This window comes from Tupaia chinensis, unplaced genomic scaffold (genome assembly GCF_000334495.1).
Source record: "Tupaia chinensis unplaced genomic scaffold, TupChi_1.0 Scaffold000117_2, whole genome shotgun sequence".
Lineage (NCBI taxonomy): Eukaryota > Metazoa > Chordata > Mammalia > Scandentia > Tupaiidae > Tupaia > Tupaia belangeri.
Genome location: NW_006159583.1, coordinates 5729149 through 5797993, shown reverse-complemented (window position 1 = coordinate 5797993; position 68845 = coordinate 5729149). Strand labels below are relative to the sequence as shown.

At 38.0% G+C, this 68845-nt stretch overlaps 5 protein-coding genes and 1 long non-coding RNA gene across 6 annotated transcripts; all 6 read left to right on the top strand.

Moving 5' to 3' along the window:
* Positions 1–6183: 6183 nt before the first annotated feature.
* On the top strand, positions 6184–7224 carry LOC102489307 (trace amine-associated receptor 4). The gene has a single exon (XM_006144316.1). The coding sequence runs from the start codon at positions 6184–6186 to the stop codon at positions 7222–7224; it is 1041 nt and encodes a 346-aa protein (XP_006144378.1).
* A 4590-nt stretch (positions 7225–11814) lies between these two features.
* Positions 11815–12855, top strand: LOC102488898 (trace amine-associated receptor 4). Its single transcript, XM_006144315.1, has one exon. It carries the CDS (start codon positions 11815–11817, stop codon positions 12853–12855), a length of 1041 nt encoding a protein of 346 aa, XP_006144377.1.
* Positions 12856–26484: 13629 nt separating this feature from the next.
* On the top strand, positions 26485–27498 carry TAAR5 (trace amine associated receptor 5). The gene has a single exon (XM_006144314.1). The coding sequence runs from the start codon at positions 26485–26487 to the stop codon at positions 27496–27498; it is 1014 nt and encodes a 337-aa protein (XP_006144376.1).
* Positions 27499–36525: 9027 nt separating this feature from the next.
* On the top strand, positions 36526–37566 carry LOC102488044 (trace amine-associated receptor 4). Its single transcript, XM_006144313.1, has one exon. The coding sequence runs from the start codon at positions 36526–36528 to the stop codon at positions 37564–37566; it is 1041 nt and encodes a 346-aa protein (XP_006144375.1).
* A 10875-nt stretch (positions 37567–48441) lies between these two features.
* On the top strand, positions 48442–49482 carry LOC102487624 (trace amine-associated receptor 4). Its single transcript, XM_006144312.1, has one exon. The coding sequence runs from the start codon at positions 48442–48444 to the stop codon at positions 49480–49482; it is 1041 nt and encodes a 346-aa protein (XP_006144374.1).
* A 15035-nt stretch (positions 49483–64517) lies between these two features.
* On the top strand, positions 64518–66133 carry LOC102487354 (uncharacterized). The gene is made up of 3 exons (XR_333943.3): positions 64518–64992; positions 65710–65768; positions 66041–66133. It is a non-coding gene; the product is annotated as an uncharacterized LOC102487354 (long non-coding RNA).
* Positions 66134–68845: the final 2712 nt, after the last annotated feature.

Genomic DNA, 68845 nt, shown 5'->3' with positions numbered 1-68845 from the left:
AGAAAATCTTGTAAAAGTCATCCAATCATCAAAAAAGTAATCAGTAAACAAACTGATTAGCAACTCCCTCTTTGGCCTTCGGTTCAGTTTTTTATTTTTTTTTTTAAGGAGAGATTTTTGCTATGGGGCACATGTGCTCACCAGAGAGACAGAGAGAGACAGAGAGACAGAAGAGAAATCACTCCTCCTCCAGGGGAGATGCCCACACCTGCAATCCCTTTTCCTCCGCTCTCCTCACAGGATTTTAGGCATGCACACACACATACTTGACTTGAGTTTCAAGCCTCTGGATGTGGGACTTGAACCACAGTCAGCCATGTGGGAGTCCAGGGATATAAACATTATGTCATCTGCTGGACTCTGAGTTAACTTAGCATAGTAATCTCTTTACTGGGCAAACCCTGAGCCTCTGAGTTTTTAATTTAGTATAGTAATCTCTTTACTGGGCAAACCCTGAGCCTTCACATCTGGTAGCATTCTCACCTCTGAAGTCTGAGAACCATTGTGAGGGACACTGCTCTGTATTTCTAGGTTCTGATAACCCTATTACACTACTCTAGTCCCCCAACCCTGGGGGTGGGGATGGGGTTAGGAGTGGGAGTAGGAGTGGGGAGTGGTTATTATTAGTGTTAACTTCAGTGTTTTTTCTGTCTGTTCACTGTTGTTCTTTTGTGTGTGTATGTGTGTGTGTGTGTGTGTGTGTGTGTGTTTGTGTGTGTATGTGTATGTTTAGCCTAATATCTCTTAAAATAATTTTCTAAATTAATTTGTTTTTATTATTAAACAATAACAGTTTTATTGTCTGTTTTCCTGACTGGACCCTGAATGAAGCAGTCAAAACTTATAATAAAAATATACTCTAAAGTTAATAGTTCTGTATTTGGGAGGAAGTTTGGAAAAAATTTTGTAATCCTGGATGAGCATAAAAAGAGCCAATCAGCAACCTCCAGTCATCCCCATCCACCATGGCCTTTAATGACATGAAGATAATCCTTAGCAAATGTAATAAAGTTTGTTTTTACCAGTTGGTTTCAATCCGAATAACTTGATTCTGTTTAAATAGATAATTCAGTTAAGATGTTCTTCATAGCATTGTGTATTTGAATATAAGAACTATGCGGTCTTGATGTGTGATAAAATTGCCAACTTATACTAGTTGAAGATTAATACGTGGGGCTAGGGCACATGAAAGCTCATCTTCTCCCAGTGATCCTGAAAATACCCACATGGTAATGGAAAGATTCAATTTTCACTTGATGTTTAAAATATTGTTTTCTGGGGACCAGCAGTTAGCATAATGGCTATGTCGCTGGACTCCCATGTAGTCGACCGTGCTTTGAATCCCAGACTCGGTGGCTTGAACTCATGCTGGACACGAGTGCATGCGTGCCTAAGATCCTGAGAGGAGAATGGAGGAGAAAGGATTGCGGCGTGGCCATCCCCCCTGGGGGGTGATTTCTCGAGGTTTGGCCAAAGACCTTTATTTAGAGTACTATAAAGAACTGTAGTGTGGGGATCAGCAGATGACATAGCAGTTATGTCGTTGGACTCCCCCATGATCAACCATGGTTCAGAATCTGGACCTGTTGGCTTGAAACTCATGCCTGGCACATGTGGGTATGTGCCCAAGATCCCAGGAAGAGAATGGGGAGGAAGAGATTATGCAGTGGCCATCCCCCTGTGGGGTAATTTCTCATTTCCCCTATCACTGTCTCTGTTTCTCTCTGGCAAGCACATGTGCCCTAAAACAAAAACAAAAACAAAACAAAACAAAAACTGCAATGTGAAGAAATGTCATTGGCTCATGGCCAACAGGAAAGGGAAAAGGTAAAAATAAGTCATTTTTCACCAGGGATTAAAGAATTCACTGTTTGAAAACTTCATTTAGCATGTGGTGCAAGTGGATTAAAGCGTAATTAGGATTTGACCTAAATTTTTCCTTCCCTTTTTTTCCTCTCCTTGTTTTTCCTTTTGCTCATCCTCATCTTCGGGCCTGTGTATGGCTGGTCCATGCTGTCCCTAGAGGTCAGAGCCGTGATATCACAAAACCGATTCATCCTCCTGGAGCCAACTCTCTGGTGATTTCCTGAGATCCCTGCACTGACAGCGCACTACAGGTTGTGGAAGGACACACCTGGCAAAAGCAGGACACGGGGAAGGCAGCCTCAAGAGGCAGACTCTGTGCATAAATACTGCTGAGGGAGCAGCCTGCCAGGAGCCTACCTTCACTAGTATGGGCCCAAGTGCCATTTCTAGAGAGAAGTGAGCGGAATGGGGAGGGAACAGGGGAGCACAGTGCTCATCTGCCTGGTAAGAAACTGGAGCACAACTCAGTGCTCACTTTTTAATTTTTGTTAAATTTCAATTTCTTTTATACATTTAATTACATATGTCGCTTAGCTTGCAAAGTGAATATTCCAACATGTATACATTTCTCACCTCCAAATTACCTGATTAGCCAAACAAAGTCTGGTAAATCAAAGGATAAGATACCAGGAGAGGCAAAAAGTCACACTGTTATATATTTTTTCTTCTGTTTATTTTTTTCTGCATGTTGAAAGGAACCACGTGTGTCTTAATCTAACAAGTAAATGTTTGAATATTTCCCTAACGCATACAACTGTGCAATAAGAATATGAGAGAATACTGTTAATTTCTAAAAGTTATATTATTTAATGTCTTTCCAAATAAGTACATAAGTGAAATTCACATTACAAACGTTGGAGGTTTAATTATATAAATTGTATTAGAGATTAGATTTTCGAAAGTAAAATTTAAAACTTCAAAAACTGCAATGAAGTATTAAATAGGGTAATATACAGTATGGAAAATGCTTTGTGCATATATAGCGATAAGTGCTTTAGTAATTTTGTGGTAATTGTTAGCTATCTTTAAAGGTAATTTTGAAATAAATAAAAAAAACACACTAAAATTTTTAAAATACAAATGCAAAGGACAAAAGTCAGGATAAAGTTGATTTACTAAACAAGGTAATGAGGTGTTCAAGATTTCATTATTTTTGTCTTTTATAGCTTAGGAACTGAAGTAGAAGTAATCAAATATTTATGCTGTGCGTTCAGATTGAAAGCTTCATTTTATAAAAGCACAAGGTAAGTTTTTTTTGTTCTTTTTACATTTTACTTCCCTCTGCCTTGGCTTCTTGTGTTCAACTGAATTGCATAATATTTATTTGATTAGTATAACAATAAAAAATTGAAAAATGTTCATCTGAGAAGTTAAATGATCATATCCAGGGCAAATATAATGTACCATAACATAATGATTTCAAATAATACATAGGCTATGGAATAATTGCTGAGCTATTGTTGCTAATAATGGAAATATTACTTTTTTGGGGGGGGAGGGAGTAGTTTTTGCTATAGGGCATATGAGCTTGCCAGAAAGACAGAGACAGAGAGACAGAAAGCGAGAAATCACCCCCCAGGGGGGATGGCCATGCCGCACTCCATTCTCCATTCTCTTCTGGAGATCCTGGACATGCACGCGCACGCGCCCCACATGAGTTTAAGCCATCCGGTCCGGGACTGGAATGGCGGTCGCCTACATGGAAGTCCAGCGACACAGCCATTATGCCGACTGCTGGTCCCAAAATATTACTTTCAAAGGTAATTGTATTTCCTTAATGTTTTCTTCAAGTAAATCCGATGAGAATGCACTTATGAGTTTGTTTTTCCTAACAGACTGGTGTGTTTAAGTCCTATTCCCAGGCCAAAGTTCACTTGTCCGTCCAAGCTTTAGACCTCACAAAGCTTGCCGTTGATCATCAAAATTACACTTCCAGTCCCAGCACTGGAAAAACAAATACTCTGGAGGAGTCAGTCTCATTATTTTCACATTAGAGGGGCAACAGGATAAATAATACAAAATGACAGATCAAACAATGAGCACTTTCAATGTGACATTAACTATCAATGCAAATCTTGAAATCTGTGGACAAGAGCATCTCAACCTTGAAGTATTAAATAGGGTAATATACAGTATGGAAAATGCTTTGTGCATATATAGCGATAAGTGCTTTAGTAATTTTGTGGTAATTGTTAGCTATCTTTAAAGGTAATTTTGAAATAAATAAAAAAAACACACTAAAATTTTTAAAATACAAATGCAAAGGACAAAAGTCAGGATAAAGTTGATTTACTAAACAAGGTAATGAGGTGTTCAAGATTTCATTATTTTTGTCTTTTATAGCTTAGGAACTGAAGTAGAAGTAATCAAATATTTATGCTGTGCGTTCAGATTGAAAGCTTCATTTTATAAAAGCACAAGGTAAGTTTTTTTTGTTCTTTTTACATTTTACTTCCCTCTGCCTTGGCTTCTTGTGTTCAACTGAATTGCATAATATTTATTTGATTAGTATAACAATAAAAAATTGAAAAATGTTCATCTGAGAAGTTAAATGATCATATCCAGGGCAAATATAATGTACCATAACATAATGATTTCAAATAATACATAGGCTATGGAATAATTGCTGAGCTATTGTTGCTAATAATGGAAATATTACTTTTTTGGGGGGGGAGGGAGTAGTTTTTGCTATAGGGCATATGAGCTTGCCAGAAAGACAGAGACAGAGAGACAGAAAGCGAGAAATCACCCCCCAGGGGGGATGGCCATGCCGCACTCCATTCTCCATTCTCTTCTGGAGATCCTGGACATGCACGCGCACGCGCCCCACATGAGTTTAAGCCATCCGGTCCGGGACTGGAATGGCGGTCGCCTACATGGAAGTCCAGCGACACAGCCATTATGCCGACTGCTGGTCCCAAAATATTACTTTCAAAGGTAATTGTATTTCCTTAATGTTTTCTTCAAGTAAATCCGATGAGAATGCACTTATGAGTTTGTTTTTCCTAACAGACTGGTGTGTTTAAGTCCTATTCCCAGGCCAAAGTTCACTTGTCCGTCCAAGCTTTAGACCTCACAAAGCTTGCCGTTGATCATCAAAATTACACTTCCAGTCCCAGCACTGGAAAAACAAATACTCTGGAGGAGTCAGTCTCATTATTTTCACATTAGAGGGGCAACAGGATAAATAATACAAAATGACAGATCAAACAATGAGCACTTTCAATGTGACATTAACTATCAATGCAAATCTTGAAATCTGTGGACAAGAGCATCTCAACCTAAATTGAATTTGTAAATTCAGTCACTAAAGGAAGGGCAGTAATCCACAAGATTTATAGACTCCATCATTTGAACTACTCGTTCTTTTTTTTTCTTTTTTGAGATTATTCATGGGTAATCTTATAATCTTTGTCATATTTTTAATTTGTCATCATATTGCTCTTAATTATAAAACTATGTCCTTTATATTGAAGATAGAAATCTTTCCTTAATTGAATAATATGACACAAGTGACAGGCTCAAAAGCTTTTACAAATGCCCATAGAACTTTTGAAATACAGAAGCATCACAATCTTTAAGCTAAATACTGAATAATAGTTTCACAAGAATAATAGTTTCACAACCCTTGCTCATTGTGGGCTTTTATCTAGTAAATTCATTAGTGTAAGTGGGACAGAAAAAATTCTCTTTCTATTCATCAGTTGGCCCATCTCCATCTCTTTTGCCTTTGACCTAATATTCTCAGAATTAAACATAATTGGTGAGGAAGATTTCCTGGCAGTCATTGACTGCAGAGGTTTGTGTGTTTTGATATTTAATGAACTCTGGGGGGTGCTGGTCTCCTTTATAGCTTTCTTTCTATCTGGGACAGTAGGGGTGGGGATTTACATTCAGGATTTGGAGTCCTGAATAAGGCACCCTGTTAGTGCAATGGGAGCATGCATTCATGTGAGTAGTTTACAAGTTTGGGGACTGAATTATCCCTTCCTGTTGAAGAGGTGGTCATTGGATAAATAGCATTGACATCTCCTGAGAACTTTTGAAAATGCAGGCTCATAGCCTCTAACTAAATCAAAACCAGAATAGGTGTTTTAAAAAGACCCTTAAGTGATTCATATGCACATAGGTTTGGGAAGTAGTGCTCCTTGTCAGTAAAGATCTAAACTTGGATGAGAAATGCACACTAGGTGGGCCTCTGGGACTCTATAAAAAGTGGCCCTGTCAATGATTTTGTTTTTCTTCTTCCTTTCACAGAAAGGAGAGAAACCCAACACTTTTGAGAAAAGAAGACTCAGTACCCACAGGACAAAGACAATGAATTCACTTGACCTTTGGAATCCCCCAGAAGTACAGTTCTGCTATGCTTCGGTTAACAATTCATGCCCTAGAAACGTGAGGTCTGTGCTGAGTGTCTTTGCCATGTACGTGGTCATGATCGGGGCTATTGTGATGACCATGCTGGGCAACATGGTTGTCATCATTTCCATCGCCCATTTCAAGCAGCTCCACTCCCCAACCAACTTCCTGATCCTCTCCATGGCCATCACGGACTTTTTGCTGAGCTGTGTGGTCATGCCCTTCAGCATGATTAGGTCCATCGAGTCCTGCTGGTACTTCGGAGACCTCTTTTGCAAAGTCCACAGCTGCTGTGACATCATGCTGTGCACCACCTCCATCTTTCACCTCTGCTTCATCTCAGTTGACCGCTACTACGCCGTGTGTGACCCGTTGCATTATGTCACCAAAATTACCTTCTCTGTCATACAGGTCTTTCTACTCATCAGTTGGTCCATCCCCATCCTTTTTGCCTTTGGCCTGGTATTCTCAGAATTAAACATAATTGGTGCAGAAGATTTTGTGGCAGCCATTGACTGCACAGGTTTGTGTGTTTTAATATTTAATGAACTCTGGGGGGTGCTGGCCTCCTTTATAGCTTTCTTTCTGCCTGGGACAGTCATGGTGGGCATTTACATACACATTTTCACGGTAGCCAGAAAACATGCTAAACAAACTGGAACAGGTCCTAGGACAAAACAGGTTGAGTCAGAAAGCAAAGTGAAGTCCTCCAAAAAGGAAAGCAAGGCCACCAAGACCCTGAGCATAGTCATGGGAGTGTTCGTGCTGTGCTGGCTGCCCTTCTTTGTCCTGACAATCATCGACCCTTTCATTAACTTTACCACCCCTGAAGACCTGTACAATGTTTTCCTCTGGCTGGGCTATTTCAATTCTACTTTCAATCCCATTATATATGGCATGTTTTATCCTTGGTTTCGCAAGGCCTTGAGGATGATTGTCACAGGAGTAATCTTCCGCCCTGACTCGTCCACCCTAAGTCTGTACCCTGTGCATGCCTAGGCAATGCTCCTTACTTACTAAGATACTTTTTTGGTGGGGTGTCTTGGATGTTCTTTCTCCACAAATGTAGGGGCATGGACTACCTAGATAAGGAGATCCTTCCAGGTAATGGCACTTAGCTAGGAGCAAAAGACCTAGCCTTTGGGGTAACCCAAGCTACCCACATGGTCCATTTCTAGACTTCTGGAATAAAAACAAACTCTCTCCCAGTTTGCCAGTTTGTACATTTCCAAAGTTAGGGACTTAGCATTTTTCTCTTTGGCTTAAGTCAATTAGTGATTTTCTTCTCAGTTTTCAGCATTTGACAAGGGGACACAGCCAGTCTTCACAAATATTGCCAGCCATGTATAACAGAGTTTATTCACATCTTTCTCAAGATTATTGTTTAGTACAAGAGTGAGAGTTTGAGTATATTGGAAGTCTCAGTTATGGAGCATGTGAGTGACTGGGATGGGGATAAGGAGCACACAGTTGTAGTTACTTTCAATTTGATTGGTTCTGGCTTAAATCTCTTTTAGAAGTAATTTATGAGGCTTGCAAAATCTTGTTAAAATTGATGCTACCAGCAGATTTAAATGGAGGAGAAAAACAAGTTTGTAAATGTGAAAAGAGGTAAATAGCTCCCCTCATTCAATGTTTCCTTAATAAATTTAGGAAAACTAAGAAGAGAATACAAAATATTTAGAGACTATAAGAGAATATTTATTGCATAAGCCAAACACTGCCAATATTTGGCTCCTAATTATCCAGAGATGGAAGAAAAAACAGAGAGGAGGTCTGGATTTCTGTTTTTTTTCTCTGGTTCCATCTTGTGGAGGCCGCTGGGTGAGACATTAGCAATCCTGAATCCCCCAAACCTGCTGACAGATTTTCCTCATCTAGAAAATCAGTGATTTCTATTGTTTCCTTTGTAAAATGTCCTTACATTAAAATATTGTATAATCCAACTTTGGGAAATCTTGTTTAAATCACTGTGTAATGTCACATTGCAGAATCATTGTCAGGTATTTTGAATGTCCCTTTCAAAAATGACCACTTTATAATTTTTGTCTCAGAATCCACTTAGAATTATAATTCCAGTTTATTCATTTCAATGAGCACCAAGTAAATACCTTATGTTTTTGAAAGAATATTTTCTTCTTTCCTTTATAAAATTATAAAATAATTTATACTTGAAAATACACAGAATATTATAATAACTGAGAATTTTCCATATTTCATCATTTTATAATAATATCTTACCCTTAAATTTTTATCCTACGGTTGGAAAGTCAGTACATAATTTATTTTTGAAAAATTAACATCTTGCCACATGCTTGCTCAGAATCGAACCTAATGTTTCTCAGCCACTTTTACTAGTAAAAGTACTAACACTGCTTCTGTTTTTCTTGAATATTTCTCTAGAGACCTCCATTCACCTGGCTTCCTTATTTCTTGTTACCTTTTTAAAATGAACAATTGCTTATTTAGAAAACTTCTTTGTAAATTATCTGAATTCTCTGAAGCATAAATGCATAGATAAGTATAAATACAGATACGGCTGCTGACACAGATGTATCAGTCTATATACGCAGACAGACCATAAAGGAATGAATGCGTTTCAGAAACAATTAGAAGACATCTGTGAGCATTCAGAGAACTAGTCCTTACACAAATTACTTAACCATTCCCATGTCAGTAATAATCTTTAAAGAAGTGAAAGTCTTACTTTGTCAATGAAGTTAGCTGAAATGTATTTATTCAACATATATATATATATGTATATGTGTATGTGTATGTGTGTGTGTGTGTGTGTGTGTATAAAACTGATCTGAGTGGAATGTCCCTGATGACATCTTATGGTTTGAGATAACCTTTACTCGCTCTCTCTTTTGAGTGAGAATTAATTAAATTTTAAGACAAATGTTCTTAATTTTTGGTTCCATGAACTCTTTTGACACTAGTAAATATCAGGGAACACCTATCTAAAAAAGGCTTTTAAGTGGGAAACATTTTTTAAAATGTAATTTTTAAAAATTGACTTATTATCATCATAATCTTTTTTATATTACATTGAATTGCATATAACTGTACAGTGTAGTACATTATTTTTTCAAAAGGGAATGCCATGCATGTCAGTCAACATAGAGACATTAAAATCCCCAATTCATCATTCAATACCTTTTCATTTCCCCCCCGATTATTATTATTATTATTACAATTATTTTTTTAACCAGTCAATCACTATTTCTCATTTTGCTTGTAAAAAGACTTTACCCATCATGAAGTATTTCTCAAACCAATCTAGTTGAGAATACTATACATGTTATCATCGACAGGTAATAAATCATATCTGTGTCCCACTAATGTCATGCCTCTCTTATTTGTTCTCTTGGTATCTTTCGCTATACTTTTATAGCTTAGGAACCAAAATATAAGTAATCAAATAATTTCTGCTGTCTGTTCGGATTGATAGCCTCACTTTATAAAAGCACAAGGTAAGTCTTTTTTGTTCTTTTTTACATTATACTTCCCTATGGTTTGGCTTCTCATGTTCAACTGAATTGCACAATATTTATATGATTAGTATAAGAATAAAAAATGGAAAAATATTCATTTGAGAATTTTTTAATTTATATTCTTTAATTTCTTTTATACATTCAGTCACTTATGTCACTTAGCTTGCAAAGTGAATATTCCAACACATATACATTTTTCACCAATCCAGTTGAGACTATTATACACATTATTGTCAACAGATAATAACCCCTTTCTTTTTCCCATAAAAGCCTTACCACTTTATTTTTCTCCTTAATGTCCTTCCTCAGACTCTCCTCCATCCACCCTCTTCTCACACTATATCTGGTATTTATAACCATTTTCTACTTTTCTATGTTCTCTAGTCATTCAGTTTTGGCAATAGGGTGCAACAGTTGGTATAAATTAAGTGGAGACATGCAATGTATCTCCTTCAAAGCCTGGCTTGTTTCACTCAGCAGTAAATCTTCCATATTTACCACATTCTGCCAGAAGCCACGGTCTTGTTTTGTTTTGTTTTTTTTTTAGGCTGAGCAGCAGTATTCCATACAGTGTATGTGCCACATTTTTTCAATCCATTCATCTGTTTGTGGGCACTTGAGTTGGTTCCATGTCTTAGCAATTGTGAATAATGCCACAATAAACATCAGTGTGCAAGCACTTTTCCAGCTAAGGATTCTTCTGTCCTTTGCGTAGATACCAAGGAGTGGGATTGCTGGATCATATGGTAGTTCTGTTTGTAGATCTTTGAGGAATCTCCATATGGGAAATTAAATGACTACATCCAGGGCAAATATAATGTGTCATAATGTAATGATTTCAAATAATACACAGGCTATGGAATAATTGCTGAGCTATTGTTGCTAATAATGGAAATATTACATTCAAAGGTGCTTGTATTTCCTTAATGTCTTCAAGTAAATCTGGTGAGAAGACACTTTTGAGATTTTTTCCTAACAGACTGGTGTGTTTTAGTCCTATTCCCAGACCAAAGTTCACTTCTCCATCCAAGCTTTAGGCCTTACAAAGCTTGCCAGTGATCATCAGAATTACAGTTCCAGTCCCAGCACTGGAAATACAAATACTCTGGAGGAGTCAGTCTTATTATTTTCACATTAGAGGGGCAACAGAATAAATGACAAAAATGATGGATTAAACAATGAGCACTCTCAATGTGACAATAACTATCAACACAAATCTTGAAATCTTTGGACAAGAGCATCTCAACCTAAATTGAATTTGTAAATTCAGCCACTAAAGGAAGGACAGTAATCCACAAGATTTATAGACTTCATCATTTGAAGTACTCTTTTTTTTTCTTTCTTGAGATTATTCATGGGTAATCTTATAATCTTTGTTACATTTTTAGTTTGTCATCATACCACTCTTGATTCTAAAACTATATTCTTTACATTGAAGAAAGAAGTCTTTCCTTGATTGAAAAAATGAAACAAGTGGACAGAATCAAAAGCTTTTGCAAATGCTCACAGAAATTTTAAAACATAGAAGCATCACAATCTTTAAGCTAAATATTGAATAATAGCTTCACGGCCCTTGCTCATTATGGGACTTTTATCTAGTAAATTTGTTAAAATATACGGGACAGAAAAAATTCTTGATCAGCCTATGATTTGGAATCCCGAATATGGCACCATATTATTGCAATGGAAACTTAAAGCACCTGTGTTGTTTACAAGTTTGGGGTTTCAGTTTTCCTTGGTCCCTTCCTGTTGAAGAAGTGGTCGTTGGATAAACAGCACTGACATTTCCTGAAAACTAATGAAAACACAGGCTCTCAGCCTCTAACTGAATCAGAACCAGAATCTGTGTTTTCAAAAAATCCCTAGGTGATTCACATGCACATTGCACATAGGTTTGGGAAGGATTGCTCCTTATAAGGAAAGAGTCTAAACTTGGATTAAAAATGCACATTTAGATGGGCCTCTGGGCCTACATAAAAAGCGGCCCTGTCAATCATTTATTTTTTCTTTTACAGAAAGGAGAAAAAGCCAGTACTTTTGGAAAAAAAAAAAAAAAAAAGAAAAAAGACTCAGTACCCACAAGACAAAGACAATGAATTCATCTGACCTTTGGAATCCCCCAGAAGTACAGTTCTGCTATGCTTCGGTTAACAATTCATGCCCTAGAAACGTGAGGTCTGTGCTGAGTGTCTTTGCCATGTACGTGGTCATGATCGGGGCTATTGTGATGACCATGCTGGGCAACATGGTTGTCATCATTTCCATCGCCCATTTCAAGCAGCTCCACTCCCCAACCAACTTCCTGATCCTCTCCATGGCCATCACGGACTTTTTGCTGAGCTGTGTGGTCATGCCCTTCAGCATGATTAGGTCCATCGAGTCCTGCTGGTACTTCGGAGACCTCTTTTGCAAAGTCCACAGCTGCTGTGACATCATGCTGTGCACCACCTCCATCTTTCACCTCTGCTTCATCTCAGTTGACCGCTACTACGCCGTGTGTGACCCGTTGCATTATGTCACCAAAATTACCTTCTCTGTCATACAGGTCTTTCTACTCATCAGTTGGTCCATCCCCATCCTTTTTGCTTTTGGCCTGGTATTCTCGGAGTTAAACATTATTGGTGCAGAAGATTTTGTAGCAGCCATTGACTGCACAGGTTTGTGTGTTTTAATAATGAATAAAGTCTGGGGGGTGCTGGGCTCACTTATATCTTTATTTCTACCTGGGACAGTCATGGTAGGAATTTACATACACATTTTTAAAGTAGCCAGAAAACATGCTAAGCAAACTGGCATGGGTCCTAGGACAAAACAGGCTGAGTCAGAAAGCAAAGCGAAGTCCTCCAAAAAGGAAAGCAAGGCCACCAAGACCCTGAGCATAGTCATGGGAGTGTTCGTGCTGTGCTGGCTGCCCTTCTTTGTCCTGACAATCATCGACCCTTTCAATAACTTTACCACCCCTGAAGACCTGTACAATGTTTTCCTCTGGCTGGGCTATTTCAATTCTACTTTCAATCCCATTATATATGGCATGTTTTATCCTTGGTTTCGCAAGGCCTTGAAGATGATTGTCACAGGAGTAATCTTCCGCCCTGACTCGTCCACCCTAAGTCTGTTCCCTGTGCATGCCTAGGCAATGCTTCTTATTTACTAAGACACTTTTCTGGTGGGGTGTCTTGGATGTTCTTTTTCCTCAAAGGAATTGGCATGGACTGCCTAGATAAGGAGTTTCTTCCAGGGAATGACACTTAGCTAGGAGCAAAAGACCTAGCCTTTGGGGTAACCCAAGCTACCTACATGGTCCATTTCTAGACTTCTGGAATAAAAACAAACTCTCTCCCAGTTTGCCAGTTTGTACATTTCCAAAGTTAGGGACTTAGCATTTTTCTCTTTGGCTTAAGTCAATTAGTGATTTTCTTCTCAGTTTTCAGCATTTGACAAGGGGACACAGCCAGTCTTCACAAATATTGCCAGCCATGTATAACAGAGTTTATTCACATCTTTCTCAAGATTATTGTTTAGTACAAGAGTGAGAGTTTGAGTATATTGGAAGTCTCAGTTATGGAGCATGTGAGTGACTGGGATGGGGATAAGGAGCACACAGTTGTAGTTACTTTCAATTTGATTGGTTCTGGCTTAAATCTCTTTTAGAAGTAATTTATGAGGCTTGCAAAATCTTGTTAAAATTGATGGGACCAGCAGATGGCATAATGGTTATGTTGCTTGACACCCACATGGTTGACCGTGATTCATGTCCCTGAACTGTTGGCTTAAACTCACGTCGGGCGTGTGTGTATGCTTGCCCAAGATCTCAAAAGGAGAAATAAGGAGAAAGGATTGTTGTGTGGTCATTCTTCCTAGGGGGTGATTTCTCGCTTTCTGCCTCTGTCTCTCTCTCTTGTCTTTCTCGTGAGTGTACGCACCCCTGTAGCACAATCTTCTCTTCCAAAAAAAAAAAATTGGTTATTAAATAAGAAGAATGTGTAAAGAGAAAGTTTAGTAATATATTCTTTCTTTTAAAAATATCCTTTTGACTTATGTATGTATACTGCTTATGTATATTCATGCAGTCTGTGTTATGCATGTGGAAGATATGCTCATGTCTTTCGACACATGCATGCGTGTATGCACACACTAAATATTCACCAAGTTTGGAGTTGATTCACATAACTGAAGTATTTTGCCTCACTTGGAGTTTTAAGTTAGTATTTATTGCCTCAAAGAACGTCTTTTCTCTATGTTTTTTTTTTTTGTCTTTCTCTTGTTCCTCCTTCCTCACAAAGTTATTTTACCAAATTTTGTCCTTTGCAATCTTCTTTTCATCTTTTACACCATCTTCCTGTCTCTCTAACCCAGAATGTCTCAGCAGGAGCGATTATCCCCCTTGAGAACATTAGGCGATGTGTGGAGACATTTTTGATTTGGGTGGGAGTGTTACTGGTGTCTAGAGGGTGGAGGCAGAAATGCTGCTGAGCATGCTACAATACACAGGATAGCCTCCCAGAATGAAGAATGTTCTGGCTCAAACTTTTTGTAGTGCCACAGTTGAGAAACCTTATTCTAATATAGACTCACAGCTTTAAATACCAACTCTGTGTAGATTATTCTTAAATATACTTATTTTCGGCCCTCTCATTTCCCCCAAGTTTGAGCCCTTTATTGCTTACCCCTTTTGGAGTATCTTTTTGAACACCCCCACCAAAATCTCAACCTCGGCATATCTGACATCTTCCTTCTGTGTCCACCCTACCACCCCCATACTCATCTCTCTTGACTCTGGTCTATACCAGAACTGGTTGTGCACAGGTATGTTATCTCATCATTGTATTTCCTATAAGACCTCTAAATATATTCAGTCAATCAGTGCATAAAACTTTGAGGGAAAATGGGAGAAGGAATGTAAAACTCAAAGAAATGAACAACTATTGAAAAACTTAAGTATTGGGAGGGGGGACCAGCAGTTAGCGTAATGGCTATGTTGCTGGACTCCCATGTAGTCAACTGCAGTTCGAGTCCCGGACCTGGTGACTTAAATTCACGCCAGGCGCATGTGTGTGCATGCCCAAGATTTCAAGAGGAGAATGTAGAAGAAGGGATTCCACTGTGGCCATTCCCCTGGGGGGTGATTTCTCGCTTTCTGTCTCTCTGTCTCTCTCTGTCTTTCTGGAGAGCACACATGCCCTATAGCAAAAACTTCTCAAAAAAAAAAAAAAAAAAGAAAAAAGAAAAAAAGAAAAAGAAAAAAACAAAAGCTAAGTATGATGAAGAAAGAAGGGGCTCTTTTTCTTGAGAGGAAAGATGGCATAAAGATCCTATGTGTGGAAAAGATTAAGGTCAACTAGATTTAATTCCTGTTTCATGGGCTTCAGTCACATTTGAGTAAAGTTGCACTAAGGAACTTAGGGATGAGGCCAGCAGAGGCTCACAGTGGAAAATGTCTCACCAACTCAGAACACTTGCAATATCCAGCATGAAGCTATCTTGCCCACATACTGAACTGAAGATAATTTAGAAACCAAGTATTCTCTCCCCTTTACTAATGCCTCGACAATACTATTGCTTTATAGAAAAGTTTGATCACCAGCCAAAAGGTTGCATGGTGGTCAGAGAGAAATATTTTTGACTATTTTATGTGTTGACAGAATCCATGGGAAATTACTTAAGTGAAAAGTTGCTAGAAAGACACTTTGAGCTATAGAAGATCTGCACAGTCTTAGAATCTGTTTATTCTAGTCTGGAGCAATGTATTCATCAATATGAGGTTGTTTTCATAATAATAACTTAAAGACATAGGAAGGTTGTGAAGAGGAAGTATGTTACCATCAACATAAGCTTAATGTTAACTATATTTTGTTATATATTAATTCTTGTAGTGATATCAGAATATTCTCTATTCTCTGACCTGTTCAAATGACATCATACCTCTATATAGAATAACTTGAACTTGAGGTTTTTAATGTTCAAGTACATAAAGCCTAGATGTTGTCATGAACCACTTCACTTTTCTAAATCTACCTTTGCTCCATTTTATCTATGGGGAAACTATTCATTATTCCAAAGCCCCTTTAATATTATCTAAGTGGGAATTATGAGGACTCTTTTGATATACATGTTGAATATCTTTCACTTCTCCAGGTCAGTATTTGTCATTTGAAATTTAAAGATAGCATTTTTAGGAACTGATATGTTTCAGTAAATGATTATTGTTATCACAGGACAGTATTTGAAATAAAAATTCAGTTTTGAAATGCTTACCTGGGTAATAGTTTACTCTCTTCTGATTGCAATAATTTAATCCTTTAGGAGATTCCCTTTGCCTTCAATCCTGAAGGCAATGTTCAGAAGCTAAGATACTCTTGGTTGGAGCGTCAAAGGAATAGGGAGAGTTCTTAGGTTGGAGCCAAGTTAGACCTCATTCTGGGTCTTAATGGGACATTACACCACTTTATGACGGTGAGAGTGTGTGACAGTTCACTTTTTTTTTTTTTAACAATAGGGAACATAGATTCTATTCAGGGTTGGATTAAGGGTGGGTCTCGTGCAATTCCGCAATTGTATTCTCCATGGAATACAGTTTCAGGAAAGCAGTTCTGGTAAGCAGAGATGATTATCAGTTGATGCGGCACAGCAGTCATCTTGCGATTACCGGGAATGGTGTTGTGGGGATCTGCAGCGTTGAGTTATCCTCGGGTATCTGGCTTCCTTAAGAATGGTAGAGTAGTTCTTGTTTTTCCCTGAGGTAATGCAGGGCTGGTAACCATCATCTTGTCACTGTCCATAGGTAGAGAAAATCCTCGTATACAATATATTTCTCAATTGGTTTAAGACAGCTAAAGTTTCTTTCTGTTGCTTATAGTTGCAAGTTCTTAATTCTTTTTTGGGGGCTTCAGTTTGCTGCCTGCGGCCAGTGGCCATGCTCAGGTGCAGGCCCGGCGGCCACATGCCAGCCCCGAGCGCGCGAATGTGCTTGGGACCCAGCGCCATCAAAAGGAAGGACGGGGACCTCGGCTGGTCCTCGCCGACGGCCCTCATCGGAGCCGAGCGCGGGACACACCCAGCGCCGGAGAGGCAGCGGGGACTGGCGGCCCGCAATGCGGAACAGAGCCCGGCCGCGCAGGCCCAGCCGCCCCTGTGACAGTTCCCTTTTCATGATGTGGTCTGTACCTACAACCACTGCTGCCACACAGGTCCTAGAAGTTGGGAAGGAGAGCTGGGAACAGAGTGCAGAGGGCATGACAACACTGGAGTATTTTGGTACCTCCGTCTGTCCTTCACAGTAGCTGCCTAAAAACACCTTCAGAATAATGGCTGCAGCTTCATTCCCGCTTTCCACATCTCACGCATATTTCTTTAATCTGGAACCATAGCCAGAAAGAGGTTCTGGGACATGACATTCCCAGACTAAGTCGACACAGCACAATTCATCACGAGAAATAAAATGAGCAAAGGGAACTGCAGGATAGTTGTGTAGAATAAAAATCAGTTCAGGCAGGCAATGAGAGGAAATGAAGGTTCAGGGACGTGGGGAGAGCATTACTATCCCCTTAAGGGGCTTGACTTCACCCATTAGTGAGTGAGAGGCAGTGAAATAGAAGGAAAATTCCAGTACTAGGTTTTAACTGTTTTCTTCCTACAAAATTATGCTTTGGTTCTAATAGACATATGAATGAAAAGATGCAGGTTAAACAACTCAGTGAAAACATTGGGTTGTTGCAAATGTCATGATGCATTTTGCATAGGAAAGTATGTCATGACATTTCTTTTCTTTTTTTTCCTTTTTTTTTTTGGAGAGATTTTTGCTATAGGGCATGTGCGCTTGTCAGACAGACAGAGGGACAGAGAGACAGAAAGCGAGAAATCACCCCCCCAGGGGGGATAGCCATGCCACAATCCCTTCTCTTACATTCTCTTCTTGGGATCTTGGGCATGCACATACATGCGCCCGGCATGAGTTTAAACCACCGGGTCCAGGACTCAAACCGCGGCTGACTACGTGGGAGTCCAGCGACGTAGCCATTACGCTAACAGCTGGTCCCTGTCATGACGTTTCTGGCAACCCAACAGTATATAATATTATTTCTCCAGGACCTTTGCCAAGCTAGGAAGTAGGCATCTATAACCTATGTTAGTTACTTCAGTCTCTCATTATACAGTAGTGCAAATGATCAGGTGGACGCTTAAATGCCCTTTGAAATAACAGACACTGCTTGTTTAGAAAAAGGAAAATGGAAGGAAACATACAGGAATAGGAACTTGCATCCTGAATGGTCAGCTCAATGGTCTCATGTCAGGAAATAGATCCAAGTCCCAGCTGGCTCAATCCTCAGTCAGTGACCTTGGGCAACGTACTTTGTCTGTCTAAGCTTTCATTTTCTAAGCTGTAAAGCAAAAACAAAGATGTCCTCTCTGCTGGGAAAATTAATGGGCTTTGAAAACAAGAGACGTCCAGTACATTTTACCACTATTGATTTTTTGTTCTTCTAAAGATTTTAAACACCATTTCTTTAAGAGGAGAGTGTTTTCCACAGATTCTTATTAAAGTGGAATAAAAATGTAAAGACTTGATATTTCCTCTAAGATGTGTAAAAAGGGACTTATTAGGTTAACTAACAGGTGTCTTCAAATATGTTTTGTTAATATTTATTTTTATTAGGACCAGCAGTTAGCGTAATGGCTATGTCACTGGACTCCCATGTAGTCAACCACGGTTTGCATCCCGGACTCGGTGGCTTAAAACTCACTCCGAGTGCATGTGTGTGTGTGCCCAAGATTCCAAGAGGAGAATGGAGGAGAAGGGATTGTGGCGTGGCCATCCTCCCTGGGGGGTGATTTCTCGCTTTCTATCTCTTTGCCTCTCTCTGTCTGTCTGGCAAGCGCATGCACCCTATAGTAAAAACCTCTGCAAATATATATATATATATATATATATATATTCAGAAAATTGGAGAGTAGCTTTTTTTTTTTTAATCCTGTATTATGTTATATATAGTTCTAGCTGGAAATGTAAAATTTCTGTGGCTGATTAAAAAGACTCGCTTAGAGAAATCCCAAGAACTATTCTGGCCTGCATATACTCAATGGCAAATGAAGGTTGTCGATAGACAACATGTTTTGGCAAAGGATTCTCTGTCTGTGGGTGATTAGATGAACTTGAGCTTTTACTGCACACTTCTACCTGGCTTTATAAGTTCAGCTCATCATAATTAATGCAGAATCTCATTATACCTGCAATTAGTCTTGTAAAGTTAGAGCAAATCTAAAATCAAACTGGGCTTTCAAAATTTGATAGTAACATACCTGACAATAAATTACAATGAATAATCTCTAATATCCTTTGAGATCTTTTCAAATCCTTGTTAAAAATTAAAATTTGCCCAAATGAAAGGGAACTTCAAAACATTCATGGAAAAATAGGATTAAAATATGTTTATTTTGATGCAAAAATGTTTAAAATCCATGCCTAAGTTTTTCACAGTATACATCTTCTATGAACTTTTTTCACCCCCTCATATATGTAAGTGTCTTCAAAGTTAGAAGGAAGGCTGACACATTAGTGCAGGGGTTATGTAATGTGGATCAGATCCCTCATGGGCCAACTGTGGTTTTCCCCAGTGACTTGAAAAACATACTTGGTACGTGTGTAGGTGCCTGTGTGCCCCCAAGTCCTGAAAGATTGGAAAAGGGAGGAATGCCACATGACTACATTACATTGAGGGTGTTTTCTTTTCTTTCTGTCACTCCCTCTGGCAAGTGCATGTGCTCTCTGACCTTTTAGAGTAAAACAATTGGAGTTATATAATGTTTGGACTACTTTTCAGTCAGTAGTCTGGGGTTCTATTTTGGTGGGTTTAATCCACAGCTAGCAACATAAAGAATGTACTATAACTGGCTAGACCTGGGCAAAACTCAATGTTGGAGCATACTTAAGAGCTGTTTCCCTTGGCATAAAAATAAGTATTTTTTCATTTTGGTAAAAATCATACATGGTTGGGCCAGCAGGTGGCATGAGGCTAAGGCACCTGGATTCCACATGGCTGACTGTGTGATTTGGACATTCCAGACCCCACAGCTTGAAAATTATGCCAGGCATATGTACGTGCATGCCCCAAATCCCCCAACAGGAGAATGGAGGAGAAGGGATTGAGGCATGGCCATTTCTCACTTTCCCTCTCTCTCTCTTTCTCTGTCTCTTTCTGGAAAGGACACGTACTCTATAGTAGAAAATGAAAAATAAAGTAAAATTATGTATACTTATTATGAAGAACAAAATGGAACTTCAAATACTACAGTAAAGTATAATGAAGGAAGCGACTCCAAAACCAGCCTGTGAGCTCCACTCTCAGATGTCTCTCCTTGAATACCTGGACCCATGAGAGCTACATGTTCATTTTTGCTATACCTGCTTTTTATTATGTCTTTTTTACTCGATAATATGTCATAGGTATATTGATCAATTGCAGTAACTATAGCATTAATTTTAATGGCTGCATATATCTTATTTCATCAGTTATAATTCTCTTAATCCCTCCTGACTGGAGAACATTCAGGTTATTTTCTTTTTCACTACTAGTCAGTGTTCTAATGAATGATTTATTCACAGCATTTTACACTGTTCTCTAGGGCATAATCAAGAACGTTCACTAGATGTTTCTTGTGTGACTAACATATGCCAGGCACTGTGATAGGCATGGGTCACCACTGGTAAGTAAGGCACAGTACTTCCCTTCATTAAGATTACACTCGAGGGACCAGCAGTTAGCGTAATGGCTATGTCCCTGGACTCCCATGTAGTCAACTGGGGTTTGAGTCCCGGACCTGGTGGCTTAAAACTCATGCTGGGCGTGTGTGCGTGCATGCCCAAGATCCCGAGAGGAGAATGGAGGAGAAGGGATTGCGGCGTGGCCATCCCCCCAAGGGGTGATTTCTTGCTTTCTGTCTCTCTGTCTGTCTGGCGAGCACACGCGCCCTGTGGCAAAACCTCTCCAAAAAAAAAAAGATTACACTTAAGGAGGGACCAGAAGTACACAGAAAGCTACAATCCAGTATCTCAAGGGCTGCTATAAGGGAATGAAGCACAGTGTGTTAAAGAAGCATGTGGTGTGGGACCAGCAGATGGCATAATGATTACATCACTGCACTTCCATGTAGTCAGCAGCAGTTCGAATCCTGGACCCAGTGGCTTAAAATTCATACTGGGTGCATATGTATGTGTATGCCCAAAATCCCTAGAGGAGAATGGGGGAGAAGGGATTGTGGTATTGTGGTACAGCCATTCCTCCTGGTTGGTGATTTCTCACTTTCTGTCTCTCTTCATCTCTCCAACAAACACACACATCATATACCAAAAATCTCTCTAAAAAAAAAAATAGAAAAAGAAAAAAGGAAGCATGTAGTGAACACATAGCTTGGTCTTTGGGAATCAGGGACTATTAATCTCAACATGTAAGTAAGTACAGTCAAAAAGACTATGTAAGATGCTGTGGGAAGATCTAAAGAAATTTAAAAAACATCCCTGTGTTCAAGGCATTAACCAGCACAATGGAATAAAACATGAATTACTTAAGAAGCACTCTCTCTCTCTCTCTCTCTATATATATATCTATATATCCATTCAAAAGAAAGCATAAAAAAAGAAATTTGAAATAAGCCAATGCTGATATAGGGCATAAATTCAGAGAGGATGTAAAATAAAGGAGATAAAATTAATTAATAAATATTTGTTGTTTGCCTACTTTGCTCCAGGTGAGTAGTATAATTTGTTTCACTTAAACTTACAAATGTCTTAATACCCAGCATCACCTCAAGATTAGAATCTCTTGGCCCAGCCCCGAGGCACAGTAGTATTGCAAGCGCCCTGCAGGGCTGAAAGCCATGTGATCTACCATGAGTTTGGGTCCCCATGCCAGCTTTAGAACCACACTGGGTGCATGTGCAGATGTCCAGGATCCTGAGGAGCTAGAGCACTGGGAAGAAGGGACCACAGCCTAATGAGACTCTGCAGGGAGTGTTTCTCTCTCTCTCTTTCTCTCTCTCTCTTTTTTTTCCTCTTGCCTGTGTATCTCTATCCTTGGAAAAGAAAAAGAGAAAAAAAAAGATTAGAATCCCTGATCTTCAGAGAAGTTAGGCAACTTTCCCACGTTCACACAGCTAAAATGTTAGAAGTAAGATCAGAACTAGGTTCTCGCTCTGAAAAGCCCATGGTGCTCTGTGCACTGTCTCGTGCTTATCAAGGTTTTCCCCCTCAGTATATATTTAATTTATCTGTATTGGATTACAGAGATGATACTAAAAGCAAGCAGTCTTATACTCCATAAACAAATTCTGGAATGGCTTTTTTTATTTGTATCATTAAAAAGTTTGCTTTTAATATTCTTTCTGTTTAAAACAGTTCTCATTTCATCAGCCCTTTGTAAAAATGATCACTTTTTTTCAGATCACAAATGTGATTTGAAGCAGCTCTTGAAATCTTAATAACTGCTTGTCCCAAATACTGAACAAGTCTTGAGGGTACTCAGCTGGAATTTTGTTTCCTCTAAAATATTTCCTATCATCCTATCTCCCACTGACCAACATTTAGTGTTATTTCAGGAGAGTTTGACATTTCCTTTTGATAGAACAACAATGTTCCTGTATTACTGCCTAGCCTAGTGGTTTTAGTGTTATTAGATAACAAGACTAGCTGTTAAAATTCTAAATCTCAACAACACTTTGACTACCTCGTCCTTTTCCCATTTCTAAAGTGTACAACTTTCAGATAAAAGCTTTTGCTGGAGCACTGATGAATCACAGAGATAAACAAGAAAACAGAATCAGCATTCAATGACTTTTGCTTCAGATTGTTATGCCATTGTTGTTTTTTCCCCAGCATTTACTATAGGTACATGCACTTGTCAGTGAAATACAGAGAGAGAGAGACAGAGACAGAGACAGAGACAGAGAGTAATCACCCCCGAGGGGGGATTACCACATAGCAGTTCCTTCTCCTCCACTATCTTCTCAGGATCCTGAGCACACATGGCACACTCTGTCACCATGTTTCCTAAGCCACTAGGTTGAGGGTGTGAATCACATAGTTGGCTATGTGGGATCCAACCACCCTAACCACCACATTAGTGGCTGACTAGTGGACTGTTCTTTTAAAAGTCGGTGGAAGAGGAGATAATCTGAATTTGGGGGGACCAGTAGATGTGTAATGGTTATGTCACTGGATTCCCACGTAGTTGACTATGAGTCATGACTTGGACCCAGTGGCTTAAAATTCATTCCAGGTGCATGTGTGTGCATACCCAAAAGCCTGAGAAGAGAATGGAAGAGAAGAGATTGTAGTGTAGCCATCCTTTGTGCGGTAATTTCTTGCTTTCTGTCTCTCTGTCTCTGTCTCTCTGGTGCATGCACATACCTTATAGCAAAAATCTCTCTCCAAAAAAAAAAAATATCTGAACTCGGAGATGAATGTATGCGTTGCTACCTAGTACACATGGTTATCTAGTCCAGCGTATCTGGAAATACCCTCTATAACATTCTACATTTCCAAGTGCATTTGTGATTACATATTGCATTTAAGTTATTTATCCTAGAACCTTAAACTTTTCCTGGCAGTTTCCTTTTTTAGCTCTATTTCAGTTGTGAGAAATTTGCCCATATTTTTCCAAAGACCTCAGTCACATGAGATATGAAGTCATTGGACTCCATAGCTGATTGTATGTGGGTCGTACTTTTGAGGATATCACGGGACATGATAATACAAAATCCTTCCTTGAAATGTTAAGTTCTAGAGACAAAAATCTATTTCCACCATGCACATGAAGCTAATAGATTGCTAGTTTCTAGCAGTTCCCAAACAGTAGAGACTATTGCTTTGGAAAACACTGGGCTTACCTGGGGTTTTTGTGGAAAGAGGAAGTACATGCCAAACATTCTAACTTTATTTTAAAGAGAGATTTTTGCTATAGAGCATGTGCATTCACCAGAAAGACAGATAGAGACAGAAAGTAAGAAATCACCCTCCAGGGGGATGGCCATGCCACAGTCCCTTCTCCTCCAGTCTCCTCTTGGGATTTTGGGCATGCACGCAGATGCACCCGGAGTGAGTTTTAAGCTGCTGGGTCCAGTACTTGAACCATGGTCAACTACGTGGGAGTCCAGTGATGTAACCATTATGCCAACTGTTGGTCCCTGTTTTTATTTTATTTTACTTTTTTTATTGCAAGGTCTCACTGTTGTCATCCTCCTGCCTCAGGCTTACAGCTGAGAGCACAGGTGTGTGCTCGTGCACTTGGTTCTTTTATGAGACATGGTCTTTTTATGTTGCCCAGGCCAGCCTTGAGCTTATGATCCTCCTGCCTAAGCAGGTGAGGGTTCCAGGCACACGACGTCTGCAAAGTTCAGTACCTTAGCGCACATACCACCATAGCTGGGCATCTCATTCTTTTTGATCTGCCTCACCCTGGCAGATACTCCCACCTTTGAATTCTGTTGTTTTAAAAATTTTATTATTTATCTAATTATTTATATATTTATTATTTTTACTATGGGATGTGTGTGCTTAACCAAATACAGAGATGGGGGGAGGGGAAAGAGGGTAAAAGCACCCCCCAGAGGTGTGATCACACTGAAATCTCTTATCCTCTATTATCCTCTTGGGATTTTGGGCACAAATGCACACGCAACTAACATATTTTTCAAGCCATTTTTCAAGATTCCATTGTGGAGTCAGTCATGTGGCATCCTGCCTCCTTATTCTCCACATCACCTGCTGGCCCTAGAATTCTGTCATTTTCATATCAGTTTGACTTATATTGTGTAATGGTTTCCCTGTGATAATATAGAGGCATACTGGGTTCTAGGATATTAAGAAACAGAAGGAGCAGAGTCTTATCTAACATGTTTTCTTTGGAAATATCCCGGCAAGGTAGAGATGCTTAGACATGACTTTATGTGCTCTTACCAATGTGGAACAGAAGGAGACAGCATGTGAGAGCACAGGAAATGACAAAACAAAGATTTAACCCTTCTGACTCTGGGTGAACCATTTCACCTACTATATTTAACTATCACAAAACAAAATTAAAAAAAATACTATCACAATGACTCCTATATGGGGGGTCACAAACCTTCCCTTCACAAATCAAAGGACTTGGAATTAATTATTCTCAACTGTTTCTCAGATTGAGAGAAATGTTTACAATAATCATAAACCAGGGAACCAGCAATTAGCGTAATGGCTATGTCGCTGGACTCCCACGTAGTTGACCGCGGTTCGTGTTCCAGACCCGGTGGCTTAACACTCACACCAGGCACATGTGCATGTGTGCCCAAGATCCTAAGAGGAGAATGGAGAAGAAGGGATTGCGGCGTGACCATCCCCCCTGGGCAATGATTTCTCGCTTTCTGTGTCTATGACTCTCTCTGTCTGTCTGGCGAGCGCATGCGCCCCAAAATGAGAACCTCTCCAAAAAAATAAAAAATAAAAATAAATAAAAATAAATAAAAATAAATAATAAACCAAAAGGGATATTTGTGTAAAACTCACTAAAAATGAAATGAAAAAATATACAGCAGCTATTCACAGACGAGAATACTTTTCTGACTATCCCAGCACTCAAGAGTTAAAAAAATAGAAAATATACATAAATTCATAAATCAAGTGTCTTTAAATTTCATCTCCAATTAATTGTCCAGGTAAGTGATCCTGTACTGAGAAGAAAACTTAGACAACTGAGCCTTGTGTGTAGTGCAAACTAGGTCCCTTGGTGCACGTTCACTGCTCATTTGTATTAAACCACATGGAGAAGGGGTTTCTATTTAGAGTATAAAATCATTAACTAATTGCACATCCGTCATCATTGCTGATGGTACAGGACTCCTCATTCCTCATGTCCATCTGCTGTAAGATTTCTTCCCATGAAACAATTCCTTCCAGTGTAAGTAGCTCAGAAATCCTGACTAATTTATTAGAACTTCCTAAATAATTAACAGACTAGTGAGATGGATAAAATACTTTTTCATAATAGGTAGCTTTCCCAAGAAGGGTGAAAAGTGTGTTTTCTTTAGAAATTGTACAGCATGCAAAACTAAAACTGGCCAAATTTTTATTCTTTTAATTATGAGGGGACTTCAAAAAGTTCACAGAAAACTAGAATTGAAGCATAACCTTATTTTGGTGCAAAGAAACATTGAAATCCATAGAGTTTTTAATAATATGCATTTTGGAATATTTGAAGACTCCTCTTACTTGCATGCTGAATTCTTGGAAAGAGTTGGCACGTAATTAAAAACCCTAACCTGCAGCCGTTATTGCCAATGTATTTAATCCTTGAAGGAAGGAGCTAAAATAACCTTCTCCAAGTCATAATTTATTAACGAGAATCAATTCATCACTTGGTTCAGACACATTACTTTAAATCTCACTTTACATTTGACAAGAAGTACCTGATCAAAATAGAAGAGACACCCTCTCAATACTTTTATACTGTCTACTAGAACATTATCAGTTTTTCTTTGAGGAAACATTTACCTAACATCCTTTGTATCTTTCATCCACTAGTTTCAAAAATGCCTGGTCAGACAAACCAGGGCTAGCAGAAATAACACCTTAATACCCATCTTGCTACATTTGATTTTCAAGGCACATTTGATTCAGTATCCAGGGAAATTGGTTTGAAATTGTCCTTTGCTTTTCTCCTTTTGATCTCACTTGCTGATGGCTTAGCAATTTTTCCACCCAGTGGTCAGTTTCCAGAAAGGAAGGGTAGAACCTCAAATGAGAGCTGTCCTCATCCAAGGTGCTGAAGAACACTCTGCGGCGTTCTGCTACCAGGTGAATGGGTCGTGCCCCAGGACAGTCCATCCTCTGGGCATCCAGCTGGTGATCTACCTGGCCTGTGCAGCAGGCATGCTGATTACAGTCCTAGGGAACTTGTTCGTGGTGTTCGCTGTGTCCTACTTCAAAGCACTACACACTCCCACCAACTTCCTGCTGCTTTCCCTGGCCCTGGCTGACATGTTTCTGGGGCTGCTGGTGCTGCCTTTCAGCACCATTCGCTCAGTGGAGAGCTGCTGGTTCTTCGGGAACTTCCTCTGCCGCCTGCATACCTACCTGGACACCGTCTTCTGCCTCACCTCCATCTTCCATCTCTGTTTCATTTCCATTGACCGCCACTGTGCCATCTGTGACCCCCTGCTCTATCCCACCAAGTTCACGGTCAGGGTAGCCTTCAGGTACATCGTGGCAGGGTGGGGAGTGCCAGCAGCGTACACTGCCTTCCTGCTCTACACAGACGTGGTGGAGAGAGGGCTCAGCCAGTGGCTGGAAGAAATGCCTTGTGTGGGCAGTTGCCAGCTGCTGTTTAATAAGTTTTGGGGCTGGTTAAACTTCCCTGTGTTCTTTTTCCCCTGCCTCATCATGATCAGCTTGTATGTGAAGATCTTTTTGGTTGCTACCAGGCAGGCTCAGCAGATCAGCACCTTGAGCAAAAGCTTGTCTGGGGTTGCCAAGAGGGAGAGGAAAGCTGCCAAGACTCTAGGCATTGCAGTGGGCATATACCTCTTGTGCTGGCTGCCCTTCACCATAGACACACTGGTCGACAGTCTGCTCAACTTTATCACACCTCCGCTTGTCTTTGACATCTTTATTTGGTTTGCTTACTTCAACTCAGCCTGCAACCCTATTATCTATGTCTTTTCTTATCGGTGGTTCAGGAAGGCACTCACACTCATCCTGAGTAGGAAGATCTTCTCACCACAGACACCTACTATTGACTTGTACCAAGAATGACTCCTACTAAACCAGGCAGGGGGTAGGATTGCATGGCAGGATGCATGGTGCCATGGCTGTGGAACGAGGAGTTGGTGGGTCTGTTTCTAGGGAACCATAATTTAAATGGAGGAGAAAACCAAGCTTCCAAATATGAAAAGAGGCAAATAGCTCTCCTCATTCAATGTTTCCATATTAAGTGTAGGAAAAAAAGAAAAGAGAATACAAAATATTTAGAGACTATAAGAGAATAATTAGAGAATGTAAGAGAATATTTATTGCCTAAGACAAAACACTGACAAAGTTTGGCTCCTAATTACCAAAATGCAGAGATGTAGGAAAAGAGAGAGGAGGTCTGGATTTCTGGTTCTTTCTCTGGTTCCATCTTGTGGAGGCCGCTGGGTGAGACATCAGCAATTCTGAATCCCCCACACCTACTGACAGAATTTCCTGTTCTAGAAAAACAGGGATTTCTACTGCTTCTTTTGTAAAATGTCCTTAAGTTAAAATATTGTATAATCCAACTTTGGGAAATCTTGTTTGAGTCACAGTGTCACGTCCCATTGCATAATCATTGTCAAGTGTTTTGAATGCCTCTATCAAAATGCTCATTTTAGAATGTTAGTCTCTTGAAACCCACTTAGAATTGTAATTCAGGTTTGTTCATTTCAATGATCGCTGAGTAAATACATTATATTCTTGAAAGAATATTTTCTTCTTTCCTTTGTAAAATAATTGAAACTTGAAAAAGCCTGGAATATTTTATTAAGTGAAAATTATTTGTATTTCATCATTTTATAATAATATCTCACCCTTAAATTTTTATCCTACAGTTAGACCTACTGTCTTTCTGGAAAGTCAGTACATGATTTCATATTGAAAAATAAACATCTTGCCACATGCTTGCTCAGAATCGAACCTAATGTTTCTCAGCCACTTTTACTAGTAAAAGTACTAACACTGCTTCTGTGTTTTTCCTGAATATTTCCCTATAGACCTCCAGTCACCTGGCTTTCTTATTTCTTGCTACCTTTTTAAAATGAATAATTGCTTATTTAGAAAAATTCTTTGTAAATTATCTGAATTCTCTGAAGCATAAATGCATAGATAAGTATAAATACAGATACGGCTGCTGACACAGATGTATCAGTCTATATACGCAGACAGACCATAAAGGAATGAATGCGTTTCAGAAACAATTAGAAGACATCTGTGAGCATTCAGAGAACTAGTCCTTACACAAATTACTTAACCATTCCCATGTCAGTAATGATCTTTAATGAAGTAAAAGTCTTCCTTTGTCAGTGAAGTCAGCTGTAATGTTTATTCAATATATATGTACGTATATGTATACATACACACACATATATATATAGATAACCTTTACTCACTCTCCCTTTCAATCAATGAATTAATCAAATGAATTAATCAAATGTTAAGGCAAATGTTCTTAATTTTTGGTTCCATGAACTCTTTTGCCACTAATAAATATCAAGGACCACATGTCTGAAAAAGGTTTTTAAGTGGAAGACATTTTTAAAAATGTAATCTTAAAGGTAAATTTATTATTTTAAATATCTTGATCAAAATATCTTAGAAATAGCCAAATACATCTGCTGGCAGGTACTATAAAATGATATGATTTCAAGAAAATGATGAGTATAAATGAAATCACACAATATCTGCATCTATACTGCCATATGAAAATATTAATTTTAATTGGTTGCAGAAGTCTGAGGTAATGCCAAAATGTGGGTTTTGTCTACATTCAAAGCAAAAAGCAGTGCTATAATTTCAGGTAGAGGTAAGTAAATATAAAAATAGAGTATCTTTCTCTTAAGGTTTATAGACACTGTGGTATGAGAATTTCCTTTAAATATAAACAACTGGAACTAGCTTCGCAGTCACAATCATTACTTAGTGTTTTTGTGCTTGCCTTGCATCTTTTCTTTTCTTTTCTTTTCTTTTCTTTTCTTTTCTTTTCTTTTCTTTTTTCTTTTCTTTTCTTTTCTTTTCTAACTTTTTGTTCTTAGGGGCCAGCAGGTGGTAGGGTGGTTAAGGCACTGGATTCCCTCATGGCCAACAATGGTTCAAGTCCTGGACCAGACAGTTTGTTTTCTCATTTTCCTTCTTTCACTCTCTCTCACTGTTTCTCTCTGGTGTGCACATGTGTCTTCTAGCAAGCTGAATACAAATAATAATAAACAAAATTAAATAAATAATTTATAAACAAAATAAAACAAAAAATTATTCCATAAAATATATCAACATAGTTTCAAATTCCAGAATGAATTTCTCCTGATTTGTATAAACCTTGACAATTATGTTTTTCCTCTCAACATCTCTCCACTTAATTATGTGCTTTCTTACAACTTAGTCAAACCACATCATAGCTCTCCGCAGCAGCAGCGTGAGTGACTATGTAATACACGGAAGTGCATATATGCATATGAGGATAAATAGATGACCTATAGGCCATCTATAAGGACAAGGGTTCTGATCAAGGCAATTTCTATAACAATGATTCATGTGAATTGCTTCTGAATATTTCCTGTTTTATAAAAGTGGTTTTTAAAGGAGCAGCTAGAACTAGGAAGTGAAACGAAGCAGAGTGAGAAGATCGAGCCGTTTTTCCTTTGCAAAGTTTCACAGTTTGTATTGTTGGTCTCTGGATTTCTGATGACTGCAGTCAGAGCTGTAGGGGAAGTCTCTGATAAACAAGTGAGAAGGGGTTCCCTACTCTCAGTGCTGCTGTCACAGTTGGCACTGAGAGGTCTGTCTTCCAGATTCCCACCTGTATTTCATGCTCTCCACCCCTGCACTTTCCCCTGCTCTCTATTCCCCTACTAGGAGCAAATGTGTCCCATCCATTGACACTGGGCTTGGCTGTGTGACTTGCCATGATCATTACAGTCTGGGCCCATGTGACACCACATTCAGAGAGAAGCTTTAAGTGTAATTGCGTGGTGCAGCCCAGTTCTGGGACTTTGGCCCTCTGCCAGAAGGATGGAGTGTCTCCATTGCAGCTGCTCCTTCAGCCTGTGTTCTAGAATGAGAAGACATGAAGAAGAACAGATCTGCCCTTAATCCACAGTCAGAGCAAACTGAGGTCATCCATGTGAAAGTCCAGCACTTTAGCCAACACGCCACCATCCAGATCCAGTATTCTGTGATTTTTGACATCAAGCTTTAAGTGACAGGTACCACTTAGTTAACTGAGGGGCCCTGCTCTGTATTTCTAGGTTCTGATAACTCTATTGTACTACTCTAGTTCCCCACACCCGGGGGTGGGGACGGAGTTAGGAGTGGCGGTATCAGTGGGAGTGTGGTTACTATTAGTGTTAACCTCAGTCTTTTCTGTTTGTTCATTGTTGTTCTTCAGTGTGTGTGTGTGTTTAGCCCTCTAATAACTCTTAAAACAATTTGTTTTTATTATTGTACATTGACAGTTTCATTGTTTGTCTTCCTGACTAGACCCTGACTGAAGCAGTCAAAACTTAAAATAAAAATAAACTCTGAAGTTATTAGTTCTGTATTTGGGAGCAAATTTGGAAAAAAATTTGCAATGAGCAGAAAAAGAACCACTTGGCTTCCTCTGGTCATCCCCATCAACCATGACCTTTAATGTCATGAAAATAATCCTTAGGAAATACAATAAAGTTTGTTTTTTACCAGTTGGTTTCAATCTGAATAAATTGATTCTGTTTTAATAGATAAATCAGTTTTGACGTGCTCCATAGCATTGTGTATCTAAATATAACAACTATGGGGAACAGCAGTTAGTGTAATGGCTATGTTGCTGAACTCCCATGTAGTGGACCATGGTTCGCGTCCCGGACCTGGTATCTTAAAACTCACACCGGGTGTGTGTATGTGCATGCCCAAGATCCTGAGAGGAGAATGGAAGAGACAGGATTGGCAGCGTGGCCATCCCCCCGAGAGGTGATTTCTTGCTTTCTGTCTCTCTGTCTGTCTGGCAAGTGGCCCCATATAGAAAAACCTTTAAAAAAAAAAAAAAAAAAAAAAAAAAAGAAAGAAAGAAAGAAAAAAAAGAGAAGTAAAAAAAAATACCTAATAACAGTGTGGTCTTGATGTGGGATAAAATTACCAACCTATACTAGTTGAAGATTAGTACGTGGGGCCAGGACACGTTAAGGATCATATTCTCCAGTGATCCTGAAAATACCCACATGATGATGGAAAGATTCACTTGTCACTTGGTTGTTTAATATTGTTTCCTACTTTTTGATTTGGCCAAAGATCTTTTGACCTTTATTTAGAGTACTATAGAGTTAAAGCACTGTAATGGGGGGACCAGCAGATGGCGAAGTGGTTACGTCATTGAACTTCCCCATGGCCAGCCATGGCTCAGTTTTGGACCTGGTGGCTTGAAACTCATGCTTGGCATATGTGCGTGCGTGTGCAAGATCCCAGGAAGAGAATGAAGGAGAAGGGATTGTGGTGCAGCCATCTACCCGGGGAGTGGGGGTGGTTTCTCACTTTCCCTCTCACTGTCTCTGTCTCTGTCTCTCTCTGGCAAGCACATGGGCCCTATGGTAAAAGCCTCTTAAAAAAAAAAAAAAAACTGCAATGTGAAGAAATGTCATTGACTCATGCCTGATAGGAAAAGGAAAAAGTAAAAATAAGTCAACTTTTTACCAGAGATTAAAGAATTCACTATTAGAAAACTTCATTTAGCATGTGGTGCAAGCATAACTTGGATTTGACTTAAATTTTCCATTCCCTTTGTTCCTTTCCTTTTTCTCTTCTTTTCTTTTCTTTTCTTTTCTTTTCTTTTCTTTTCTTTTCTTTTCTTTTCTTTTCTTTTCTTTTCTTTTCTTTTCTGGGGACGTCTTTGGCCTGTGTGTGGCTGGTCCATGCTGTCCCTAGAGGTCATAGACAAGATATCACAAATCCGGTTCGTCCTCCTGGAGCCAACTCTCTGGTGATTTCCTGAGATCCCTGCACTGACAGCGCACTACAGGTTGTGGAAGGACACAAAAGCAGGACACGGGGAAGGCAGCCTCAAGAGGCAGACTCTGTGCATAAATACTGCTGAGGGAGCAGCCTGCCAGGAGCCTACCTACAATAGAATGGGCCCAAGTGCCATTTCTAGAGAGAAGTGAGCGGAATGGGGAGGGAACAGGGGAGCACAGTGCTCATCTGCCTGGTAAGAAACTGGAGCACAACACAGTATTCACTTTCAAATGGCTTTAACCTGGAATTACCTGATTAGCAAACAAACAAAGACTGGAATATCGAAGGATAAGATACCAGGAAAGGCGAAAAGTCACACAGTTATACATTTTTCTTTTATTTTTTCCTGAATGTTGAAAAAAACCATGCTTAAAATACTAACCCCTAAAACTAAACCTGGACTGTCTTTAAAATCACTGAGATGTGAAAAAGGCAATGATACAGAGAGGCATAGAGCATTTTTCTTACTAGTTCAAATATAATCATCTTTCCTGCCTAAGACACTATGGTTCAGGTGAGATTTTTCGACTAGGGTAAAAATCATTATTTTTGCAGAAAGAATGTCAGGAGTGGATTGGTTAGCTATGTAAGCAGTTAAGAGAATTGAATCATGCCTGATACAGTGGGCATAAAGTATGCTCTCCTAATTTTTTCTATTTTTTTTACAATGTAATATTGATTGGTTGAATATTTTTCCTTTTCTAATAGAGGGAAAAACATATTTGCTACTATAATCTTAGGAAGTTACTAGTTGAGGAAAAAATTACGTAATTTCTTTTTTTATTCTAATTCTGAGATTTCATATTTTCTAAATCATTTTTTTAGAATCCTTGTATCTGTTTCATTGGTCTTTCATCTTTGCTTTTAAAGAACTGAGACTGTATCAAAATACTATGCAATTTTGCTCATCTCTAGAATTGTTAGAAAGCAGTTCTTTCTACCTCCTGGAAGAAATTCCATAAATTCTGCTCTACTGTCCGTAGGTGAGTGTTTCCGTGATTATAATTAAGTTTTTGTTGCTAATGCACAGAGAAATGTTATTGATAAAGAAAGAAGAAGGCACAGTAACAATGTCTCATGATAAAAGTGAGATGCCCTAGAGGTTTTAGACTTATTTTATTTTATTAAAAATTGCTGCTACGTGTTTTTTGAAAGTGGATCTCCAAAGGAAAGCAATCTTTGTTCTGTTACATTTTTATATAAAAAATAAAACACCAACTCTATTTAATTTCCTAACAATTTTCTTTCAACAAAGCAGCAGACCCGCATTAATATTTGTTTTTCATGACTTGTTTAGTAATTTTTGATTGGAAGTGTACAATGGGGGTCTACAATTATTCTTATCTTTTAAAATCACCTTAATAATTATTTCATGTAAAAATTTTTAAAAATGAATTTGTATTTTTCACTCTTGTTGTCTTAATCTAACCAGTAAATGTTTAAATTTTCCTTACCACATGCAACTATGCAATAAGAGTATGAGAGAATACTGTTAATTTCTAAAAGTTATACTATTTAATGTTTTCCAAATAAGTAAATAAGTGAAATTCATATTACAAACCTTGGAGGTTAAATTATATGTATTATATTAGAGGTTAGATTTTCAAAAGTAAAATTTAAAACTTCAAAAACTGCAATGAAGTATTCAATAGGATAATACATGGTATGGAAAATGCTATGTCTGTGCACATATAGTGGTAAGTGCTTCAGTAATTTTGTGGAAATGGTTAGTTATCTTCAAAGGTAATTTTGAAATAAATGAAAAAACACGTCAAAACTTGTAAAATACAAAAACAAAGAAGACAAAAGTCAGGCTAAAGTCGATTTACTAAACAATATAACGAGGTGTTCAAGATTCCATTATTTTTGTCTTTTATAGCTTAGGAACCAAAATATAAGTAATCAAATAATTTCTGCTGTCTGTTCGGATTGATAGCCTCACTTTATAAAAGCACAAGGTAAGTCTTTTTTGTTCTTTTTTACATTATACTTCCCTATGGTTTGGCTTCTCATGTTCAACTGAATTGCACAATATTTATATGATTAGTATAAGAATAAAAAATGGAAAAATATTCATTTGAGAATTTTTTAATTTATATTCTTTAATTTCTTTTATACATTCAGTCACTTATGTCACTTAGCTTGCAAAGTGAATATTCCAACACATATACATTTTTCACCAATCCAGTTGAGACTATTATACACATTATTGTCAACAGATAATAACCCCTTTCTTTTTCCCATAAAAGCCTTACCACTTTATTTTTCTCCTTAATGTCCTTCCTCAGACTCTCCTCCATCCACCCTCTTCTCACACTATATCTGGTATTTATAACCATTTTCTACTTTTCTATGTTCTCTAGTCATTCAGTTTTGGCAATAGGGTGCAACAGTTGGTATAAATTAAGTGGAGACATGCAATGTATCTCCTTCAAAGCCTGGCTTGTTTCACTCAGCAGTAAATCTTCCATATTTACCACATTCTGCCAGAAGCCACGGTCTTGTTTTGTTTTGTTTTTTTTTTAGGCTGAGCAGCAGTATTCCATACAGTGTATGTGCCACATTTTTTCAATCCATTCATCTGTTTGTGGGCACTTGAGTTGGTTCCATGTCTTAGCAATTGTGAATAATGCCACAATAAACATCAGTGTGCAAGCACTTTTCCAGCTAAGGATTCTTCTGTCCTTTGCGTAGATACCAAGGAGTGGGATTGCTGGATCATATGGTAGTTCTGTTTGTAGATCTTTGAGGAATCTCCATATGGGAAATTAAATGACTACATCCAGGGCAAATATAATGTGTCATAATGTAATGATTTCAAATAATACACAGGCTATGGAATAATTGCTGAGCTATTGTTGCTAATAATGGAAATATTACATTCAAAGGTGCTTGTATTTCCTTAATGTCTTCAAGTAAATCTGGTGAGAAGACACTTTTGAGATTTTTTCCTAACAGACTGGTGTGTTTTAGTCCTATTCCCAGACCAAAGTTCACTTCTCCATCCAAGCTTTAGGCCTTACAAAGCTTGCCAGTGATCATCAGAATTACAGTTCCAGTCCCAGCACTGGAAATACAAATACTCTGGAGGAGTCAGTCTTATTATTTTCACATTAGAGGGGCAACAGAATAAATGACAAAAATGATGGATTAAACAATGAGCACTCTCAATGTGACAATAACTATCAACACAAATCTTGAAATCTTTGGACAAGAGCATCTCAACCTAAATTGAATTTGTAAATTCAGCCACTAAAGGAAGGACAGTAATCCACAAGATTTATAGACTTCATCATTTGAAGTACTCTTTTTTTTTCTTTCTTGAGATTATTCATGGGTAATCTTATAATCTTTGTTACATTTTTAGTTTGTCATCATACCACTCTTGATTCTAAAACTATATTCTTTACATTGAAGAAAGAAGTCTTTCCTTGATTGAAAAAATGAAACAAGTGGACAGAATCAAAAGCTTTTGCAAATGCTCACAGAAATTTTAAAACATAGAAGCATCACAATCTTTAAGCTAAATATTGAATAATAGCTTCACGGCCCTTGCTCATTATGGGACTTTTATCTAGTAAATTTGTTAAAATATACGGGACAGAAAAAATTCTTGATCAGCCTATGATTTGGAATCCCGAATATGGCACCATATTATTGCAATGGAAACTTAAAGCACCTGTGTTGTTTACAAGTTTGGGGTTTCAGTTTTCCTTGGTCCCTTCCTGTTGAAGAAGTGGTCGTTGGATAAACAGCACTGACATTTCCTGAAAACTAATGAAAACACAGGCTCTCAGCCTCTAACTGAATCAGAACCAGAATCTGTGTTTTCAAAAAATCCCTAGGTGATTCACATGCACATTGCACATAGGTTTGGGAAGGATTGCTCCTTATAAGGAAAGAGTCTAAACTTGGATTAAAAATGCACATTTAGATGGGCCTCTGGGCCTACATAAAAAGCGGCCCTGTCAATCATTTATTTTTTCTTTTACAGAAAGGAGAAAAAGCCAGTACTTTTGGAAAAAAAAAAAAAAAAAAGAAAAAAGACCCAGTACCCACAAGACAAAGACAATGAATTCATCTGACCTTTGGAATCCCCCAGAAGTACAGTTCTGCTATGCTTCGGTTAACAATTCATGCCCTAGAAACGTGAGGTCTGTGCTGAGTGTCTTTGCCATGTACGTGGTCATGATCGGGGCTATTGTGATGACCATGCTGGGCAACATGGTTGTCATCATTTCCATCGCCCATTTCAAGCAGCTCCACTCCCCAACCAACTTCCTGATCCTCTCCATGGCCATCACGGACTTTTTGCTGAGCTGTGTGGTCATGCCCTTCAGCATGATTAGGTCCATCGAGTCCTGCTGGTACTTCGGAGACCTCTTTTGCAAAGTCCACAGCTGCTGTGATATCATGCTGTGCACCACCTCCATCTTTCACCTCTGCTTCATCTCAGTTGACCGCTACTATGCCGTGTGTGACCCGTTGCATTATGTCACCAAAATTACCTTCTCTGTCATACAGGTCTTTCTGCTCATCAGTTGGTCCATCCCCATCCTTTTTGCCTTTGGCCTGGTATTCTCAGAATTAAACATAATTGGTGAGGAAGATTTTGTTGCAGCCATTGATTGCACAGGTTTGTGTGTTCTGATATTTAATAAACTCTGGGGGGTGCTGGCCTCCTTTATAACTTTATTTTTACCTGGGACAGTCATGGTGGGGATTTACATACACATTTTCAAAGTAGCCAGAAAACATGCTAAACAAACTGGAACGGGTCCTAGGACAAAGCAGGCTGAGTCAGAAAGCAAAGCAAAGTCCTCCAAAAAGGAAAGCAAGGCCACCAAGACCCTGAGCATAGTCATGGGAGTGTTCGTGCTGTGCTGGCTGCCCTTCTTTGTCCTGACAATCATCGACCCTTTCATTAACTTTACCACCCCTGAAGACCTGTACAATGTTTTCCTCTGGCTGGGCTATTTCAATTCTACTTTCAATCCCATTATATATGGCATGTTTTATCCTTGGTTTCGCAAGGCTTTGAGGATGATTGTCACAGGAGTAATCTTCCGCCCTGACTCGTCCACCGTAAGTCTGTTCCCTACGCATGCCTAGGCAATGCTCCTCATTTGCCAAGATGCTTTTCTGGTGGGGTGTCTTAGATGTTCTTTTTCCTCAAAGGTAGGGGCATGGACCACCTATTAACTGCTTTTATCTAGATTTATCTCAAGATTATTATTGTTCAGTACAAGAGTGAAATTTTGAGCATATTGGAAATCTGAGTTGTGGAGCATGTTAATAACTGAGAAGAGGAGAAGGAAGCATGCAGTTGTAGTTACTTCCAGTTTTACTGTTTTTGGCTTAAACCTCCTTCAGAAATAATTGATGAGGCTTGCAAAATCTTGTTAAAATTGATGCTACCAGCAGATTTAAATGGAGGAGAAAAACAAGTTTGTAAATGTGAAAAGAGGTAAATAGCTCCCCTCATTCAATGTTTCCTTAATAAATTTAGGAAAACTAAGAAGAGAATACAAAATATTTAGAGACTATAAGAGAATATTTATTGCATAAGCCAAACACTGCCAATATTTGGCTCCTAATTATCCAGAGATGGAAGAAAAAACAGAGAGGAGGTCTGGATTTCTGTTTTTTTTCTCTGGTTCCATCTTGTGGAGGCCGCTGGGTGAGACATTAGCAATCCTGAATCCCCCAAACCTGCTGACAGATTTTCCTCATCTAGAAAATCAGTGATTTCTATTGTTTCCTTTGTAAAATGTCCTTACATTAAAATATTGTATAATCCAACTTTGGGAAATCTTGTTTAAATCACTGTGTAATGTCACATTGCAGAATCATTGTCAGGTATTTTGAATGTCCCTTTCAAAAATGACCACTTTATAATTTTTGTCTCAGAATCCACTTAGAATTATAATTCCAGTTTATTCATTTCAATGAGCACCAAGTAAATACCTTATGTTTTTGAAAGAATATTTTCTTCTTTCCTTTATAAAATTATAAAATAATTTATACTTGAAAATACACAGAATATTATAATAACTGAGAATTTTCCATATTTCATCATTTTATAATAATATCTTACCCTTAAATTTTTATCCTACGGTTGGAAAGTCAGTACATAATTTATTTTTGAAAAATTAACATCTTGCCACATGCTTGCTCAGAATCGAACCTAATGTTTCTCAGCCACTTTTACTAGTAAAAGTACTAACACTGCTTCTGTTTTTCTTGAATATTTCTCTAGAGACCTCCATTCACCTGGCTTCCTTATTTCTTGTTACCTTTTTAAAATGAACAATTGCTTATTTAGAAAACTTCTTTGTAAATTATCTGAATTCTCTGAAGCATAAATGCATAGATAAGTATAAATACAGATACGGCTGCTGACACAGATGTATCAGTCTATATACGCAGACAGACCATAAAGGAATGAATGCGTTTCAGAAACAATTAGAAGACATCTGTGAGCATTCAGAGAACTAGTCCTTACACAAATTACTTAACCATTCCCATGTCAGTAATAATCTTTAAAGAAGTGAAAGTCTTACTTTGTCAATGAAGTTAGCTGAAATGTATTTATTCAACATATATATATATATGTATATGTGTATGTGTATGTGTGTGTGTGTGTGTGTGTGTGTATAAAACTGATCTGAGTGGAATGTCCCTGATGACATCTTATGGTTTGAGATAACCTTTACTCGCTCTCTCTTTTGAGTGAGAATTAATTAAATTTTAAGACAAATGTTCTTAATTTTTGGTTCCATGAACTCTTTTGACACTAGTAAATATCAGGGAACACCTATCTAAAAAAGGCTTTTAAGTGGGAAACATTTTTTAAAATGTAATTTTTAAAAATTGACTTATTATCATCATAATCTTTTTTATATTACATTGAATTGCATATAACTGTACAGTGTAGTACATTATTTTTTCAAAAGGGAATGCCATGCATGTCAGTCAACATAGAGACATTAAAATCCCCAATTCATCATTCAATACCTTTTCATTTCCCCCCCGATTATTATTATTATTATTACAATTATTTTTTTAACCAGTCAATCACTATTTCTCATTTTGCTTGTAAAAAGACTTTACCCATCATGAAGTATTTCTCAAACCAATCTAGTTGAGAATACTATACATGTTATCATCGACAGGTAATAAATCATATCTGTGTCCCACTAATGTCATGCCTCTCTTATTTGTTCTCTTGGTATCTTTCGCTATACCTCCCTCATTTCACACTGTCTTATCCTCATCAAGTATTTTCAGTGCTTTTATGTCCTCCAATATTTCGTTCTCTACTGTAGAGTTCAGATAGTTAGTATATATTAAGTGGATACATACAATATCTTTCTTTCATAGCCTGGCTTGCTTCACTCAGCAATAGATCCTCTATATCCACTAACTTTCTATCAAATGCCAGGGTCTTTTTATTTTTTATGGCTGAGTAGTATTCCATAGAGTATATATGCCACACTTTTTCAATCTATTCATCAGTTTGTGGATATTTAGGTTGGTTCCATGTCTTGACAATCGTGACTAATGCGGCAATAAACATCAATGTGCAAGCACTTTTCTGACTAAGTGTTCTCCTGTCCTTTGAATAGATACTCAGACGTTGGATTGCTGGATCAAATGGCAGTCCTATTTGTAGATCTTAGAGGAACCCCCATATTGTTCTCCACAGTGGCTGAACCAGTTTACATTCTCACTAACAGTGTAGGAGAGTTCATTTTTCACCACATCCTCGCCAACACTTATCACTTTTTATATTCTTAACCTTTGCCATTCTGACAGAGGTTAGGTGGTATCTCATTGTGGTTTTTATCTGCATCTCCCTTATGATGAGGGATTTTGAGTATTTCCTCATATGCTTTTTGGCCGTTCATATGTCTTCCTTAGAGAGATTTTTGTTCACCTCATTTTCTCATCTTTTAATTGGGTAAATCATTCTTTTTTGGGTAAGGCGCTTGAGTTCCCTGTGTATTCTGGTTATCAGTCCCTTGTCTGAGGCATATTTAACAAAAATATTTCCCTTTCTGAGGGTTGTTGATTCACACTTGTTACTGTGTCCTTTGCTGTGTAGAAACTTCTTAGTCTGATATAGTCCCATTTGTCTATTTTAGGGATTATTCCATGTGCTTTGGGACTCTTATTTAAGAAATCTTTGCCTACTCCAATATCTCCCAGAGTTTCCCCAGCATTTTCCACCAGTAGTTTATTGTTTGAGGTTTCAGGTTCAGATGTTTGATCCATTTTGGGTTGACTTTTGTTAATGGTGAAAGATGGGGGTTCAGTTTCATCTTTCTGTAGGTGGATATTCAATTTTTCCAGCACCATTTACTAAAGAGGTTTCCCTTTTCCCAATGGATTGATTGATATCCTTGGTCAAAAATCAGTTGGCTGTAAGCTTTGGGGGTTATTTAAAAAATGTAATCTTAAAGGTAAATTTATTATATTAAATATCTTGATCAAAATATCTTAGAAATAGCCAAATACATAGTATAATCATGGTTATTTCTTTCTGAAAACTACAAATAATGAGATCTGATGTCAGGTGGTATAAAATGTTATGATTTCAAGAAAGTGATGATTATAAATGAAATCACACAATATCTGCAACTATACTGCCATATGAAATATTCATTTTAATTGGTGGCAAAAGCCTGAGGTAGCCAATATGTGGGTTTTTTTTTTTCAATATGTGGGTTTTATCTACATGCAAAACAAAAAGGAGTGCTAAAATTTCAGGTAGAGATAAGTGAATATAAAAATAGAATAATTTCTCATAAGGTTTATAGACACTCTGGTATAAGAATTTCCTTTAAATGTGAACACCTGGGCACTCATCAGATGTGAAGGAAGGCGGTAGCTATAGGACCTCTCCATTATCTTCTGACAGGCTGAAACCTCACCAGGATTCATCTCTACCTCTAGATGCCATTGGAAACTAGCTTCACAAGCACAATCATTTCTCAGTGTTTTTGTGCTTGCTTAGCATTTTTTCTGTTTCCTTTAAAAAAAAATAACCTCTTATTCTTAGGGGCAAGTAGATGGCATGGTTCAAGTCCTGGACCTGGTGGTTTGCTTTCTCACTTTCCATCTTCCCCACACTCTCTCTCTCTCACTGCTTCTCTCTGGTGTGCACATGTACCCAGTAGCATATTGAAAAAAAAATAAACAAAATTAAATAATTTGTAAACAAAACAAAACAAAAAATTTTTCCATAAAATGTATCAACATAGTTTCAAATTCCAGGATGAATTTCTCCTAGTTTGTATAAACCTTGACCATTATTTTTTCCTCTGAACATCTCTCCACTTAATTATGTGCTTTCTTACAACTTAGTCAAACCACATCATAGCTCTCCGCAGCAGTAGCGTGAGTGACTATGTAATACACGGAAGTGCATATATGCATATGAGGATAAATAGATGACCTATAGGCCATCTATAAGGACAAGGGTTCTGATCAAGGCAATTTCTATAACAATGATTCATGTGAATTGCTTCTGAATATTTCCTGTTTTATAAAAGTGGTTTTTAAAGGAGCAGCTAGAACTAGGAAGTGAAACGAAGCAGAGTGAGAAGATCGAGCCGTTTTTCCTTTGCAAAGTTTCACAGTTTGTATTGTTGGTCTCTGGATTTCTGATGACTGCAGTCAGAGCTGTAGGGGAAGTCTCTGATAAACAAGTGAGAAGGGGTTCCCTACCCTCAGTGCTGCTGTCACAGTTGGCACTGAGAGGTCTGTCTTCCAGATTCCCACCTGTATTTCATGCTCTCCACCCCTGCACTTTCCCCTGCTCTCTATTCCCCTACTAGGAGCAAATGTGTCCCATCCATTGACACTGGGCTTGGCTGTGTGACTTGCCATGATCATTACAGTCTGGGCCCATGTGACACCACATTCGGAGAGAAGCTTTAAGTGTAATTGCTTGGTGCAGCTCAGTTCTGGGACTTCGACCCTCTGCCAGGAGGACGGATTGTCTCCATTGCAGCTGCTCCTTCAGCCTGTGTTCTAGAATGAGAAGACAGGAAGGAAGAACAAATCTGCCCTTAATCCACAGTCAGAGCAAACTGAGCTCATCCATGTGAAAGTCCAGCACTTTAACCAACATGCCACCATCCAGATCCAGTATTCTGTGACTTTTGACAACAAACTTTCAGTGACAGGTACCACTTAGTTAGCTGAGGGGCCCTGCTCTGTATTTCTAGGTTCTGATAACCCTATTGTACTACTCTAGTTCCCCAAGCCTCACGGGTGAGGATGGGGTTAGGAATGGCAGTGTCAGTGGGAGTGTGGTTACTATTAGTGTTAACCTCAGTGTTTTCTGTTTGTTCATTGTTGTTCTTGTATGTGCGTGCATGTGTGTGTGTGTATCTGTGTGTGTTTAGCCCTCTAATAACTCTTAAAACAATTTGTTTTTATTATTATACATTCTCAGTTTTATTTTCTGTTTCCTAACTGTACCCTGATTGACACAGTCAAAACTTAGAATAAAAATAAACTCTGAAGTTATTAGTTCTGTATTTGGGAGAAAGTTTGGAAAAAATTTACAATGAGCAGAAAAAGAACCACTTGGCTTCCTCTGGTCATCCCTATCAATCACGACTTTAATGTCATGAAGATAATCCTTAGCAAATATAATAAAGTTTTTTTTTTTTTTTACCAGTTGGTTTCAATCTGAATAACTTGATTCTGTTTTAATAAATAATTCCGTTTTGATGTTCTCCATAGCATTGTGTATCTACATAAGACAACTGTGTGGTCTTGATATGTGATACAATCACCAACCTATATAGTTGAAGATTAGTATGTAGGGCCAGGGCACGTTAAGGATCATCTTCCCCAGTGATCCTAAAAGTATCCATATGGTGATGGAAAGATTCACTTGTCACTTGGTTGTTTAATATTGTTTTCTACTTTTTGGTTTGGCCAAAGACCTTTATTTAGAGTACTATAGAGTTAAAGCACTGCAATGTGGGGACCAGCTGATGGCATAATGGTTACGTCATTGAACTCCCCCATGGTCAGCCATGGCTCCGTTTTGGACCTGGTGGCTTGAAACTCATGCCAGGCACATGTGCGTGTGTGTGCGCAAGATCCCAGGAAGAGAATGGGGGAGATGAGATTGTGGTTCATCCATCTACCCAGGGGAGGGTGGTTTCTCACTTTCCCTCTCACTGTCTCTGTCTCTCTCTGGCAAGCACATGGGTCCTATGGCAAAAGGCCCTTTAAAAAAAAACTGCAATGTGAAGAAATGTCATTGACTCATGCCTGATAGGAAAAGGAAAAAGTAAAAATAAGTCAACATTTACCAGAGATTAAAGAATTCACTATTTGAAAACTTCATTTAGCATGTGGTACAAGTGGATTAAAGCATAACTTGGATTTGACTTAAATTTTCCATCCATTCCCTTTATTCCTCTCCCTTTTCTTTCTTTTCTTTTTCTTTTTTCTTTTTTCTCTTTTGGGAACTGTCTTTGGCCTGTGTATGGCTGGTCCATGCTGGCCCTAGAGGTCATAGCTGTGATGTCAAAAAACCAGTTCATCCTCCTGGAGCCAACTCTCTGGTGATTTCCTGAGATCCCTGCACTGACAGCGCACTACAGGTTGTGGAAGGACACACCTGGCAAAAGCAGGACACGGGGAAGGCAGCCTCAAGAGGCAGACTCTGTGCATAAATACTGCTGAGGGAGCAGCCTGCCAGGAGCCTACCTTCACTAGTATGGGCTCAAGTGCCATTTCTAGAGAGAAGTGAGCGGAATGGGGAGGGAACAGGGGAGCACAATGCTCATCTGCCTGGTAAGAAACTGGAGCACAACACAGTGCTCACTTTCAAACGGCTTTAACCTGGAATTACCTGATTAGCAAACAAAGACTGGAATATCAAAGGATAAGATACCAGGAAAGGCAAAAAGTCACACAGTTATATATTTTTCTTTTGTTTATTTTTTCCTGCATGTTGAAAGAAACCATGCTTAGAATACTAACCCCTAAAACTAAACCTGAACTGTCTTTAAAATCACTGAGATGTGAAAGAGGCAACGATACAGAGAGGCATACAAGATTTTTCTTATTAGTTCATCTTTTTGCCTAAGAAACTATGGTTCGGGTGAGATTATTCAAATAGGGTAAAAATCATTATTTTTGCAGAAAGAATCCCTGGAGTGGAGTGGTTAGCTATGTAAGCGTTAAGAGAATTGAATCATGCCTGATACAGTGGGCATAAAGTATGCTCTCCTAATTTTTTCCGTTTATTTACAATGCAATATTGAGTGGTTGAATATTTTCCCCTTTCTATTAGAGGGAAAAACATATATGCTACTATAATTTTAGGAAGATAGTAGTTGGGGAAAAAAATTACGTAATTTCTTTTTTTAATTACAATTCTGAGATTCCATATTTTCTAAATCACTATTTCAGAGTCCTTGTGTCTGTTTCATTGGTCCGTAATCCTTGCTCTTAAAGAACTGAGATTGGATAAAAATACTATGCAATTTTGCTAATTTCCTGAATTGTTAGAATTTCTTTCTTTCTACCTCCTGAGAGAAATTCCAAACTTTTGCTCTACTTTCTTCAGGTAAGTGTTTCCATGATTATAACTAAGTTATTGTTGTTAATGTGCAGAGAAATGTTATTGGTAAAGAAAGAAAAAGGCACAATAACAATGTCTCATGATGTAAGTGAGATGCCCTAGAGGTTTTACCTTTATTTTACTAAAAATTGCCGCCCACATAATTTTTGGAAGTGGCTCTCCAAAGGAAAGGAATTTTTGTTCTGTTACGTTTTTTATATAGCAAACAAAACCCCAATTCTATTTAATTTCATAACAATTTTTTTTTTTGGAGAGATTTTCACTGTAGGGTGCGTGCGCTCGCCAGACAGACAGAGAGAGACACAGAGACAGAAAGCGAGAAATCACCCCCCAGGGGGGATGGTCACGCCGCAATCCCTTCTCCTCCATTCTCCTCTCGGGATCTTGGGCACGCACGCACACGCGCCTGGCGTGAGTTTTAAGCCACCGGGTCTGGGACACGAACCGTGGTCGACTACGTGGGAGTCCAGCGACATAGCCATTACGCTAACTGCTGGTTCCCATAACAATTTTTTTTAACAAAGCAGCAGACCAGCATTCATATTTGCTTTTGATTACTTGTTTTGTAATTTTTGCTTGAGAGTGTATGATGGGGTTCAAAATTATTCTTATCTTTTTTATCACCTTAATCATTATTTCATGTAAAAAATTTTAAAAATGGATTTGTATTTTTCACTCTCGTTGTCTTAATCTAACCAGTAAATGTTTGAATATTTCCTTACCACATGCAGCTATGCAATAAGAATATGAGAGAATACTATTAATTTCTAAAAGTTGTAGTATTTAATGTTTTCCAAATTAGTAAATAAATGAAATTCTCATTACAAACCTTGGAGGTTAAATTATATGAATTCTATTAGAGGTTAGATTTTCAAAAGTAAAATTTAAAACTTCAAAAACTGCAATGAAGTGTTGAATAGAGTAATATATGGTATGGAAAATGCTTTGTTTAAATATAGTGGTAAGTGCTTCAGTAATTATGTGATAATTGTTAGTTATCTTTAAAGATAATTTTAAAATAAGTGAAAAAACACACTAGAAATTTTAAAATATAAGAACAAAGAAGACAAAAGTTAGGATGAAGTTGATTTTCTAAACAAGATAATGAAGTTCCAGGTTTAATTATTTTTGTCTTTTATAGCTCAGGAACCGAAGTATTAGTAATCAAGTAATTTATGCTGTCTGTTCGGATTGATAGACAAACTTCATAAAAACACCTGGTAAGTCTTTTTTTGTTCTTTTTACATTTCACTTCCCTATGGTTTGGCTTCTCATGTTCAACTGAATTGCATAATATTTAGATGATTAGTGTAACAATAAAAATGGAAAAATGTTCTTCTGATAATTATATATATATAATTATATATATATTTATACTTTATTTCAATTTCTTTTATACATTCATTCACATATGTCACTTAGTTTGCAAAGTGAGTATTCCAACACATAAACATTTTCACCAATCCAGTTGAGACTACTATACACATTATTGTCAACAGATAATAACCCCTTTCTTTTTCCCATAAACACCTTACCTCTTTATTTTTCTCTTTAATGTCCTTCCTCAGACTCTCCTCCACCCACCCTCTTCCCACACTGTATCTGGTATTTATAACCATTTTTTATAGTTCTATGTCCTCTAGTCATTCAGTTTTGGCAATAGAGTGCAACAGTTGGTATAAATTAAGTGGAGACATACAATGTATCTCCTTCATAGCCTGGCTTGCTTCACTCAGCAGTAAATCTTCCATATTTACCACATTCTGCCAAAAGCCACAGTCTTATTTTTTTTTAGGCCGAGTAGTATTCCATATAGTATATGTGCCACTTTTTTTTTTTTTTTCAATCCATTCATCTGTTTGTGGGCACTTGAGCTGGTTCCATGTCTTAGCAATTGTGAATAATGCCACAATAAATATCAGTGTGCAAGCACTTTTCAAGATAAGGATTCTTCTGTCCTTTGCATAGATACCAAGGGGTGGGATTGCTGGATCATATGGTAGTTTTATTTGTAAATCTTTGAGGGATCTCCATATGAGAAATTAAATTACTATATCCAAGGCAAATATAATGTGCCATAATGTAATGATTTCAAATAATACACAGGCTATGGAATAATTGCTGAGCTATTGTTGCTAATAATATAAATATTAATTTCAAAAGTGCTTGTATTTCCTTAATGTCTTCTTCAAGTAAATTTGGTGAGAAGGCACTTATGAGTTTGTTTTTCCTAACAGACTGGTGTGTTTTAGTCCTATTCCCAGGCCAAAGTTCACTTGTCCATCCGAGCTTTAGACCTCACAAATCTTGCCATTGATCTTCAAATTACAATTCCACTCCCAGCACTGGAAATACAAATACTCTGGAGGAGACAGTTTCATTATTTTCACGATATAGGGGCAACAGGATAAATAATACAAAATGACAGATGAAACAATGAGCACTCTAAACATGACATTTATTATCAACACTATTCTTGAACACTGTGGACAAGAGCATCTGAACATAAATTGAATTTGTAAATTTAGCCACTAAAGGAAGGGCAATAATCTACAAGATTATATAGACTCCCTCATTGGAAGTACTCATTCTTTTTTTTTTCTTTCTTGAGATTATTCATGGCTAATCTTATAATCTTTGTTATATTTTTAGTTTGTCATCATACCGCTCTTAATTCTAAAACTATATTCTTTACATTGAAGAAAGAAGTCTTTCCTTAATTGAATAATGTGAAACAAATGACAGGATTCAAAGCTTTTGCAAATGCCCAGAGAACTTTTAAAACATAGAAGCATCACAATCTTAAAGCTAAATATTGAATAATAGTTTCACAGCCCTTGGTCATAGTGGCAATTTTATCTTATAAATTTATTAAAATAAGTAGGACAGAAAAAATCCTTGATTGGCCTATGGATTTGGAATTCCAAATAAAGCACCATATTATTGTAATGGAAACAAGAAGCACCTGTGTTGTTTATAAGTTTGGGGGCTGGATTTAGTTTACCTTAGTCCCTTTCTGTTGAAGAGGTAGTCCTCCTTGGATAAACAGCATTGACATCTGAGAATTTATGAAAACACAGGCTCTCAGCCTCTAATGGAATCAGAACTAGAATCTGTGTTTTCAAAAGACCCCTAGGTGATTCATATTCACATAGGTTTGGGAAGCAGCTCTTCTTAACAGCAAGGAGTCTAAACTTGGATAAGAAATGCTCGTTTAGATGGGCCTCTTGGCCTACATAAAAGGTGGCCCTGCCAATCATTTCTTTTTTCTTTTACAGAAAGGAGAAAAAGCCAGTACTTTTGGGAAAAAAACAAAACAAAACAAAACAAAACAAAAACATAACCTCAGTACCCACAAGGCAAAGACAATGAATTCACCTGACCTTTGGAATCCCCCAGAAGTACAGTTCTGCTATGCTTCGGTTAACAATTCATGCCCTAGAAACGTGAGGTCTGTGCTGAGTGTCTTTGCCATGTACGTGGTCATGATCGGGGCTATTGTGATGACCATGCTGGGCAACATGGTTGTCATCATTTCCATCGCCCATTTCAAGCAGCTCCACTCCCCAACCAACTTCCTGATCCTCTCCATGGCCATCACGGACTTTTTGCTGAGCTGTGTGGTCATGCCCTTCAGCATGATTAGGTCCATCGAGTCCTGCTGGTACTTCGGAGACCTCTTTTGCAAAGTCCACAGCTGCTGTGACATCATGCTGTGCACCACCTCCATCTTTCACCTCTGCTTCATCTCAGTTGACCGCTACTACGCCGTGTGTGACCCGTTGCATTATGTCACCAAAATTACCTTCTCTGTCATACAGGTCTTTCTACTCATCAGTTGGTCCATCCCCATCTTTTTTGCCTTTGGCCTGGTATTCTCAGAATTAAACATAATTGGTGAGGAAGATTTTGTTGCAGCCATTGATTGCACAGGTTTGTGTGTTCTGATATTTAATAAACTCTGGGGGGTGCTGGCCTCCTTTATAACTTTATTTTTACCTGGGACAGTCATGGTGGGGATTTACATACACATTTTCAAAGTAGCCAGAAAACATGCTAAACAAACTGGAACGGGTCCTAGGACAAAGCAGGCTGAGTCAGAAAGCAAAGCAAAGTCCTCCAAAAAGGAAAGCAAGGCCACCAAGACCCTGAGCATAGTCATGGGAGTGTTCGTGCTGTGCTGGCTGCCCTTCTTTGTCCTGACAATCATCGACCCTTTCATTAACTTTACCACCCCTGAAGACCTGTACAATGTTTTCCTCTGGCTGGGCTATTTCAATTCTACTTTCAATCCCATTATATATGGCATGTTTTATCCTTGGTTTCGCAAGGCCTTGAGGATGATTGTCACAGGAGTAATCTTCCGCCCTGACTCGTCCACCGTAAGTCTGTTCCCTACGCATGCCTAGGCAATGCTCCTCATTTGCCAAGATGCTTTTCTGGTGGGGTGTCTTAGATGTTCTTTTTCCTCAAAGGTAGGGGCATGGACCACCTAAATAAGGAGATTCTTCCAGGTGGTATAATGGCACCTAAATAGAGCAAAAGACCTAGCCGTTGCAGAAACCCAAGCTACCAACATGGTCCATTTCTAGACTTCTGGAATAAAAACAAACTCTCTCCCAGCTTGCCAATTTCACATTTCCAAAGTTAGAGACTTAGCATTTCACTCTTTGACTTAAGACAAATAAAGATTTTTCTCACTTTTCAGCATCAGACAAGGAGACACAGCCAGTCTTCACAGTTATTGACAGCCATGTTTAACTGCATTTATCTAGATTTATCTCAAGATTATTATTGTTCAGTACAAGAGTGAGATTTTGAGCATATTGGAAATCTGAGTTATGGAGCATGTGAGTGATCGGGAAGGGGAGAAGGAAGTATACAGTTGTAGTTCCTTACAATTTTATTGGCTTAAACCTCTTTCAGAAATAATTGATGAGGCTTGCAAAATCTTGTTAAAATCGATGTGACCAAAACGGAGGAGAAAAACAAGTCTGTAAATGAGAAAAGAGGGAAATAGCTCCCCTCATTCAATGTTTTCTTATTAAATTTAGGAAAACTAGAGAGGAGAATACAAAATATTTAGAAAATATAAGAGAATGTTTATTGCGTAAGCCAAATACTGCCAATATTTGGCTCCTAATTACCCAGAGATGGAGGAAAAAGAGAGAGGAGGTCTGGATTTCTGGTTCTTTCTCTGGTTCCATCTTGTGAAGGCCGCTGGGTGAGACATTAGCAATCCTGAATCCCCCACACCTGCTGACAGATTTTTCTCATCTAGAAAATCAGTGATTTCTATTGTTTCCTTTGTAAAATGTCCTTACGCTAAAATATTGTATAATCCTACTTTGGGAAATCTTGTTTAAATCACAATGTCATGTCACATTGCAGAATCCCCATCAAGTGTTTTGAATGCCCATTTCAATAATGCACATTTTAGAATTTCTTTCTCAGAATCCACTTAGAATTATAATTCTGGTTTGTTCATTTCAATGAGCACTAAGTATATACATTATGTTTTTAAAAGAATATATTCTTCTTTCCTTTTGAAAATAATTTATACTTGAAAATACACAGGACATTATAATAACTGATAATTTTCTATATTTCATCATTTTATAATAATATCTTACCCTTAAATTTTTATCCTACAGTTAGACCTACTGTCTTTCTGGAAAGTCAGTACATGATTTCATATTGAAAAATAAACATCTTGCCACATGCTTGCTCAGAATTGAACCTAATGTTTCTCAGACACTTTTACTAGTGAAAGTACTAATACTGCTTCTGTGTTTTTCCTGAATATTTCCCTAGAGACCTCCAGTCACCTGGCTTCCTTATTTCTTGCTACCTTTTTAAAATGAATAATTGCTTATTTAGAAAAATTCTTTGTAAATTATCTGAATTCTCTGAAGCATAAATGCATAGATAAGTATAAATACAGATACGGCTGCTGACACAGATGTATCAGTCTATATACGCAGACAGACCATAAAGGAATGAATGCGTTTCAGAAACAATTAGAAGACATCTGTGAGCATTCAGAGAACTAGTCCTTACACAAATTACTTAACCATTCCCATGTCAGTAATGATCTTTAATGAAGTAAAAGTCTTACTTTGTCAATGAAGTCAGCAGAAATGTGTTTATTATAACTGATCTGATAACTGATCTGAGTGGAATGTCCCTGATGACATCTTATGGTTTGAGATAACCTTTACTCACTCTCTCTTTTGAGCGAGAATTAATCAAATGTTAAGCAAATGTTCTTAATTTTTGGTTTCATGAACTCTTTTCACACTAGTAAATACCAGGCACTACGTGTCTGAAAACGTTTTTTAAGTGGGAAACATTTTTAAAAATGTAGTCTTTAAAAAAATGATTTATTATCCTCATAATCTTGTTTATATTACCTTGAATTGCACATAATTTTACAGTGTATTACATTGCTTTTTCAAAAGGGAATGCCATGCATGTCAGTCAATAGAGAGACATTAAAATCCTCACTTCATCATTCAATACCTTTTCATTTCCCCCCCGATTATTATTATTATTATTACAATTATTTTTTTAACCAGTCAATCACTATTTCTCATTTTGCTTGTAAAAAGACTTTACCCATCATGAAGTATTTCTCAAACCAATCTAGTTGAGAATACTATACATGTTATCATCGACAGGTAATAAATCATATCTGTGTCCCACTAATGTCATGCCTCTCTTATTTGTTCTCTTGGTATCTTTCCCACTCTTCTCTTCACCTCCCTCATTTCACACTGTCTTATCCTCATCAAGTATTTTCAGTGCTTTTATGTTCTCCAATATTTTGTTCTCTACCATAGAGTTCAGATAGTTAGTATATATTAAGTGGATACATACAATATCTTTCTTTCATAGCCTGGCTTGCTTCACTCAGCAATAGATCCTCCATATATGACCACTCTCTATCAAATGTTAGGGTCTTGTCATTTTTTATGGCTGAGTAGTATTCCATAGGGTATATATGCTGCATTTTTTCCATCTATTCATTAGTTTGTGGACATTTAGGTTGGTTCCATGTCTTGGCAATTGTGAATAATGCTGCAATAAACATTGATGTGCAAGCACTTTTATGACTGAGTGTTCCCCTGTCCTTTGGATAGATACCCAGACGTTGGATTGCTGGATCAAATGGTAGTCCTATTTGTAGATCTTCGAGGAACCTCCATATTGTTCTCCACAGTGGCTGAATCAGTTTACATTCCCACCAACAGTGTAGGAGAGTTCCCTTTTCACCATATTCCCGCCAACTCTTATTACTTTTTATATTCTCCATCTTTGTCATTCTGACAGGTTTTTATCTGCATCTCCCTTATAATGAGGGATTTTGAGCATTTCATTAAATGCTTTTTGGCCGTTCATATGTCTTCCTTAGAGAGATTTTGGTTCAGCTTCTTTTCCCATCTTTTAATTGGGTTAATCTTTTTTTTTTCATAAGGCACTTGAGTTCCCTGTGTATTCTGGTTATGAGTCCCTTCTTCTGAGGCATATTTAACAAAATTATTTTCCCTTTCTAAGGGTTGTCAATTCACACTTGTTACTGTTTTCTTTGCTGTGCAGAAACTTCTTGGTCTGATATAGTCCCCTTGTCTATTTTAGGGATTATTGCATGTTCCTTGGGAATCTTATTTAAGAAGTCTTTGCCTACTCCAATGTCTCAGAGAGTTTCCCCAGCATTTTCCACAAGTACTTTTATTGTCTGAGGTCTTAGGTTCAGATCTTTGATCCATTTTGAGTTGACTGTTGTTAATGGTGAAAGATGGGGGTTCAGTTTCATCTTTCTGTAGGTGGATATTCAATTTTTCCAGCACCATTTACTAAAGAGGTTTTCCTTTTCCCAATAGATTGACTGATATCCTTGGTCAAAAATCAGTTGGCTGTAAGTTTGGGGGTTATTTAAAAAATGTAATCTTAAAGGTAAATTTATTATATTAAATATCTTGATCAAAATATCTTAGAAATAGCCAAATAGATAGTATAATCATGGGTATTTCTTTCTGAAAACTACAAATAACAAGATCTGATGTCAGGTAGTATAAAATGTTATGATTTCAAGAAAGTGATGAGTATAAATGAAATCACATAATATCTGTGACTATACTGCCATATAAAATATTCATTTTAATTCGTGACAAAAGCCTGAGGTAGCACCAATATGTGGGTTTTATCTACATGCAAAACAAAAAGGAGTGCTATAATTTCAGGTAGAGGTAAGTGAATATAAAAATAGAATAATTTCTCATAAGGTTTATAGACACTCTGGTATAAGAATTTCCTTTAAATGTGAACACCTGGGCACTCATCAGATGTGCAGGAAGATGGTAGCTGTAGGACCTCTCTGTTACCTTCTGACAGGCTGAAACCTCACCAGTGTTTATCTCTACCACGAGATGCCATTAACTTCACAAGCACGATCATTTCTCAGTGTTTTTGTGCTTGCTTAGCATTTTTTTCCCTTTGTCTTTTTTTTTTTTCAATAACCTTTTATTTTTAGGGGCAAGTAGATGGCATGGTTAATGCACTGGACTCATATATGGCCAACAGTGGTTCAAGTCCTGGACCTGGTGGTTTGCTTTTTCACTTTCCCTCTCTCTCTCTCACTGCTTCTCTCTGGTGTGCACATGTGCCCTGTAGCATATTGAAAAATAAACAAAATTAAATAATTTGTAAACAAAACAAAACAAAAAATTATTTCATAAAATTTATCAACACAGTTTCAAATTCCAGGATGAATTTCTCCTGATTTGTATAAACCTTGACAATTATTGTTTTCTCTAAACATCTCTCAACTTAATTATGTGTTTTCTTACAACTTAGTCAAACCACATCATAGGTCTTCACAGTGGCTGTGTGAGTGACTATGTAATACACGAAAGTGTATATATGCATATGTGGATGAATATAAGTAGATGACCTATAGGTCATCTATAGGGACTAGGGTTCTGAGCAAGGCAATTTCATAACAATGATTCATGTGAATTGCTTTTGAATATTTTCTGTTTTATGAAAGTAGTTTTAAAAGGATCATCAAGAACTAGGAAGGGACACTAAGCTGAGTGAGAAGATTGAGCCGTTTTTCCTTTGCAAAGTTTCACAGTTTGTATTGCTGGTCTCTGGATTTCTGATGACTGCAAAGTCAGACTGTAGAGGAAGTCTCTGATAAACAAGTGAGAAGAGGTTCCCTACCCTCAGTGCTGCTGTCACAGTTGGCACTGAGAGGTCTGTCTTCCAGATTCCCACCTGTATTTTATGCTCTCCACCCCTGCAGTTTCCCCTGCTCTTTATCCCCCTAGTAGGAGCCAATGTGCCCCATCCACTGACACTGGGCTTGACCTTGTGACTTGCTGTGATCAATTCAATGAATGTGGTGTCACAGGCCCATGTGACACCACATTCAGACAGAAGCTTTAAGTGTAATTGTGTGGTGCAGTCCAGTTCTGGGACTTCATCCCTCTGTCATGAGGACAGATTGTTTCATTTGTAGCTGCTCCTTTAGGCTGTGTTCCAGAGTGAGAAGACATGAAGGAAGAACAGATCTGCACTTAACCTGCAGTCAGAGCTGAGCTAGGCCATGCTGCAGCCCTTCCATAACATGAACAAAAAGTAAACGCGTATTGTTATGAACCATGAGTTTTTGTTATGCTGGAATGTTGACCAATATTGGCAAAACTCCAGTGACTGTCTCATGCTGCATTCTGGGTATTCAGAGGTTATGTCCTCTCTTAGCATTAAGTGCTTGCCAGTGTCAAAGTGACCGTTGTCTAGTTCCACATTTTGACCTTGACTAAGTGTGTTATGAGATGTAACTCCAGTCATTCTGAAATGGTTCAAAATCACAGGAAAGGCATTCTTGAAAGCAAGCATTTTTGTATGTACTTATTCTTCCCACTTAGGGGGCTGAGGCTTCTACAGGGGGCTGGTTCTTAAACACAAAGGCATTTGGAAGGCCTCAGGCTTCACGTATTTTTCCAGAAGTCCAAAGGAATGACGCTGGCTGACTTCTCCCAGGCCTGAGTAAAGAGGGGTATAATATAACTTCAAATATTTCAAGTGTGGAACTTTTTCATCTCTCAACCAACATTTCTTGAGAACCTACTATGCGCAACGTGTGATGTTAAACTGTTCCAAAATTCTTAAAATGTCAACACTGTGCTCAAAACGTTTCCAGTCCAAAGGGATGGAAGGTAGTCACAGATAAGAAGAAATAAGGCAGAGCAAAATCAGTTCTCAATTAAGGTAAAAAAAAAATAAAAAGGAAAAAGAAAATGAAATAAAAAAATAATGAAAGAAAACAGAAAAGAGCTACCGTAATTAGGAGAGGTAACGTCTGTACATTTCTGGAGGGATCATATTCAAGAGCAAGGGCTAAGAGTCAGGCCTGGCAGGCTTTAGAATGAGCCACTTCCTTTTTCTGTCATCTTGAGCAAGTCACTTACCTTGGTTATCTCATCTGTAAAATGGAGATCATAATACCTATTCCACAGAGTTGCGAAGATGGGGTGAGATTAAACATGTCAAGTGACTGTCATAGCACTTGGCACATAGAAAGTGCTCCTGAAATGGTCACAGCCGTAAAGACTTAGAAGAGAAGTGGCATTTAAACTGGGTTTTAATGATGAGTAGCATAACAGGTAGAAAATGAAGAGAGATACATTTCTTTTTTAGTTGTTTTTCTTTTTTTCCTTTTAAGTTTTTTGCCATAGTGTGTGTGTACTCACTGGAAAGAGACAGAAGGAGGGGAAGTAAGAAATCACTCCCCACAAGGGCATGGCCTCTCCATAGTCACTTCTCCTCCATTCTCCTCTCAGGATTTTGGACATGCATGCACACACACACTCAGTGGAGTTTTTAAGACATCAGGTCTGAGAGTCTTGTTCTGTCATGTGGGATACTAGCACCTTAACCACATCACCTGCTGGCACTCAGACACATATTTTTAATTCAAAGGAGCAGTAAAAAATCTAAGCTACTTTAGAAAAAGAAAAACTACCTCTGCTGAATCTGAATAATGTATTTATGAAAAAAAAAATCTCTGCAAAAGAGCAAGGTTCAGGTAGATAGGTTAAGACTGTTTTCCCAATTCATACAGTCAGCAAGGATCAGGGCTCAGATTTGAACCTGTACTCTTCTGCAATGGTTATGCACCTTCTAAGATACCAGCCTGCCTGTTTTCCAGGAGCAAAATGTGAAAGACTCACCTAATTTTGATTTTGTCAGACATGATTAATGTTTACAGAGCTGAATAACTTACAGTACTTGAGGCAACACGGATAATATTTTACTTTTTAAATTTTTCTTTTTAAATTAAGGTCTCTTAATTATAAAATAATACTATTCATTGCATACATGTGTAATTTGGAAAGTACCAAAAATAGAGAAGAGAAAAATTCCTCTAACTCCCATTTTCTAGAGGAAACTGGAGTCAACATTTTATATATTTTTCTAGCCTCTTTACTTAAGGCATGCCATTTTTGAAATACAATATTGTGGTCATAGTTCTTTATATTTATTTTACTCTGGCCTATTGTAATTTATGAACCCATTATTTATTTTTTTAATATCAAGAAGAAGGCTATAGTGACAAACTTAATTAAGGATCCCAGATATCTCAGCATATCAAGTGTAGAAGCGGAACAGACATTAACACTATCCTGGTTAAGAGATGGACTGTGGGACCAATAGGTGGCATAGTGGTTATGTTCCTGGACTCTCTCATGGCCAGCCATGGTTTGAGTCTCAGACCCAGCCACTTGAAACTCATGCTGGTGTTTTTGCATGCATGCCCCAAATCAAGAAAAGAAACTGAAGAAAAATGGATTGTACTGTGGCCATCCCCCTTTGGGGGTGATTTTTCACATTCTGAATCTCTGTCTCACTCTGTCTTTCCAGCAAGCACACACACCCTACAGCAAAAATATCTATTAAAAAAAGAGAGAGAGATGGATTGTAGGAATGGTACTGCATTAGTTTCTTATTGCTATAGCAACACATTACTACATATCTGGTGGTTCAAAATGAAATAATTTAGTAATTATATGTTTCTATAAGACACAAGTCTGAAATAGGTTATGAAGGGCCAAATTTAAGGTGTCAATGTGGCTGTGCTCTTCTTCAGGCTCTATGTGCAACTCTGTTCCTTGACTTCAGCTTCTAGAGGCTGCCTGCATTCCTCAGCCTGTGACCACATCACTCTGTCCTGTGCTTCCATTGTCACATCTTCTCTGCCTCTTCTGCTTCCCTTTCCCTCATAAGAACCCTTGTGATTAGGCTATGCTCATGTTGACCTGAGCGGAGTGATCTTTACATCTCACGATCCTAAGTTTAATCACACCAGCAAAATCCCTTTTGTCCATGTAAAATAACACATGCACAGGTTCTGGGGATTAGGACATGGACATCTTTTGGAGGGACATTGTTCTGTTTCTATAGGTACCTAGGATTCTCTTCCCTTGTATTTAATCCAAGATTTCATGGTTTCAGCATCTGTAATATTGTAGATTGTTCTGCAGAGGCTACATATTCCCATATTCTTCTGACTCATGATGACTGAATTCTCTTGACTTTCAGTTCTATATCTTCTGTACTAGCTTGAGAAAATGTAGGTTTAGCTTGAAAGCACAGCACACCTATTAATGACACTAAAGAAAGCAGAATCTCAAGCAAGGAGGGGGTTAAATGATTGACTAAGTCTAGTTTTCTAGATAAGTAGCTTAGATAACAACTATAGAGGGGTTTGACTCCAGGCACGGTATAGTTGAGAAATGGGAATCTATTCCACTGATCTATCCAGAGACAATTTCTATATTTTCCTTTATTTTAGGACATTTAAAGTAAGAGTTTAAAGACCCCCAGATCCAGGACTAGCAGATGGCATATGGCTAGGTCGCCTGACTCTCACGTAGTCGACCACGGTTTGATTCCTGGATCCAGTGGCTTAAAACTCACACAAGGCACATGTGTTTGCTTGTCTGAAATCTGAAGAAAAGAATTGAGGAGAAGGGCTTGCAGCATGATCAGCCCCCGGACAGTGACACTTTCTGTCTGTCTCTCTGATGAACACATGTACCCTATAGCAAAAATCTCTCTCAAAAAAAAAAAAAAAAGAATCCTCAGATCTAACCACTACTCTTTCTCATGGGTCTCCTGCTCTGCTCTTGCTAGAACCTTGCCTTCTGACATGAATTTGCACTTCAGCAACCACTTTTCCAGTTGCTCTACTCCAACTGCAGGAGACTCTCCTACTGTGAAGTGTATCAGTTCATCAGCCAAATTTCAACTGTGTTTGTTGTACTGGTTTGTGCTTTCAATCTCTCTGCCATGGGCTTTACTGTCGTTACAGTATCCTGGTACCCCGTAAGGGCAAAATAACATTCCCAGCCTTACTGTAACTTTTACAATAATCCTGAAGGAATGTGGATCCCTAAGGCAGCAGCGAATGAGAATTATTTCTGTGAGACTCATCCCACCTGCCTGGAAAAAATGGGAATTCTGTGAGACTCATCCCACCTGCCTGGAAAATATCAATAAAGAGTACTGCATTCACTTCTCCTACTGGGGATTACGTAGATAGCATTAGAAAGGTTTGGGTTAATGGAAAGCTACTAAATTGGTGAAATGACCTCAGTAGCTGGGGGAGGCTCAGGGGCTCATCCAGGAGGTTCTGATACCCCAAACAAAGACCTTGAGTCACCTCTGATCTCAGGACAAGAAAAAATTGCCATGCCCCTGAGCCACAATCATTGTATAGAATGGCACGTAGAGGGTCACAAGTACACAATAACCTTTAGGTCAGTCCTTAAGCTGCTTATCCCAGAGATAAAATAGATATTCCACTTTAGTATATATTAACCTTGTCTTTACTTAACCAGATAAGATTTCTATCTAGGCCTTTGTAACAGGTAATCTGCTGCCACCGTAGCCTGAGGCTGAAGTTCTCAAGCTGGCCTGGGGCTGAAGTTCTCAAGATGGTCTGGGGCTGAAGTTATCAAGCTGGCCTGGGACTGACGTTATCAAGCTTCCTAAAAGTCCCCACACCCAAAAGACCTTTCCTGGTAATCAAGACCTAAGAAGAGAATACACCAGACAAATGGACTCCCTCTCCCTGAGGGTTGTGACTGTTTACACCTAAACAAAATAGACATTATGTTTTATGATTATTGTTCCTATGCTTTGAATACTTTTTAGAGTAAAATCTTTTACTTCCCTTTACCCCTCCTACTCCTGTAAAACTCCCTCAATAATAAATACGTATGTCTCTTAGCCATTGAGGCTGCAGTCTTGAGCTTGCTCTGACCGTAGTTGGCTGAGAAAATGCTGAAGGGCATAGAGGTCTCTGCCTGAATTCCTTCTCACCTGCGTCACCTTCCTGTGTACGCGCTTCAACCTACTCCAGCTGGAGCAGGTCCCTGGCAGCTTCTATCTTAACTCTGGTGGTCAGGGTTGTGAATTTCAGCTCCCAGATTGACTTGACATCTTTCAAGTATCTGAGGAAGGCATAATTTATGTAGATGGGATGGCCCAGGCAAAGCTTCTGGTGCATTCTGTGAGAACAGATAAGGAGATGGGAGTGTAATAATGTGGCTGGAGCAAATGAATTGAGGGAGAATGAAATAGAATGTGGTCAGAGAATTTTTCAGGGGTAAGACTATGTGAAGTCTCATAAACCATAGTGACAGATCTAGAATTTGATTCTAAATACAACAGGGCTTAAGATTTGGGCTTTGAATTATGAATGCACCACAGACCTTAGAGATTAGGCTCTGATGTTGGAACTAGTCACGAGTCAGTAGTTTCAGGTATGTGTGTGTATGTGTGTATGCATGTGTATGCACACTGCTGTGACTAAAATCAACCTTAGTACCCTGCCCTCCATACACTAACTTTGCATGATGACCCTGATCTTACCATCTGGTAGAAGGGCTGGATGGTGAGATTTTAATTATTCTTGGTTAAGCTGGTTGACTTTACAAGTTTCTGCTGATTGCTCAGAAATGGATGACAAAGACCAGGCCATTGCAAATCTTTGGAACTCTGTCCCTGGTGCTGACTCCCTGTGTGAGCTCCAGCAAGATGTCCTTGTCCCAGTGTGACAGGATGGCTGGATATACCTGTCACCACCTTTTGAGAAACATCAGAAAGTCAGTTGAAGTGGGTTGGTCTCATTCACTCTCCTGTCTTCTATATTACCAACAAAGCATTCTCTGTATAGCACATATCTAATAAATGTACATTGGCTGGAAAAGATAAATTAATAGCATCGAAAGAGAAGTTTAAGAGAAAGATGCTAAGAAGTCTTTGAGAAAACCCTAGTTATTTATCCTATGTACTTTTCCTTGGTTCACTTTCTTATAGACATATATAGAAGATTGCTTTGGTAGAATTTGGCAAAAAGTTTTATTTTCATGTGCTAAATTTCATTCTCTAGATTACTTCCTATGGAAGACATGTTTTTGTTTTTTTCTCTCCTGATAACAATTTTATCCTTCTGAAAAGAAACTTCTCTCTCTTTATAAAGCTGCAGATGTTGGGTAAGACTTCAGGAAAACTCTCACTAGCCTTTCTCCTCCTACACACACACACACACACACACACACACACACACACAGTTCTAGTAACATATGTAACATGACTGAAACTCCAGTAGGCATTTTTGGTACCATTAAAGAAATATCAGGAGAATCATGGCATAACATATGTAACGTGACTGAAACTCCAGTAGGCATTTTTGGAACCATTAAAGAAATATCAGGAGAATCATGGCATCCTTGACTCTAACATACTTGAGTAACCGAGCCAGAGCAACCCCCCCCATATCAACTTCATTATTACCTAAGTAAAAGAAATCCTAATATGTAGGTCATTTTCTGTCAAATTCAAACCCTGAGAGAGATACGTTAATGCACAGTGTGACATTCCGCCCACTAAAGCAATGAGTGGCAGAGCAACTGTGGCAGCAAATATTCTACTTGCTCCCATACATTTCTCAGCCCTTAGATGGGGTTCTCCACTTGGATTTGGTTAGTAGACTGTCATGCTAATACGTCTTTTCAGGCTGAAGCACAGGAGAGATCTCTTATAGAAAATATGGAGCTAGGAATCAAAGTAGCCTGTATCACGGAGTCACTGGTTGAAGTAGTTGAAGACAACTACTCTGGACAACTCCCTAGACCTATAGTAGACTTCAAGTGAGAAAGAAAGAAGCTCTTGTACCAAGTCACAGAGTTAGTTGAATTTGTTTTTATTCTTATGCCCGCTTTAGCCCCAGTATATCCAGGATCTATGATTGGCCTTGGGAAGCTGTGAATCCCCAGAACAGGATGCTAAATGTTGCAAATATGTGATTATGTGCATCTTGGGTAAGAGAGGATACATAGATTTCAGCATATTTTTAATGTCACTCTGATCTAAAGAAATCATCAAGAACACTCACTTACAGGATAAACTCTTCTGAATGCCACGTGTCTTATATTGGAAGCATTTAAAATGGCTCCTTTGCACTATCCCTTCCTATTTGTCCCAAACTCTCATTTCCATGTAGAAGAATCAATTTGAACTTAGAGTTCAGATGTTTAGGGAAGAGTATAACAAAGAGTTTTTTCTAGCTATATAATCTCATGTAACTTACTTTGCTTCTCTGGGTCTCAGTTTCCTCATCTGAAAAATAGGCAGAATTTTTAAATATGTGTATTATTAATATGTATACTTTTCCACATTAATTTCTAGATAAATATTGTCTAACTTTTACTATAGTCCATATATTTTTACTTAATTGTTTATGTGTAAATGCTCTATCTCTACCCTGACTTTAAGTCCTAAAAAGCTAGAATCAGATCTTATGTTTCATTTTACTTCCTGTAGAGCAGTGATCTCTGCTAGAAATATAATGTGACCTGCAATGTAATTTCAAATTTTCTAGTAGCCACATTTGAATAAGTAAAAAGAGAAAGGAGACATTAATTGTAAATTTTATTTAACCCAATATATCCCTAAATCTATAATTATAACACGTAATCAATATTTACAGATTAATGAGACATCTCATATTCTTTTGCTTGTATTGTCTTTGAAGTCCAGTGGATGTTTTCTACTTACATTGTATCTTAATTCAGACTAGCCACATTAAAAATGCTAGATAATCATATGGTTAATGGCTACCATATTGAACAGTACAGATACAGGGCCTAAAATAATATCTCTTGATTATTGGGTTGATAACTTGTGACTATTGATTGACTATGTTTATTATGGGTTGATAACTTGTGACTCTCCTTTCTAAATATTCTTTTTAAGGCAGACTAATTTATTGACTGCCATTTTTGTATTCTTGATTGTGTTTCATGTGGTATTGATGTTATACATTTTATGGAATACTCTGCCTAGAAATTTCCTATGGATTTTTTTGCTTTCTACTTAAACAAGTGTTCTACTGCTCAACTTACATTATGAGTTCTCCATGGCCCCTATGAGAGTCCTCAGCCTGAAGCAACCTCATCCTTCAAAGTCATATTGTTTATCACACATTATATATCATATAATTTTTCTTATATATTATAGTTGACAACAAATATGTCCTGATGACTACTCACTATTACACTATGGGCTGGAAAAACCATTTCTACTCTTCAGAAATATATGTTGAACTGAGAAGATTATATTTAGAAAGGCCAAAGTAAAGAATACATTTATTTGGTACAAGATCAATGATACAGACCAGTGTTCCCTAAATGTTTCTTTGGACAATAGTTCTATTATTAAGCGCCCTTCCCAAAGAGGTCTCTGGGATTAAATAAAATTCTTGAATTCATATTTAAACAACATTGGAAAGATTTCTGTTAATACAGGACTTCTCCAAGACTTTAAATATGCCTATAAATAGTGTTGTTCTCCAAGAACAGGATAGCACATGCAGCAGTTCCAAAACGTGATTGATTCATCATTTTGTCTCTTGGAGCACTTTATATAATGACTGTTTCATAAAACCTGATTTTATAAATGTTGGCCTAGAACACAATGGGAAAATTAAGAGTTATAACTGGGCTGAGGAGTGTCTTCAAATCACAGAGGAAGATTCCCAGGATAGGTAGGAAGATGTGGAGGTGGAGAGTTTGAATACCAACCTCAGGAAGGTTTAAAACAGCGGCTGTGCTTTTGGTGGTTGTGTAGATGTTTTACACAACCTCTTTATCTCCTGAACATTTTATCCATTTTCTCAGTTTATTTGCTCATCCTATTTCCTCAGTCTGAAAATCCCTTCCCGCCTTTTCCCTCTTACAAACACTCTTCTGAGCACTCAAGACCCAGTTTAAATGCTTTAATATGTCTCTCTAATTTCTTTCCAAATGTGAATTCTCCCTTCCTTTGTGACCCTTGCTCTTTTATAGTTTAAACACCCATTAATGTCAGGTCATAATTATTGATATCTTTGTATTCTGCATGAAGTCTTTTGTACTTTTTATTCCTGATTGCACTGAACCTAGAATTTTGTACACACTTGTCTTCAAAGGCATGCATTGAATGGATAAATGAATAAGTAGGAACTTGAATGTCTTGTTATTTTTATATAGACAGATCGGAAACTTCATCAAGCTGGAACTGTGTACCCTATTTTTTAAAATAAACTTTTAATTTTAGATTAGTTTCGGTTTTACAGAAAAGTGCAAAGATAGTAGAGTTTCTATATCCTGTACACTGAGCTTTCTCTATTATTAACACGATAAATTAGTGTGATGCTATTGTTATAATCAATAGACTAATATTGCTACATTATTACTGATGTTTTAATAAAAATTCATTCATTATTTATATTTCCGATTTTCTTGAATGTCCTTTTGCTTACGGTATCCTGTTTAGGCTACCATGTTATATTTAGTTGTCATATCTCCTTACACTGTGATGGTTTGCTATACTTTTTTTGGGGGGTGGGGGTTTGCTATAAGGCATGTGCACTCACCAGACAGACTGAGAAAGACAGAGACAGAAAGCGAGAAATCACCCTCCAGGGGAGATGGCCACACCCCAATCCCTTCTCCTCCATTCTCCTCTCGGGATCTTGGGCACTCACGCACATATGCCTGCAGTGAGTTTAAGCCGCGGGGTCCGGGACGCAAACCACAGTCCACTACATGGGAGTCCAGTGACACAGCCATTATGCTAACTGCTAGTCCCTGTTATACTTATTTTTGATGACTGACAGTTTGAGGAGACTGGCCAGGTTTTTTTTTTTTTTTTTTTTTTGAATTTTTTTTTTTACTTATTTTTTTTTTTTTTTTTTTTTTTTTTTTTTAATTTGACCAGAGAGAGAGAAAAAGTGAGAAGTCATTATTTATCATAATCCTGTTGGCCTCTGAGCTAGAGATGTTATATTATGGGTTTTTGCATTAATATTTTAAGAATTCCTAAGGTGATGTTAGATTTCCACACAACCTCACTTCTAATTTTCAGGATTTGTAGCAAATTAGTAGAGTTCATTCCTTGCTTTACTGTGGTTACATACATTATGGCTAGTTTATTTATCCTGAATGGTGCTCTAAAAATGTTGAAAGAAATGAAAGTTTCTACAGTGGTTGAAGCTATCATTTCCAACCCTCCCCGGATATCAGTCTCACAGGCACTGCCGAGGCACCATTTCAGCATTTATCTCCTTTGTTGTAATTGGGTATCCAAGAATGTTTTTTTTTCATTACATATCATAATCATACAGTCGGGTAGAGAAAAGAAATAAGAAACATACGTTAAATTGTTTTAGAAAGTGAAAATATTTAAACGTTTAATTAGAACTTATGTGTATATTAAATTATTTTTTGTGAAAATAACTAATATTACCAAACACTGTTTACTTTTTACAGCAACAAGCATTAGAACTAGCTTTGGATCGTGCAGAGGTGAGGCATGACTAAGTTACCTATTGAAATAATGTCTTCCATTGAAAAAATACCCTCAGTTTTAAGAGATTTCTTTATGTGATTTTTCTAAGAAGTATATTATTAGGGCAACTATACAAATAATTTTACTGTAAAAATATTAGGACATTGGAAAGACATGGAGTATTTTTCTGTGTTCTTCTATGCAAAAATACTTCTTGACTCATGATGACCCAATACCATATGATGTTCAGTTCTTCTGTTATTTGGAGTTCTTAAGATGATAATGCTGTGGAATAAAAATCACTTGGATAAGGACATAGCATTTCTAATATATTTTTGTTTTGACAAATTTTCTAATTACTTAGTCGAAGGGCAGAATAGTTTTCAAAATAAAGTCCTTACAATTAAATATATGATTTTTAATACATGAAGCATATTCAGAACAACCAGAAAACATAGAGATTATTTCTGACCTGTGAAATGAGAGTTCTGGAACTATATGATTTTATTTATGCCATAGTAGTGAAATAATACACCTAATCTTAGTGCAGTTGGAGTTTCCCTTATTTGTAACATATTTAGACATTAAGTAGTTTTTGTTGCAAAGTTTAATTCAACATGTTAGAGACTTAAGTGATGGAATAGTTTTTTTTCAGCCTGCATATATTTTAGATAGACTTAATACAGATACACAAAGCAAAAGGCAGCTTATTTTCATAAACTTTTCTTTTCTAGTATGTCATTGAAAGTGCCCGGCAGAAACCTCCTAAAAGGAAATACTTATCTAGTGGAAGGTATGAAAACTTAATAATATCTTCAATTCATTAAAATATAATGATAGTCACCATTTATTGCTTTCCTATTGGACACTGAGCTAGAAATGTTGTTGGTTCTTTCTGAATATTAGGAATTTCTAAATTGATACTGGCTGCCTTATTCCATCCCAGCCCACTCCAAATTTTTGAGAAACTGGGGGAAAATATTGAAAGTTTGAGAAAAAATTGAACTTACTTCATGAATATTAACATTTTCTGTATCATCTTTGTCTTACCCATTTTTATTTTAGAAAATCTGTATTTCAAAAACTTTATGACTTGTATATTGAAGAATGTGAAAAAGAACCTGAAGTTAAGGTAAATATAAATTTTTTATGTTATTGTGAGTTTTGTAGAAGAGGAAAAATAGGAGTTACATTTGAAGCATTTAATGCTTTATATTTTTATGGGTGAATTAAACGTCTTTTCTGACGACTCTCTAATCAGTTTTGCAGCTTACCAGAGTCCTGGTTAATCTGGCCTCAGATAGAAATCATCTATTGAGGTAGAAGTAGCAGAATAGTGAGGAAAAGAGTATCTCATGGGAGTCAAGAAAGCCACAGTACATATTTTTGTTTGTTTTTAAAGTTTATTTGTTTCCTTAGAGAGGAAATGTCATCCTTCATTCATTATTTATATTTCCGATTTTCTTGAATGTCCTTTTGCTTACGGTATCCTGTTTAGGCTACCATGTTATATTTAGTTGTCATATCTCCTTACACTGTGATGGTTTGCTATATTTTTTTTGGGGGGGGGTGTTTGCTATAAGGCACCAGACAGACTGAGAAAGACTGAGACAGAAAGCGAGAAATCACCCTCCAGGGGAGATGGCCACGCCCCAATCCCTTCTCCTCCATTCTCCTCTCGGGATCTTGGGCACGCACGCACATATGCCTGCAGTGAGTTTAAGCCGCGGGGCCCGGGACGCAAACCACAGTCCACTACATGGGAGTCCAGTGACACAGCCATTATGCTAACTGCTAGTCCCTGTTATACTTATTTTTGATGACTGACAGTTTGAGGAGACTGGCCAGGTTTTTTTTTTTTTTTTTTTTTAAGTTTTTTTTTTTTTTTTTTTTTTTTTTTTTTTTTTTTGAGAAAAATTTCACCTCGTCAAGGCAGGAGGGATGACCATACCACAATTCCTTTTCCTCCATTCTCCTCTCAGGATCTTGGGCATGCACGCACTTGCGCCTGGCGTGAGTTTAAGCTACCAGGTCCGGGACTCAAATCACAGTCAGCTACATGGGAGTCCAGTGACATAGCTGTTATGCCAACTGCTGGTCCCATGGCCAGGTATTTTTTAAAACAGTCCTCAATGAAGATTTTTCTGATGTTTTTCTCATGATTACATTGGGACTACAGGTTTGGAGAAAGCAGATTGTAAAGGTAAAATGTTGTTCTCTCATATTTTCAGGGACACATGCTATTAACATAGCTTATCACTGTTGATGTTAACCTTAGTTACCTATTTGAACTAGTGCTTATCCTTTCAAAAATTTCCACAATGACCAATATTGCTTCTAGCAAAGCAATAGCTTACTAAAAACAAAGTTGAGATGTCATACCTGTGTTCACAGCATCTAGCATTGATTTCAATACAATGAAGTCATATGACTCGTGTTTGGAAAATAAAAAAATAAGCAAAAGAATGAACATATGGGTGCTTTTCATTGACATATATTCCACATGGTTCCTAGCATTTGCAGATTCTCTGGGACAATAAAGCTTTATTATGAAAAAAGATGCAAAGCTAGAAACCCACTCAGAAGAGATTTGTCCTAGATGAACAAATAATATTCAATGTATATGATCAAAATAGTGCAACTTAGGGTGCTGTCCACACCATCTATTCACAGTTTTGAGCAGTAGTGAAAACAATAGCCAAGTAGTCATTCTAATATCATTCTGGGAAGGAAATAATGACATAAGAGACAGTCTGTTTGACAATCCAAGCAGCCTGGTCAAGATGAAGTCTACATTTGCACATTGTCCCCCACACTCAGATCTCTCCTAAGGCTGAGCAGGTTGAATTGCCACCCAAGAAGCTCCTTTGGTAAAATAAAGAAAAAGAAAATAAGAATCCAGTGAAAGTTATTCACAACAGAAATTGTTAACAGGTTAAGAGACAGTAGAAAACTATGAAGAACAGGGACCAGCAGTTAGCATAATGGCTGTGTCGCTGGACTCCCATGTAGTCGACCGTGATTCGCATCCTGGACCCGGTGGCTTAAAACTTACACCGAGCATGTGTGCATGCATGTCCAAGATCCAGAAAGGAGAATGGAGGAGAAGGGATTGTGGCATGGTCATCTCCCTGGGGGGTGATTTCTCGCTTTCTGTCTCTCTGTCTCTCTCTGTCTGGCGAAAACTTGTCCCCCTCCCCCAAAAAAATAGAAAAAGAAAACTATGAAGAACAAGCAAAATTAAAAAGAGAGGAGGTAATCAAGGGAAAACAAATATATTTTCAGGTGACACTACAGAGTGAGTGATTTTAAAAAGGAAAGACAGGGTCAACAAGTGGCATGGTGATTAAGACTCTCACGTGGTTGACCATAGTTCCAATCCAAGACCCAGCAGCTTGAAACTCATGCTGTATGCAGGTACATGTGTACCCAACATCCCAAGAGGAGAATAGAAGAGAAGGGATTGTAAAGGTAAAATGCTGTTGTAGCATGTCCATCACCCCTAGGGAGTGATTTCTCACTTTCCCTCTCTCTGTCTCTCTCTGGTGAGTGCACACACTCTATGGAGAAAAAAAGCCATAAAGTAAATAAATAAATATAAAAATAAAAAGGAAAGGGAAAAATCTTGCCCAGTAGTCCAGTAGTAAAGCCCTGTACATAGAAAGGCAGACCTCACATGGCCAACCATGGTTCAAATTGTGCCCTGGTGGCTTGAAAAACATGGTAGTCATGGATGTGTGTGCCCCACATTATTATGGAATAGAGAAATGAAGGAATAAGGATTGTGGTGTGATCATGTCCCTTATGATGCTCTCTCTGTCTGGTATGTACCCACATCCTTTGGCAATAAACTAAAAAGGAAGGGAAAGA

Excerpts from the sequence above, each read along its gene's own strand:
- LOC102488044 (XM_006144313.1), top strand. The coding sequence starts at position 36,526 with ATGAATTCATCTGACCTTTGGAATCCCCCAGAAGTACAGTTCTGCTAT.
- LOC102487624 (XM_006144312.1), top strand. The coding sequence starts at position 48,442 with ATGAATTCACCTGACCTTTGGAATCCCCCAGAAGTACAGTTCTGCTAT.
- LOC102489307 (XM_006144316.1), top strand. The coding sequence starts at position 6,184 with ATGAATTCACTTGACCTTTGGAATCCCCCAGAAGTACAGTTCTGCTAT.
- TAAR5 (XM_006144314.1), top strand. The coding sequence starts at position 26,485 with ATGAGAGCTGTCCTCATCCAAGGTGCTGAAGAACACTCTGCGGCGTTC.
- LOC102488898 (XM_006144315.1), top strand. The coding sequence starts at position 11,815 with ATGAATTCATCTGACCTTTGGAATCCCCCAGAAGTACAGTTCTGCTAT.